The sequence below is a fragment of the Phalangium opilio genome, unplaced genomic scaffold (genome assembly GCF_054372755.1).
Source record: "Phalangium opilio isolate 3A_F unplaced genomic scaffold, DU_Popi_V2 ptg000032l_1, whole genome shotgun sequence".
Classification (NCBI taxonomy): domain Eukaryota; kingdom Metazoa; phylum Arthropoda; class Arachnida; order Opiliones; family Phalangiidae; genus Phalangium; species Phalangium opilio.
The window spans coordinates 3,382,460-3,454,548 of NW_028324159.1; the positions used below are offsets into that span (position 1 = coordinate 3,382,460).

A 72,089-nucleotide genomic window follows, 5' to 3' on the forward strand; every position below is an offset into this window, starting at 1 on the left:
ACATTGATAAAAAACCAACAAAAAATAACGAGAAAGTGGAAGAAAAACCTAAGCCTTTGCCAATTTTTAAATCGGTTTCAACACAGTGCTTAACTTTAGTAAATCCCGTGGTTATACCGCCAAAGAAATCGGATATTAAACTGAAACCTACATTAACAGCTGACAAATGTACTAATGTTGACAAAAAAATCTGCAAGGATGTATCCACTGACACAGGATCATTGTTAGTTGGGACATTATTTTTGGATATTTCCAAGCTCATCAATTTTAATTATCATGAAGAGTTAAACTACGAAGTAAGTTAATTGTTCTTTGTTTTTGGGGTTTGCCACTAATTAAAGTCTTTCTGGTTATGTTACAAATTCTTATGATTGGTATTTTAGGTTAAATGTGACAACCGGTCCCAACCAAGTTTAAGAGTCACGAGAAAAGATGCAATTGGATTGATTAATCGGGAAAATAAAATAGAACCAGTGGAATTGGTGATTTCAGAAGCAGGACAATGTTATCTTTATATCCTATTTAAAACGGTACAGAAATTCGACCTCAAAGCGGAGAACCAGGAATTAGACACTGAAAAATTACAAAATTTACTCGACACTATATCAGGTCGATTAGGCCATGCATTTTGCCCTGGGGTTAACGAAGAGAAAGTTCGCGATGAAAGTTTTACTAAACCCAAAAGCTTAATGGCCTTCAATTACCCTTTCATTAGATACCAGTCAAATAGGTGTCAAGTTTTTTACCAGTACTACTTGAAAACAATTCCCAAGCGCCCTAAAAGCAAGCAGTGCCAATTTTGTGCTACAGTTACAAATCAGATTTTTGAGGCTCGAAACTCCAACTCGAAAGTACAAACGGCAAAGAATTAGCAGTAATTATCCCATTAAGTTCTTAACACCTACGAGCAAAGCACATCGGCTTGCAAGAATTGGAAAAGGAAGATTTCAACTGAAACGAATGATATCTAGTCTCAACAAGGAATTGAAAATTCGACAATTAGAATTGTCTGGTACACATTCTCAAGAAATTTCACAGATTGTTGAAAAAAGAAACCAGGAATTCAAAGAAGATTAGGACAAGACCCTAGATTCAACGGATGGGTCTACTAAACGCCTTTTAAAGGAATCCTGGGAACGTGATTCTTCTTTGAAACATCTGTCGGACCAGAAGAACTTTATATTGGATCAGGCCAATTCTTTAAGTACAAGGAAAAAAAAAGAAATGGAGTGCCATTACATTAAGAATTGCGCTTGCGGTGTATTGCCGTAGTCCGGCAGCTTACAAGGCTTTGCGGGGTTTTCAAATTTTAAGTCTTCCTTGTGAGTCAACTCTCAAAGAAAAAACTAAAAAACTAAACCATAAACCTGGAGTTCAAGAACACTTTTTAGCCGAGGAACAAGAGAAATATTCTCATTTCAAAGACGAAAAAATAAAAAGGGGTGAACCAGTAGCAATGTCTGAAGGTATTTTGGTGATGGATGAAGTGAAAGTAATTAACAAAGTAATGTGGAACTCGAAAAGTCACGAGTTTGTGGGTTTCGCAATGAATGAAGACGACTTCAGCGACCTCACTGATATATATAAAGCAGTATCTCCAGTAACCCCTTCACCTACCCAGTATGTTCTTCAGTTTTTGTGGCGTGACTTAACCTCCGGATACGACATAATAGGCCCCTATTTTACTTCAGCGTACCCGTTTCAACAAAAAACATTAGTCACTTGTTTATATCAAACCATACAAGCGTTTCACATCTACGTATTCAAGACAATGGCTATCATATGCGATGGAGCCAGTGAAAACTTGGCTTTAATGAAGCTAACGATGGGTGTTCATGGAGCCTTCGGATTTGAACTCAAAGATGGAAAATATAACTTCGAAATTGATCCAAGCTTTGAAAATCCATTTTCCGAGGAGCCTAGAAAAATTCACTGGATTATTTGCCCTTCCCACCAGTTGAAAAATGTCATTGGTCAGTTGTTTGCGTCGAGAGCTGATGGGCCTAAAGACTTTTCTCGTAATAATATTCACTTTGGGTGGCGCCAATTAGAAAATGTAAAAGAGAGAGACAAGGAGCGAACTAAAGCTGTACAATTACGACGAGCTCGTCGTTTGATTGATAGTTACCTAGAAAGAGACGCTTGGACCAAGCTAAATGTGGAGCCATCTAAAGTTATGCAACAGGAAGATGTTTTAAGCGAATTGTTTGAACACGCAATAGGTGATAAAAGAACAGTAAAAAGTAGGCAGAGCTCAATGGAAACGTAAAAATTCTTGCGGGCATGCAATCAGCTTTTTGAAAATGGTTTTTTGACTGGAAAACGTGCTACAAATTTTTTGAAGACTGGATTTTAGAAATTTTGCATGAAGATCCAATTTATAATTTCAATAGTCCCAGGCAAGAAAAATTTATTTCTTGGCAAACTTGGGATTTACTAAGAGTGGTTGTTTTTGGATTTAAAAATTTGGTGAAAGATTTTTTTGAACGTCTTCCTGGATATTTTTTATCACCTGTTAGGATAAATGGCAGCTCAATAGAAAGCCTTTTTTCCCAGATTAAATATGCGACGTGAGGTAAAATTACTTCTTTGAACTATGTATCTGGACTTAAAGCGACTTTAACTCGTCGGAATGTTCATGGTAGCCACCGTGGGAATAAAAATTACCGCGATCAAATGCTCTATGTAAGAGAATGTGATCTCTAAATTTATTTGGAAAAATAGTCTTAAAAATTATTTTTTTGCTGTTAAGAGAATAGAGCAACTTTATTAATAAAAAAACTTATGAAATTGTAACATTTGTTATTAAAATTTAACAATTACTTTGAAATAAGAGATTTTTCTCAATCAATGTTGTAAATTAGGAACAAAATTAATGACATAGTTTAACACACAAAGTCTAGGAATTGTTTAGCTTTTCTTTTGCGGGTACTTCTTTTGACTTTGCTAACATCAGCAATGCTAGGTTCTACAATGTCACATTATTCAGGATTGCGGAGAACTCACTTGGGTTATTATCACAAAATAATTGAGTAGTCGCACTTGGGTTATTATCACAAAATACTTGAGTAGTCCCACTTGGGTTATTATCACAAAATACTTGAGTAGTCCCACTTGGGTTATTATCACAAAATACTTGAGTAGTCCCACTTGGGTTATTATCACAAAATACTTGAGTAGTCCCACTTGGGTTATTATCACAAAATACTTGAGTAGTCCCACTTGGGATGTTATCACAAAAAAATTTAGTAGTCCCACTTGGGTTGTTATCACAAATAGTTTTGGTGTAGCAGCCACTTGGAGTATCGCAAATACCATTAGTAGAAGACCCACATGGATTGTTATGACTTTCTTTATCACAAATCACTAGATTAGGCGATATACTTGGACTATTATGGCTTTCGTTTTCTGTAAAATTCTTGTTGGTGATAATTTTTGGATTTTTCATGGTAAATGTTTGAACTTCACTAGTGCTTTGGTGATTAGGATTTTGAGATCTCTGACTTGAAACTATTTGCCGTTTCTTAAGGGCTCTTTTGACTGATACGGGGGAAGTCAGTACTGCGTTGCTTTCTGTACTTTTTTGAATTTGGATCTTTCATTCTTTCTTTGGCTTAAGTAGGGACCTTTCTGAGGAGGGACTGTCTTTTCTAAAAACTTGTTTTCTTTTTCGTTTCTTTTCAACTTCAACTTCACTTCTTTGAGTATTAACACCCGTGGTATTAGTTAGTACTTCTTGATTAGTTGCTTGAGCTCTTCTTTCTAGTTTTGTTTTAGCTGTTTTCGCCAATTTCTCAGCTTTAGTCGCAGATTTATTTTCTTGTTTCTTTATCTTGTCCTTTTTCTTACTTTTTATTGAATATAGCTGGTCTCGTAGCGTGTGTCCTCCTTTACCACTCTTCTTATGAGTTGAAAAAAATTCTTGAATTCGGGCGTGCACCATTTTACGCGTCCACTCGTTATAGAAATTTTCTATGCCATATTCGTTGAAGAACGTCGTTTTTGGAAGAACGTCAAAAAATAATTTTCTTTGATCTTCTGTTTGAAGGAACTTGAAAGTTTCATTGGCACATTTCTATAAAAAGGTAGAAACATCCTTAGTAAAATAAATAAATTAATTTGTTACAATTACTCTTACCTTAATCATTTTGGTACCATATTTTAAAAGCATATTTTGATTGGCGAATTTACAGACAGACTTTACTAGCTGCCTTATAAACGGCAAAAAGGATTTCTTAGGAAAGCATAATTTCCCATTATCACGGTTTTTTAGTTCTAAAGGCAAATCCCTTTCTTTTTCATCTTCATTCATCCTCAAAAAACTACACATTTTAATAGCTTGTGATCAGCTATTTTTTGTTTAGAACTGATATTTGCAGATCTTTTCCATTTTTTCTTTCCCTTTCTCAGAGCTCTACCATAAATTTCCCCCATTGTACCACCACCCAACAAATATAGGCCGATATCTGGTTCATTCCCCCAATTCAACATATATTGAGGCTCATCAATTTCATAGTAAGGTGTTATCGAGTGTGATGTTCCTTCCATTAAGTTTTCACTGAACCGTCCCGGGTGTTTTTCAATTACTTTAAAAAAAAGTGAATGCTTTTGATGTGATTAATGTCAATATAGGAAATATGTCCATCATATTAAATTGACTCAATTCTTGCATTAGAGCTGATTTAAGCGTTTTAGCTTCTTCAAAAAACTTAACAGTTAACGTTGCCATGCACTTGTTCGTTCGTACTGTCGCTTTTTCTTTAACTTCTTTATGTTCTCTACCAAGTTCCTCTTCAACTTTCTCTTCCACATCATGTTCTTTTTGTATTTCTTTAGTGTTTTTAATCACAAGACTCTTTTTAACCTTTGGCTCAACAGGCTTACAATCAAACTTCAGCTTTTTAAACATAACAAAAAGTCTTTCCAAATAACTGCACACATCTTCCCGACTTAATAGGAGGTTAAATAACGTTGTACGAGATTCGGAACATTTAATAAAATAATTAACATCTTCTTTTAAATAGTGTAACAATTTGTTTTTTATATTTAGTTCCGCGTCTCCCGAAAGTTCTTCCATTTTCAAATGCGGTAGGCCGAGGCCAACGCCAAGACTTCCTTAACATACGCTATAGCAGACGCCGCTTCTCCGTTCGTTTGGTGGCGGCATCGTTACCCAGTGATCCTTGAGAAACCTCACTCCGATTGAGGGGGGGATATTATTTTTACGAGAAGAGAATCCCCCAACTGGTTTATATTTCACTTGCCCATCCACAAATTTTATCTCGTTCGTAACTTCCCCTAATCCACCCCTGATAAAAAATAATAGAATCTTTGGTTGAAAATAGTTCAACTTCTAGTTTGAGTTTGAGAACAATGGAATACCAGCGTGACAGACAACTCGCAAGGCTTAAATGACTTCCCTGTGCTTACTTTAGAAGTGTTCGTTAATTAAAATTATAAGACGCTCACTAGGATGATATAATTCATTCTGAACCTATTAATTAAACGTTCATTATAGCAAATACCTTTTTATTTGGTAACACAATTTCGGCGGTTAATCTTGGAGTTTACACTTGCGAAGTTGCGAGGCTGTCGGGGAGAGGCAGCGCGCACCTAATTGAAATGAAAATGCAAAATGGCGATGGCGCGTTTAAAAAAAGTTATGGAATTAACCCGCCTTTTCGTCACAAGGCATCCCACCCAGGGCCGAAAATAAGCACAGGAGTCTGGACATTGTCCAATAAAATTTTAAAATGTCCTATAATTTTTGTAAAAACTGAGGGGGTCACTGGACGTTTTGACCAATAAAAGTTTTGATAGCTTGATTTTGATGATGGAACACTATTTTTGCACACTCCAGTAGACAATGTCCTATAAATTATACAATCAACGGGGGATCACTGGACACATGTCCTATAAGATTTTTTTCTTATTTCCGGCCCGGCTCCCACCCCCCTACCTTTCAATTGCCAACAGCTACGAGCACAACCGACTCGATCACAGATTAAGCGTGATGTAGTGGGCTTTGGCATAAAAAATATTATGCCAATTGACGAGAGGTTCAGGCTCACGTCATAAATTGAGGCTTAAGCCCAATTTCGACGCTGATTCCGGGCCATGCACACCCGAAGGTTCGCAAACGAAAGTCCAAGACTTTTTAAGCTCTAACAGACCACTCGGTTGACCATAGCCAACTCGATTATGGGCTTACGGCTGCAAGCAAGGTGGTGTCATTGCCTCATAGGTGTGTGGAATTTGCCATTTTGTCTTGAACTTCCTCACTGCGTCGCTGTTGTTTTGGACTTCTTCGCTGGTTTGTTCTCTATATTTTCTTCATTCTAATTGTGTTTTTTTATTTTATTTTCAGGGTTTTTTACTAAACAAACAAAAATACCTGAATTTCTTGACAATTCAGATTTCAGTGACTCTATGGATAGTCTACCAAAGGTATCCATTAAAATGCCAAAACGTCTTGGACCCAGTGATAAGCTGGGTACCAATAACACCATGGATGGTCTAGCAAAGCTAACCTCTACAGAAAACGTTGAGCCATCAGTCTCAAAAGCTCAAGGGCCCATTGAGAAAAGGGGTATCTCTAATGGTATCAAAACCCTGGAAATGGATGAAAGCTTGGGTGAAGCAAGTGATTCTGGATCTTCATCAGATGAACAAATATCAAACTTTCACTGTACCTCTAAGGCTATAAAAGTATTCTTGAGAAAGTTCCTTTTCGTTGCAATACTACGAAGTGTTTACTTAAAAAGAAAGTAAAGATTTTACTAAAATCTACTTTAAAAGGTAAATTAGATGGGCCAGTTTACACTACACCCTTTCCAAAAAGCATTCAACCTAAAAGTGGGAAAGTATTTGCGTTTCGTGTGCCGATAGAACAATTTACAGATGCAATAAATTCAGACCGAATTTTTTGGAGAAATGGAGGACAAAATAAAACAATAAGGCTGTTATAAAAAATATTTCTATCTAAGAACCGGCAAACGGCACGAAATGGACTCTTGAGTTTTCAAAAACGGTTTTTTTACTAAAAAATAATAAAGAATGAAACGTAATGTCTATTCTTGTTCAATATTTGGGCAATGAGAATCTCGTGGAACGTCGTTGCCATGGTAACTCTCATAAATCGAACGAATGTATGCCCCAACCATGCCTTCAGTGAGGAAAAATATTAAAAGCAAAGGAAAACCTATGATGAAGTTTTAGATGAAACAGAAAAAAATTTCAAAGCCAAAACATTATCCAATCAAGAAGTTAAGGTTTCTCACCAAGATGTTGAAGACATTGGAGCTAGAAACTTAAAGCAGGCCCAAAATTTCAAGTACAACGTCGAATGCGAGAGAAAAATATCAGATGATCCTTATTACAATTTAATTGAACTAGCAAACGGACTATTTCATGGAACGATATTGAAAATTGTTTACAGTAATTTTAACGTAATTTTGACCATTCCAGAAATGTTAGAGCTCTCGAAACGCTTGTTAAGAGCAGCAGCTGATGATCCAAACTTGGAACAGGTAATATCCTATTACACAACTTTTAAAGTGGGAAATTTTTATGTTACCTTCTTAGCGATGAAAAACACCGAAATTGTTGGAAACCCTTTAATTTTTGTCTTTGCAATGGTACATGATCGAAAATTCATCGCAACGCACAGTCATTTTTTCCAAAAATGTGTAGCACCTTTATTGGAGCTGGGTCAATATGGTAAAAGTGTTCCAATTATTTGTGACAGTGAAGCTGGGTTGATACCAGACATTTCAAGAAGTTGTGAAATTGGCCGAAAAAACCTTCTCTTCTGCCATAACCATATAAAGAGAAATATTACCGATTGGCTGTCTAAGACGAAAGACCAGTGCAGAAGATAAAAAGGTGTACTCAAGAGTTTATAAATGACTTGATAAATTGTGAGACAGTAGAAGAATTCGATGAATTATATGAAACATATAATTCAGAAAAATTTCTACCTCAATTGTAATGCCATGCAACCATAGGGACTCCAAATGAAAGCTTAATAGATATGCCTGTGTTAGAGCAACCGACGATTTTTGGGTCTGGACATGTTTACCTTTATAACATTATAGACAAGCTTAAGAAGTCTGGTGTTCAAGAAGCTGACACACAAATCATATCAAGCAGTTCCTCAGATTTGGCAAGTTCCGGCTCTTCCTCGAAATGCGAAAAATCCCATGCTATGGAAATGCTATTGAAAAACGAAAATGTTGAAACGTTAGTAAATGAAGAAGAGCCAATCATTGACCACGGGCGAGCTTTCCTTCATAACATTATTGACAAGCTTAAGAAGTCTGGTGTCCAAGAAGCTGACTCAGAAATCATATCAAGCATTTCCGCAAATTTGGCAAGTTCCGGCTCTTCCTTGAATTGCGCTAACTATGACGGTAGTGAAATACCTTTAGATTACGAAAATTCTGCCAAGTTCGTTAGATATGATGATTTTTATGAAAATGAGCAAACAAAAACTCTGAAGCTGAACGAACCAGTTAGTGGTTTCCTAAAACATAATTGTATGGCTAATTTGGTGAAAGCCCATCATGCTGGGAATCAGGTATTGGTTATTGAAAGTGGAATATTTGTAACTTGCAACAAAGCCTTACATGGTTTGGTTTCAAAAATTGGCTCCAGTCAAGGTTACTATAAGCAAGCATTCCAATATTTAGAGCATAATGAAGCCGCCAAAAAAGATGTTCTGGCTGTTCTGTTTCTCTTAGATGTTACAAACACGTCGGGAAGGCAGTGGTTTTTAGGGCTCATTAAATTAGGAGAAAAGAAAATTTGCGTCTTAGATGGCCTACACACAGACCCAAACCAGCTAATTAAACACATGAAAACGCTATTAACCTTTGTTATTCCTACATTGCACATTGCTAAATTAAGTTTCAGTCGTGATGAATGGGTTTTTGATATTACCGTGGATTATCCTTCTCAACAGACGAGTACAACGACTGTGGTCTCTACATTTTGTATTATTTTGTTTCTTTTTTGAAAGCTCAGAAATGTGAAGTGCCGTCATCCTCTTTGATTGGCAGAAAATGGGCATTTCATGTGAACTCGTTAATGTTTCATGAAATTAAAAATAAAATTCCTAGAAATGAGGCGAAAGTGGACATTTCGATTCCACATCGACATGTCTGCGGCTATGGAGTACATTAAAATGCAATAGAGTCGAAGCAGAAAATGAAGTGAGTACGTGGTTTCTAAAGTACCACAAGGCTCTCGAAGTTGGAGACGCAAGCTGGATGGCGCGCTTAATTTCCCCCCTTGCTTTGCTGCTCAGCCTTACCTTTCGCTTGCGCGACCGCCAGCTTGGGTCCTCAACAGTGCGTTGTATCACACCTCCTCGGTGGTGAGAGCTGGGCAACCACTGCGTTTTGTGGGCTGAGCTGATACGCGCCCTTCCCAAGCCAAGGTGTGCAGGTATCGTGCTGAGGGCTGTGTGGTACCGGGGAAGTTAATCTACGGTATCTCGAACGATCCCCTCGGGGCACCAGGCGAAACCCCGTTGTAACTAGCCTTCCACCCGGGTTGAGGACTACCGGGTGGCGACCTTTTATTTGCCTCATTACTCGTGGGATCTCTATGGATTCTTTAAAAACAAAAACCAAAACAAAACCTGGGCATGGAGCCGGTTCTACCGGTACCCAGCCTTCTCTCAGGGAAGGAGGCAACTCCCAACCTGCTTCTGGGCGAGATGCTGCCTCTGGCAGCAGCCACCCGCAATCGGCGGAAGGCCAAAAGTCGCCTCCTGCTCCTCAATCGGGTTCCACCAGGTTGAGTGAAGCAAATAGGAGGCGCAGGGCCAACCGCCGAAGAAAACAACCCCAAAAAGGTGGCCAGAACTCTGCACTGGGTGCAGGAGATACGGGCCGAGATGTGACTCCTGTACCTTCGGGTGCTGGGAGAAACGTCCCGGGTACGGACTCTACGCCTGGTGCAAGAGAAGCTACCACCCTTTCTGGCAAGAGAGCTAGGACAGAGGACCCTGATCCCTCGCCTAGCTTACAAGCTGCGGCGTCAAAGAAGACCAAGTCTTACTGCGACGTCGCCAGTATTGTCAAGATGGCCATCGTTAAAGATGGCTATCCGACTAATGCGGTCACGGAGGAGGACGTCGTTCCTATCCAGGCCGCTATACTTGACGCATTGGACGCTGAGCTTTCTTCGGGAAGCTCGCTGCCACGTCCTCTCAATTTCCACATCATGGCTGGGGCCATGATCTATTCATGTGGGGATTCTGCGACCAGTGAATGGCTCGTGAAGGTGCTACACCATAATGAGCGTGCCATAGGGGGAACACGGCTTTCAGTGATGAAGGCCAGTGAACTCCCGAAGCCGTTCAAGGTGTCCTTCCGGACCAAGGACCGTCGCACCACTGATCCGGCGGCTCTTCTCCGGCGATTGAAGGCCTACAATGGAAGGTTTCTGACCGACTGTTGGCGGTGCCTGAAGTCGTTCGATGAGAAGAGCACCAGACGCTGGATCTTCCTAATTGATGGCTCCTCCATGGAGGCCATCAAGGAAGCCGGCTTCGAGGGTCTTACTGGTGTAGATGTCGGGACATTTAAAGTCCTGAATGCGCCAAAGGACCCTCTCCAGAATGCCTCTGAGGCTTCTGAAGAAGAGGGTAATACTGCAGCCAGCGTGAGTGGGGAGCTGGCAGCAAATATTGCTAGTATTAATTTAGAGCCATCCCTTCCAGATAGCTCAGACATTGACCTCGGGACAGAGTCCGACTTCTTGAAGGACTCTGATACCGAGAGGACCTGCGCTCCTGTTACTGGGATGGAGCTGGGGGCCGAGGGTGCTGCTGGTGGTGGCGAAGGAGATACCGGTCCTGGATCGGGACTCCACGCTACCGCCAAGCGGTAGCCGGGGCCGCCTCTCTCCCTAAGTCATGAGCATCAAGGTGATCCAGATCAACCTGCATCACTGCAAAGCAGCCTCGGCAGTTCTCTGCCGGAGGTTTGCCTTAGAGGGCCTGGATGTGGCCCTCATTCAGGAACCTTGGATTCATAATGGCAAAATCCTTGGTTTAAAGAATGCAGGTAATATCTCTTATGACTTTACCTCACCCAACCCCAGGGCGTGTGTTCTGACCAGGAAGGGTCTTGACATCCTTCCGCTTCCGAACTACCTCACTAGGGATACTGCTGTGATTAAGGTAATGCCCTCCTCTTCTGGAGAGGCAACTGGCCTTATCATGGCGTCTGCTTACTTTCCCCATGATGCCACTGGCTCCCCTCCACCACAGGAGGTTGTCACTCTTGTCGACCGCTGTGAGAGGCAGGGGGACAGGCTCATTCTGGGTTGCGATGCCAATGCCCACCATGTCACGTGGGGCAGTAGTGACTGCAACAGACGTGGTGATGAACTGCTAGAATATCTGGTCGGTACGAACCTGCATATTCTCAACAGGCACAATGAGCCAACCTTCGTTACTTCTAACAGAAAGGAGGTCATTGATGTCACCCTGGCCACAGGCAATATCAGTCTGTCGGTTTCTAACTGGCATGTGTCTAATGAACCGTCTCTTTCGGATCATAGGCACATCTGCTTCTCGGTCGCGGTCAAGTCAACTTCGGTTAAGACGGAACTGCGTAATCCCCGTCGGACCGACTGGTCCGGCTACAGGGAGGAACTTTGCATCCTACTCAGAGGTAATGCTCCAAAGCTTTCCTCGGTGCTGGAATTTGATTTGGCAGTTGATCTCATGCAACAAGCCATTATCAATTCCTACCACCACAACTGTCCGGCGAAGCCTGCCAGCCGGCCGAGGCTCGTTCCTTGGTGGAATACGGAACTTGGCAAGCTTCGCAAGCTCACTCGTAAACTCTTTAATAGGGCTAGGAGGACTGGGGACTGGACTATTTATAGACAGACCCTTAACAAGTATAATAAAGCCATCCGGGAGGCCAAAAGGAACTCCTGGAGGGACTTCTGCGGTAGCATCTCTGATGCCCCCGCTACTGCCAAGATCATGAGGATCCTGGCTCACGATAACACTCACCAGCTCAGCACCATTAAGGTGGCAGAAGGTGAGTTTACCAAGTCAGGGACTGACACCCTTAAGCATATGCTTAAGGTACACTTTCCGGACTCCGAGGCTTTTGACCCCACAAGCACCGACACTCCCCCCGTGCACTTTCGAAGAGCACACAGGGCGGACTGGGGCATCGCCAATAAGATAGTTACATACTCTAGACTTAAGTGGGCTGTAAATTCGTTTCAGCCCTATAAGTCCCCTGGCCCAGATGGCGTCTTTCCCGCCCTCCTTCAGGAAGGCATAGACGCCATTGGCCCCTATCTGTGCAGGATATTTAGAGCCTGCATTGCTCTGGCTTATATTCCAGATATCTGGAAGCGCTCGAAGGTTATCTTTATTCCCAAACCTGGGAAGACGAGCTATCTTGAGGCTAAGGCATTTAGACCTATCTGTCTTACCTCTTTCTTCCTAAAGACTTTAGAGAAATTGGTGGACAGGTATTTGCGGGATGGTGTTCTTTCCCACACACCCCTGTCCACTTTTCAGTTTGCCTATCAGAAAGGCAAATCTACAGAGACGGCGCTCCATGGCATCTTGAACTGCCTTGACAGGGCCATCGAGTTCAAGGAGATGTCTTTGGCCATCTTCCTTGATATTGAGGGGGCCTTTGATAGGGTCTCTAGTGAAGTTATCCTTCGCGCTGCGGAGCGGTTTGGTATTGACGACACTTTGTGTCGTTGGATAAAATCCATGCTCACGTACCGTAGGGTGACGGCGTCTCTTCTCGGGGAGTCCTTGGAGATCTCCACCGACCGTGGCTGTCCTCAGGGAGGGGTTCTTTCCCCTCTTCTTTGGTGCCTGGTGGTGGATGAGCTGCTGGGCCGACTCGGGGAGGGGGGGTGTCACTGCTTTGGCTATGCGGATGACATCGCAGTGATTGTTACAGGGAGGTTCCCTGCAACTATCGCTGCACTGATGAAATCTGTCTTACATGATGTTGAGGAATGGTGTAGGGAAGTTAACCTCACCGTCAATCCCAATAAGACTGTCCTTATACCGTTTACCCGGAAAAGGACTAATGACCTCTTCAATGATATTTCCTTCTTTGGACAGGTTTTAAAGAAGTCCTCCGAGGTCAAGTACCTTGGCGTGACCCTTGATGCCAAGCTTACTTTTAAATCCCATCTTGATCTGAGCATCAAGAAAGCCAAAATTCTATTTTGGCGTTTAAGGAGTTCAGTCAGCAAGTCCTGGGGTTTAAGCCCTAGCGCTGTAAACTGGATTTATACTAGGATCATCAGGCCAGTGGTCTCCTATGGAGCCCTTGTCTGGTGGCCCAGGGTTCGCCTTAAGACAGCCCAAGATGAACTACGCAAGCTTCAAAGGCTGGCGTGCATCGGTATCACGGGGTCCATGAGGACAGCCCCCACAGCCTCTCTGGAAATCCTTCTCAATATGCTTCCCCTTCACCTCTTTATTGAGGAAGAAGCTATTATGGGAGCCTGTAGGCTCAACAACCTCGGCTGGTGGAAGCCCAAGCACTGGGACTTCAGTCACACCAAGCTTTTCAGTGAGTACAGCAGTACTGAGCCATCACTTGTGATGGTCTCAGATAAGTCTGTTATATCACACCACTTCGACAAGCCCTTCAGCGTGCACTTTCCCAGTCGAGCTGTTTGGGAGACCACCCCAGTCCTTGGAACTGGGGGGGAGTCCGTCTGGTTCACGGACGGCTCTAAAACGGACTCTGGAGTTGGTGCCGGGGTCTACTGCTTGACCAAGAAGTTTGGTTTTTACGAGAGCCTTGGCAACTTTGCCAGCGTTTTTCAGGCGGAAATCATGGCCATTTGTTTATGTGTGGATTTCTGCAACAAGAAAAACTACCGCGGACGGACGATTCAGATTTATTCGGATAGTCAGGCCGCTCTCAAGGCGCTAAATCAGTGCCTTGTCGATTCTAGACTGGTGCTCAGCTGCCTGGATCTGCTGAGTTCTTTGGCTGCCCGCAACAAGGTTCAATTGCTGTGGGTGCCAGGGCACTGCGGATACCTGGGCAATGAGAGGGCTGATATGTATGCCAAAAGGGGGGCTGAGGCGAAGTTCTTCGGACCTGAGCCTGCGGTTCCCATCCCCCATGGCATCATTCGCCATAGGATTCACTGCCGGATGTCTGCACTTCAACTGCAACTCTGGCTAGACATGGATGGGCAGAGACAAGCCAAGGAGTTTGTCCCGGGTCCTTCTATTACTAGGGCAAAGGAACTGCTTGCCCTTACCAAAAGCAAAATTAGGCTGGTCACCAGTCTCCTCACTGGACACTGCCGGCTGAATAGACACCTGCACCTACTGGGCATCGTTGATGACCCACTCTGTAGGTTCTGCCGGGAGGAAGAGGAAACCTCCTCCCATATCCTATGTTGCTGCGACTATCTCGCGGCCATGAGGTTTGAGCATTTCGATATGCATACTATGGAACCTCACCAGTTCTCTACTGTCTCGGTCAATCGGATTCTCCGATTCATCGAGGCGACAGGACTCTTCGCAGTCTAACCAGTTCGGGGCGCACAATATACCCTTGGTATCGGTGCTCGACGCGGCGACGCGTCACCCCCTTCAACAATAACAATAACAATAACAAAGTACCACAAAAAGGGCGTCACGAAATGTGATGCTGATTTTTGTCCTGGGTTTGTTAAAACAAATCATAACGTCATGTGCGTTAGTTGCAGAAGATGGTTACATGACCTATGTGATAATTTACCAAACTACAAAAGTGAAACGTACTATCGCTGTTTCAAATGCAATCAATAGAAATATATTTGTTTCCATGTATTCAAAGTCGACCGAGGCTACTTCGTTAAAATCATTGTAAATATGTTATTTCTTTTACAGACCAACTTACTATCTTCAAAGAAACCTTAAATTACAATCTTCAGATTTGGTATAAGGTCCATTTAAAGCAAATGTTGGCACCTTTGGCGTAAGTATCCTTACTATTATTTCTACAAACTGATTTCACCTTGGCTGACGCAGGAACCAATGAGAACTCGTCCAATTGGAAAAATAAATAGGAGTTACATTTTTCTTAAACCAACTGGCCGCAACGTTTACTAACCTACATGCCTATAACCCTAGTGTTCCGATCGCAATTGAAACCAACCATACCTGTTAAACAAAATATTTAAAGTTCCATGTAACAGGCTGCCCTTTCAAAGGAACTTCTAAATATAACTACTTTGAGCGAAAAGTAGACATGAATATTACTGCTCGTGTCCCAATAAAATTTGTCAAATGGTAAAATAAAATTCCAAATAACAAATTTTTAAATTTAATAAAAAAAATTACCACCTTTTTTCACTGAACCACACGAAACGGTAAAAGCTTTTTTTTATTAATTTGTTTTATTGGGGAGAGGGGGGTAAAAGGTATCTTCTTTTTTTAACTGCACTTTAATATTATAATCTTATGTACTTTTTTCCTTTAAAAAGTTTAGATTTTCATATAAATTGTTGCACTAATCCGTGGCTGTGACTTCAAATTCTTAACTCATTAAGTTTGGTCATTGACATCATTATGCTAAGCAACTTTGTTGAAAAAGGTGTAGACGAGAACTGGCGTGATAGTAAAGAGTAAAATAGCTATATTTAAGAAATAATTATGTAACGGTCGACTATATAAAATATTTCTTATTGTGATAGGTATGCATTTGTAATTAAAACTGTCATAGCAACCTTTAACTATCAAAACATTTTTCTGTTAACATAATATTTTATAGCGCAAAAATTAAAGACATTAAAAACGAGTGAAGAAATATTTGCGCGGATGCTTAGAAGTAAATAAAACAACACCGAGTTTAAAGATCAAGAAAATGTCTTGTGCCACGTTTGTAACACGCGAAACGCGCTACAATTAACTTTTTAAAAATGACAAGTTGAATAACTTACATGAAGACAGTGCACTGTGCAAGTACAAGAAGATAAAGTAATGTTAACTACGACATATGTAGTAATAATTGTCAAGTGTATCGCAATTACGCAGAAATTATGTGATCAACAATGCACTTATGGTAGTAGTGCATCATTCGTAAACTTGCCTCACCTCTGTAAAACAGAGCAACATAAACCAGTGGAGTGCATAACTACGACCATCCTAGTTTCGGTTTTAGAATGAAACGCAATGAGTGTTAATTAATGAAATCTTGTCGGTGCATTTAAAGTTACATACATATGAGATTCGTCGATTATCGAAAACTGTATTTTCTAAAGCTTATGGATCACTTGAAGCCAAAACAATTATACATAACTTTTTGGGTTAATTGAGAATATAACTTCAATATTTTTGTAATGTTATGGCGGTGTTTAATTCATTATGAAATGCAACATTTATATATTGAAAATATTTGAATTAAACTTCATTGTGTAACATTTGTTGAAAATAAAAGCTATTTACCATGTAAATTTTTCATGGATTTATTTTATATCATTTCCGTAACAAAAAAAAATAGGCGTATTTCCGCAAAATCGATTTCTTGATTTTTTTTAAATTAAATCCTATGCAAATGGTATATAATATTTATAAATAATTTTTAATTAATTTTAGAAACTAATTAGTACCAGTTTCATGGAGAAAAAGTCATTTCTGAAGAATTTTTCAAAGTATCTGCAAAATCGATTTCTTTATTTTTTTCCATTAAATCCTATGAAAATGGTATGTAATATTTATAAACAATTGTTAATTAATTTTAGACACTAATTAGTACGACGAAGATCACCCTTGCGCCTCACGAGTAGATGCTAGTTATCGCGAAAAATGTAACTTAAAACGGTTAACATAAGTAGCGCAAGCACACAATTAGCTCTAACAACAATTATACTCCATCCCATTCTACACTTGAAAAAAGCAATACTTTGCTGTGTGCCAAAAAATTTTATCTTGTTGTCTTCAGATTCAGAAGCTCAAAGTGGGAAAAAATTTAAAGTGAAGAGAATCTATGGTAAGTTGTACCCGCTTTGAGGATTCCGTTATATATAGAAATGAGAAAATGTGTTTGTTGTACTTTATATTTCAACAAATAACAACCAAATGTTTTTAAGATTCCATCATGCCTAATGGTGAAAGCCAAGAATTTTCGGTAAAAATGGAAAACCAAAGTAAGCAAAGTGTTCTATCGGTGACTTGTCTAGGGGTGGTTTTTAAAATTTTATAATTTTTGTAAGATTTGATTCCAAGCATTTGGGGTTTCGAGGCTGTGGGAGATGGAGTTGCGCTAGAGTTCCTAAAACCCGAAGGATACTACGAATTTACTATTATATATTGTATAATTTATCATGTGATTAAGCTTTTCTTTATTATTATTTAACATCTGTCAAGGGATGGCAGAAAATAATTGGGCATACAAGATCACACTCGCAAATAAAAAGTCTTGCGGATTATTTTGAGAAGAACATTTCATTAACTGAACATACAAGCTTCATAATTTCTGTAGGAAATTTTGAACTACAAAGTATCATTTTATTTTGTTTCTATTTGTTAATTCCCCATAAGAACGTTGAACCTCACACTGCACTGGTTTCTGTTTAAATTTTTGCTCTCTCGATCTGAAAGTAGAAAAAACTAAGCAAACATATATATGTGAACTCAACGTAATTTTTTAGAAAACGAAATTAAACGAGTAAATTACCAATTGAAATTTTAGGAAGTAAGTAACTTGTGATTATTCATTTCCAGTTTATTTAACTACTTTTAATTGTGAGCAAAGTATACGTAGCTTAGGTGCTTTACAGCAAGCAAAATAAGGGGAAATCTCTGTAATCCTGGACTGCAAGTAAAATATGCTAATTATTGTGGTCTCTGGCAGCTTAGTACGCTTTGATTTACTACTGGTGAAACATTTTGTCGAGTTATTGTTAAATTACCATTCAAACATTTCGGTATGTTGTCAATTGGTAATTTATATAGCTGTGCTGTGCCTACGGTTCGAAAACGAAACAGTTCTGGTCAATTGTTGAATGAGTTCAAATTTATTTCAGCTAAGAAAAACTAACAACGACAAACATTTCGCTAATTAAAAATATACACTGTGAAGTTACTAGAGTTATTAAACGGGAAAGAAGTTTTTTAACTCCTCTTGAAACACTGGTATCAAAAGTTGAAGAATTCGTTAGTTTCGTTAAAGGGCACATGGTTGGCGAGAAAGGTGTGTTTTCAAGAGTGGAAAAATATTTTTTGTTGAAGTTTTAATATAATATATATATAAGTATAAAATAAATTATTTTGTATAGATTTCAACGTAATTCACTTAAAAGGAACGCTGGTAGACGGGTATGTTTGATAATTAAATCCGTCTATATGACGTAATTACGTCAGACTCAATTAAGGGCCGGCTCACATGCCCTGGTGACCGGTTTTTAGACCATGTTCGGATCCCTATTCCCTAATACTTAGTATTCGCGCAGGCCCTTCAATTAATAATTTAGAATTAAATAGAAATAATGTCATGGTTTTTAATATGGTATAGGAGAGGCATCCCAATTTATCATTTGATAAAAGAGGAAATAAGAAAAATACTCATTCTGAAGACGGGTGGTAAAATAAAGAGGGGTAAAGAGTACTATGAAGCTGCGCAGTATTTAGAAACATCAAAATGGATGGATAGGCTTCTACCACCCAAAAATAAAATTAGAAACCATGAAGAAGAAACAATAGTTGTGGGGGAAAAAGCATCAGAAGACAAAACATTAAACGAGGAAAAGAGAAAAACGATAAAGCGATGGATGATGAAGAAGAATCTATTACAGATTCTCATTACGATGACCATGACGACAAGGAGTTTGAAGAAAATTATCTAGTTTGTAAAATTTAAATGATTAAAGAAATGATAATAATTATTCTTAAAAAACTTTCTGCCGTTTTATACAGAGATATCATAAATTGAACAACAGGTTCAGCCACTACCTGTCTTAAAGGCAAAGACGATAAAGAAAAGAAAATGTAAGCGTAAAATTTCTTTTATATTATTTCATTGTGAAAAAAATGTTTCTTAATTCGTTAAGTAATTTCTTTTGAACGAGATGTATTTTTTGACTTCTACTTATATTAAAAAAATTAAAAACATTTTTTTGGAAGAGAGGGAAGAAAAAAACAGTTCAATTGAAATGAATAGGAAAAAAATTAAGTGAAAGCAATACATTTTTTTGGAATTTAAAGGGAACAACTATTTTTTTGAATTTAAAGGAAAAAAAAATTCTTGCAATTTGAAGGAAAAAAAAGTTTTTTTGGAATTGAAAGGGAAAAAAATATATTTCAAGTAATTTAATAGAACGGAAAAAAAATCAAGTGAAAAAGGCAATTATTTTTAGCGAGGAAAACAATTTGGCAAAGAAAACTGCCATAAAAAGTATTTGTGATAACGAAATACCTGGTGCGGCTAAAGAATTTTTTAAGAAAAAGAAATTTCTTTGAGGTGATATCTATTCCTTATTATAAAAAATAGCGGGTAAACAATATTTTATTATTTCCCTTGTACATGAATAATAATTAAACAGCATTACGAAAAATGTATATTGTGTTAAATATTTAAATTACTTAAACTCTTGAAATAATTATTGTTGTAGTATAACCTTCAAATTTAAAAATGGTTTGTTCATAAAGGAAATTTTTAGGGGAGGTCACTAGGTCATTATATCAAAATGGTAATAATTAGTAATACAATTTAGTTAATTTTAGACACTAATTAGTACCATTTTCATGTAGAAAAACTAATTTCTGAAGAATTTTTCAAAGTATCTGCAAAACCGATTTCTTGATTTTTTTCCATTAAATCCTATGAAAATGGTATGTAATATTTATAAAGAATTGTTAATTAATTTTAGACACTAATTAGTACCATTTTCATGGAAGAAAACTCATTTCTGGAGAATTTTTCAAAGTATCTGCAAAATCTATTTCTTGTTTATTTTCCCATTAAGTCCTATGAAAATGGTAAATAATAATTATAAATAATTGTTAATAAATTTTAGACACTAATTAGTACCATTTTCATGGAGAAAAACTCATTTCGGGAGAATTTTTAAAAGTATCTTTAAATCCAAAAGAAGCCCAGCGTATATGTAATCTTTTGGGCCCATCCCCGTAAACCAAATCGCGGAACCTTGTTGGTTATAGCTCTGCTGTTCCCTGTTTTCCAAAAGGCAACACAATCTTCCAAGAGGCAACGCTATCTTGCAAGTGGCAAAAATAAAGGTACAGTTCTTTGTCTATGAAAATTTAAAAATATGTTAATGGTATAATTCATGGAGTTAAGGTAATTAAGTTTAGAATTTATACAATTTGTAATTTTGGTTTATTTCAAACTTTCTAAAATATAACTCTACAACTTACCTTCTGTTTGAAGTGTGTTCCCGGTTTTCGCGTAGACGAGAAACCTAAACGCATCCCAAATATTTTTAATCGCTTCAGCTGTCATCTATGTCACAAAATATGTTATTTTAAATGCATTCATAGCTAAGTGTGTATAAGTAAGACACATAATTAGGAGGGATTAAGTAAGTGAGAACGCATAAGTAAGTAAGCATAAGTAAATGTGCTGAAGTAAATAAGAATACATAATTAAGTGTACAAAAGTAAATAGTAGTATGGTCAAAAAGTCAATTGAAAACCTTACCCCGCATTCTTTATGCTTGCAAACAAAGTCCCTGATTCCTTCTTTATTCTTTAGAAGATCCATTGTTAGCGTTTCTTTTCCTTCTATATCTGCTAAGAATTTAAATAGCTTGGCCATGTGCCGCAAATGGTTTCGGCGGGACTTTAAAGTAAGTGAAGACACATTTAATTCATCAAAACCTCGCCAAGGGTAAATGTATTAGTTAGTATAGGGCGCTGTGGCAGGGGGACTTGCCACCACCATTCTATGTATTGTAATGGTACCACAACACAAGCCATGGGCTTAGCGTTGGATTTCCACCTTAGTTTTCACCAAAAATTTACCAATTTGTGTTAAAAACAATTTCAATTTCCCTTACTTTCACTACAGTTGTTTTCGTCGTTTAGCAAGCAAGATGAAAATTTTTGGAGTATGACCTCGTCGTCAGGAAATCTCTTGTATAGTCCCGCACTTTGGAGAGCTGCTTTAACTCCAGTTAACCATTCCACTTGTAATTTCTCAGATGTTGGGGCAAGATCTCTTGCGTCAGATCCTTCGATCTGCTGATTCCTTGTGGCAGGCTCTTTTTTTGCTTCAGAACCCTGGAGCGGTTGAGGCGTGGCGGTTTCTTCTCTTTCATCAGAACCCTGGAGCTGTTGTAGCGGGGCGGTTCAAAACCATCTCTTGCTTCAAAACCATGTCTCTTTAGACGTTGTGGCAGGCTCTTCTCTTTCGGAATTTTTCACTTTTTTCGAAATTCTGGGAGCATCATCCGTTTCTGAATCTACATTTAATGGCAATGTTCATTTCTGAACATCGAGAAATGATTTTTATTATTTTTCTACTTACCACTGGAATATATATACATGGCCCTTTTTTGCCGGTTCTATTAATCAAGATTGAAGTCCTCGGTAAACGATTCATCCACTTCTTCAATGAAAGAATTCGTTTCACCGTTGTTGGTTTGCTGTTTATTTTCCAATCCTTCAAAATTAGAGAAAATAACATAATTTATTATAAAAATATTGAAACTACCAAACGCATCATTGCAGTTAAGATACTTGTCTTACGTTAAGATATTATTCATATAATTAGAGCAATTTAATGAAATCTTACCGTTTGCTTCTGCCGATTCAAAAACTGTAATACCCAATTTCAATAGCAAAGTTTTCACATCTAAATAAATGTGGAAACAATTAAAAATGTTGTCTAGGCAAATTTAATTATAATATTTACCATCAAGTTTAATGGTTGCGGATTCCATATTCTGCTTCCCCTGGATTTTTGCACAATCCTTTGTGGAAATTCTTTCTTGGACTCTTTTCGTATTTTCGGCAGAAAGGATTTTTCGGGTCTTTTTATTTAAATCATGGATTTCTTCTTTGCTTAAATCCTTATGATTGCGTTGCAAATGACGTGGTAGAAAACCTTTGGCGTTTTCGTTGCATATTGGACAAACAATTTGAGCACGATTATGCACAAAATTTTTTCCTTTAAAAATATCAAGAAAGGATAAGTAACATTTAAAACTACGACAAACTAATATCCATTTAAGAATAAAAAAGGGTACATAAATAATATTACCTTTGCTCGCCATAGTGAGAATTTGGAAGCACGAAAAAACTAAAAACATGGCCCGTCAGGTTTCCAATATCTTTTAATTCTACTTTTAAACGTTAGATCAATCTATAAACATACATTTTGGAATTTGAATGGGCATTTTCCTCTAAAGTTACCCTATAATATACGTCGGACCCTTCCATCTCTTAGCTCAGAGTAATCCCCCTACCAAGCGCGTACATTTTCCCCTCTTACAAAAGCGCGCCCAGAGGAATGGATACACAGTTTACACCCCCTCTCTACCGCCACTAGGCATAAATGTTATTTATATAAGTGTATTGCAGCAAATTTACAAGACGTGAGTGCGTTGCAACAAATTTACAAGACGTGAGTGCATTGCAACAAATTTACAAGACGTGAGTGCATTGCAACAAATTTACAAGACGTGACTGCATTGCAACAAATTTACAAGACGTGAGTGCATTGCAAAAAATTTACAAGGCGTGAGTGCATTGCAACAAATTTACAAGACGTGAGTGCATTGCAACAAATTTACAAGACGTGTATGAATTCAAACAAAGGTTTCCTAAGAAATCATTAAAATTACAAACATATTTACAAATAAAGCATTAAATTTTTACCAATTATTACAAATACGAAGATCATAAAAGTATGTACACATTTACAAAAATCTATTTATATTTACAAGCACCTGATATTCCCTCTTTAATTCCCTCCCCTCCTCCTCAGGCAACTCTTTCAATTACCCCGGGAAATCTTACCGGTTGGAACCCTCGGTATTTCCCATCAGGGCTAGGAAATGATTGACGAATACGCCCCACACAACAGGCTGGCAAAACCATGCTGTTTCCAAGGCCTAAGAACCCAAAGAGGGATAGACATAGATTCGCGTAAGCTAGAAATCTCAGGTTTGCGTTATATATGTCTAAATTCCTCTCTAGAATTGACTCGCCACTGAGGCCCATCGTCAATATAAGAACCATTGATTCTAAACAAAATAATTTAAATTGTGGCCTAAGGGTTACACATTGAATGGTGCCCTGGATGGTACGACAGCACTCATTCTCAAGCGCTGTTGGCATAGGCACACAGTTTCCGCAAAGGCAGTACAGTTGCCCCTGCGTGACGGGTGAGGAAGGAAGGGGACATTCCCTCATTCGTTCGGTTGTTGTCTGTGCGTCTCCGAGGCCAGGGTGGTCGTTTTCACGTAAAACTATTTCATTAAAACATTGAATATTATCAACCATTCATATTTTAGGCTTTGCAACTAAAATTGCATGAAAGAAACATGGAAGTTTGAAACTGATTTTAGTAGAAGTGTGTGCGTGTTACTTAGGGTTGGTCAATGAGCGTTTACCCTTGGTTTGGGAAGCTTATTCAAAGCAAGGAGGGTAGAATGAAGAGGGGTAGAAAGCTGAGATGGGTAGAATGAAGAGGGGTAGAAAGCTGAGGTGGGTAGAATGAAGAGGGGTAAAAAGCTGAGGTGGGTAGAATGAAGAGGGGTAAAAAGCTGAGGTTGGTAGAATGAAGAGGGGTAAAAAGCTGAGGTGGGTAGAATGAAGAGGGGTAAAAAGCTGAGGTGGAGAGTTCTCCCTTTGAGCATATACTCCCTTTGAGCATATACATGCATGCGCGCGTATCTTTCGGGAAGCCTTCATATGAGCAGTTCCCATATGAGCGGATTTCATAATAGCGGTCCTCATAACAACAGTTCTCTAAATAGCGGTTCCCGAAATGGCAGTTTACCCATTACAGCAATTACCGATACAGCGGTTCTCGTAAAAGCGGCGTACCGTTACAGCAGTTCTCTAAAGAGCGGAAAAACAGATATGCTAAAAACTATAGTTGTTTATTATGGTGTAAGCTGGCCCAGCTGGGTTATATGAACTAAAAAAAACTAGGTCAGACATGGATAATTTGGTTAGGTTAAAGTTGATTATTTCAACTAAATAGTATTAGGTCAGATTTAGTTTAGTAATATTTTGGAATTGGTGTAACCAAGGATTATTCTATATACAGATGTAATATAGCTTAAGTAATATATAAACAGCCATTTCAAATAACAATATTAAAAGAAATCTTTGGAATATCAAAATGAAAGAGACCTTTAAAGCTACAAAGTACAAAATGCATCATAATTTCGTAAAATACATCCACATATTCACTTTATATTATGGAAAAAGGGAATATTAAGGTTCTGTATGATTTCTTAACACATCAACACAAGGCTAACTGCTAACGCGACGCACTAGTACAACAATGGACGGACACACACAGACAAAAACATAAGACTGCTTTTTAACTCTTTCCGTATTAATTTTGAGTTGAGAAACAAGATTATCTTTAATATTTAAATAAATATAATTATTTTTAATTATTTTAATCTTCAATAATTAACATTAATAATAGTTAAATCGTTTAAAATAAAGTTATACCTATTATCATCTCAAACTTTGCTAATATTGACGTTTAAAGTGAAGGGTACCCCTCTTGCCCGCTTTCTTCAAATTTTGGGGTATATAAACGATTCGTTTCCATTATAATAGTAAGGAAAAAGCGCAATTGCGAAAACCTTTGGTGGCGATCCCACCTTAGGGAGGCTAAACGTTTCTCGTAACCCTAGCTGATCGCCGCGTATATCCTAAAACCAAACGATGATAATGGAGTAGAAGCCAATGAGACAGATTGGTGTCTATGTGGAATAGACGGAAGACCAGTAGATGGTGGTGTTTAGAAGCCAGAATGTACAGACTGGTGTCCAAGTGGATTGGACGAAGACCAGAAGATGGTGGTGATTAGAAGCCAGCATGTACAGACTGGTGTCCAAGTGGATTGGACGAAGACCAGAAGATGGTGGTGATTAGAAGCCAGTATGTACAGACTGTTGTCCATGTGGGATGGACGAAGATGAAAAGATGGTGGTGATTAGAAGCCAATAAGTACAGACTGGTGTCCTTGAGGGATGGACAAAGACCAGAAGATGGTGGTGTGAGAACTCGAGTAGAGTAGCCATTTCCGTGACTGTGAAAGCAGTTCGGAAATGGCGAACACGTTTGCTCCGATTTGGAAACTGTGAACGCGGTCACGTTGGTGTAACAACAGACACACAGACAGACAGACACACACACACACACACACACACACACACGATCGTTACAGAAGCTCTCCGTGACATACGTCACTCGGAGAGGTAAAAAGTTTCGATAAGATTGAGTTTATCACTTGACTGAAGGATCAGATATTGATTTTTCTTTTTGATTGAAACTTAAAGGCATGCTTAAGAAAAAACAACGTTCCATTTCCGTTTTCCGTTGAAATATCTTATTTTACTGGCAATCAATTTCAAAAATTTACTTATCTCGGCTTTTCGACCACAATTCCATTCCCCGAAAACATTTTATCATTACATTAATTACTTTTGAGAGAGGACGTGTATGGTTTGCATTTTAAAAGGTTCTTAAAGACGTAACATCCCCATTCGTGCCCGGCACGCTTCGCAGTGGAACATTTTAATTATTCTAAAACCAATGGCGGCAAATTCAATAGGGATTCTTTCCCATTTAGTAATTACTTTGTAGTTATGCTAAACAGGGCCAGTTTTTTTTGGGCTTCGTCTGCGGTTTACATGTAATATATTTCCAGTTACTAATGTCTAAAAGGTGGTCTTTTAAAAATTAGTATACTATGTTAAATGATATTATGATAACTTTGCATATTAACCAGCAATTAAATAAGAAAATAAATTGTATGCTTCGCTTCTAGCAAATAAACTATTCTTAAACAAATAGTAATTTTTATCCAATTGGGAAAATATTTCATTATCTTAAATTTTTTTTATTTCATTTTTCTTTAAAATAAACTCGAAATACCGTCACCGTCCACCAATCCATCCTCTAGGGACGGTCTAGAGTCCTACGTTGGTTGTTGGAATCTTGGTCTCTTTTGACCCCTAGACCGTCTTAGGGGTGGCGGCTGAGTTGGTGGTGGTGCCATTGATGGTACGGTGACTGCGATTTCCTGAGGTTGGGGAGGTGGAACAGGAACTCCGGATGGGGACGATGTTGTTACATCCATCACGCACACCCACTTATTTCTTACATTTTCATTCTCTTTATTTATGAACAAAAGTTTCTTATATTACTCACCTCCATCACCCCACCGCAATTGCAGAATTTTTCCTTCAGTTTCCTTACAATCTGGAAGTATGGGAGATGTACCTCCACGACACCCCTTCCCTCACTGTGACATATCAGTGAGAATTGTGTTTTTTTTTCAAGCATGTGAGTGCTCTGACGTAACTTTAATTTAATTAGAGTAAAAAATAGATCAAAAATAGATTAGCATAAAAAATGAGAGTTAAAAGCTTGTATAAAAATATAGTTTCAGAACGCGAGATTAAATTACATAAAAAACCAGTGATAAATTGTTATAAAAAGGGAAGAAACCCGCTTGGAAAAAAGTTAGTAATGTGAGGAGGCTTCGTGTAATCAGTTCAAAAATTGTTTTAATCAAATTAAGCTGTAGTAATTATGACCATGTATATTAATGCAAGGAAAATAAATTAAGTCGTTTTTAAATTAAAATATTCCACTGAACTCGCCTTCGATATTTGGGATTCCAAATCGCGCTCAATTGAGAAATTACCACAATTTATGGTGCTGAAGCCCGGGAGTGGAGAACAATAGTTTAAATTAGTCGGTAATTATATTTGCGCCTAATTCCAAGTATCGCTATGACGGACCCAGTGGATATATCGAGAAGACGACGTGGGGCACTTAAGGGAAAAACTACGAGGATACTACAGAAAATTAATGATGAACTCAAAGCTGAAGCACCGGATGCTGAAATATTAGAAGAACTGGTTAACCAACTGACATTGAAAGAAGAAGCCATACGAGAACTGAACAACGATATTATCAGCCGACTCGAGGAAGAAACGGACATTACCAACGAAGTTGAGGCAGCCGAAGAATATAATGAGAGAATTATTACTGCCAAGACAAGGGGACAACGCGCCATACGCCGTCGAAATGGAAGTACTGCAGCATCAGTCAATACAGTCTGTGAAGAGCCAAGGGAAGGATCAGAAGTAACGACGAGAGTACACACAGTCCGGTTACCAAAACTGCAAATAAGCAAATTCGGAGGAGATTTCTGTGAGTGGCACAATTTTTGGAACCAATATCGGGTGACGATACATGAGAACAACACCATCACGAAGTGTGACAAGTTTACCTACCTGAAGTCGTACTTAGAAGGTTTAGCGAAGAAGTCAATATCGGGGTTATCCACATCGGTCCGTAATTACGACGAAGCGATAAGAATACTGCAAAGAAGATTTAGAAGAGTAAAGCTCATAATTCAGAACCACAAGGCGAACCTAATGAAGTTACCAGCAGTTAAGCGCTCCAATGACCTCGTCGCCCTGAGAGCTCTCTATGACGCTTGTGAAGTAGAAGTTCGGAGCTTGAACGGACTTGGAATTGACGTTAAAACCTTTAGTGGATTTTTATGGACCATTCTTTTCGAAAGAATTCCCAACGACGTCGCTTTAGAGTATACAAGAAGACAAGCTCTCAACAATCAAGAAAACAAAGAAGAAGAAGAAGAAAACCAGAACTTAAACACCGAGGAGGACATGGATGGTCGACAATTGATGAACTTTCTTAGACTGGAAATTGAGAGTCGAGAAATGATGCATACGCTATCCAGAAGTGCCACTGATAATCAAGAAACAGGTTACTCCAGGATAAACAACCTTCGAAATGGAATTAAACCAAAATTCCCAGGATACCATAATCAGGGCAGAGTCCCAACAGCTGCAAATTTGACCGCTGGAGTAGAACAAAGACTTTCGTGCATATACTGTGGTGATGAAACGCATAGCACATCGTCCTGTCAAGAATTAAGTTCAAAGGAGAGATCAGAGACTATCAAGGATCAAAATCGTTGCTACGTCTGCTTGAAGTTAAACCACCTAGCAAAGAATTGTCGATCAAGAATAAGATGCCGTTTTTGCCAAAGGAAACACCATTTCACCATCTGCGAATCCGAAAAATGGAAGAAGAATAATGATTACAAGAAACCAGAAAGTACCAAGACAAGTGAAAATGGACAAGAAGGTGATAAACGAGAAGAGACTTCGGTATCAACCCACACCGCATATCCGATAGAAGGTCATGCAAAAACCGTTCACTTGCAGACTGTAAGAGCTCGTCTATTTGGTGGAAAGAATCTGGAAAATTCAAGATATGTAAGATGCCTTATTGACGGAGGAGCTCAGAGAACGTTCGTGAAGGAGACACTGTCCAGAAGTCTGGAACTTAAAATAGTTGGAGAAGAAAAGGTTCGGGTTTACGCCTTCGCAAGTCAAGCACCAGTAATTAGCACTAGAAGAATCGTGGAACTTCAGCTACAAAACACTCGCCATCCAAACAAGAAAATCACCATACAAGCTCTGGAAATGCCCCATAGCAGTAGCGCACCTATCTCCGTACTTGAAAACGACCTAGTGGAATATTTAACCAGTCATGGACTACAGATCGCCGACGATTCCATGGAAACGGAAGAAATAGAGATCTTACTAGCATCTGACGTCATATGGAGATTGACTTCCGGAGAGACGCACCGAATAACGCCTGAATTAGTTGCAACAGAAACTGTTTGGATGGACAGTACAAGGCCCGACTGAAAATACGTCGCTCTTAGCCATCGTCAATAATGTTATTACCCTGAAAGCAGTCACCGCCAGCCTAGAAGAGAAGGAAATATCCGCGCAACTGACAACCTTTTGGGATTTGAATACTATGGGAATCAGGGAAGAACCACAGAAACCCGTAACGGACGACGAAACTATGAAGTACTTTGAAGACACTATAAGCAAGGTCGGAGAGCGTTATCAAGTCCGACTACCATGGAAAGAGAACAAAGATGAACTAAAAAGCAACTACTATAACGCTGAACGTCGCACACTTCAATTGGTGAAGAAATTTCAAGTTGACAAGAGCCTCTACAACCAATATAAGGAAGTCATACTTTACCAACTAAGTGAAGGAATAATTGAAGAAGTGCACACCTCGGAGAAGAATGACAATTTGAAATTCTACTTACCTCATCAGCCAGTTACGGGAAGTGAAAGGAAAACCACTAAACTACGCGTGGTTCATGATGAATCGTCCTCGGAACGCAACTCACCTTCCCTAAACGAATGCCTTGCCACAGGACCAAATTTGAATCCGGACTTGCTTGATGTCATATTACGATTCAGATCTAACCCGATAGCCTTCGTCTCAGATATTGAGAAAGCGTTTTTACAAATATGGATCGCTCCCGAGGATAGAGACGTATTACGATTTCTATGGCCTAATGAAGATCTGGGACAAGAACTCAAAATATTGAGGATTGCACGAGTACCGTTTGGTATAACCTCAAGCCCATTCTTGCTCACCGCAACTATCCGACATCACTTACGCCAATACGAAGAGGAAATGCCTGACATTTGCAAGACGTTAATAGACCAACTATTCGTCGATGATTTTCCTTCGGGGGATTCAACAGTTGAGAAAGCGTTGAAACTATCCATTGCTGCAAAGACCATCATGAACTCAGCAGGAATGAACCTCAGAAAATGGATGTCGAATTCTACGGAACTTGAGGACGAATGGAGGAAACGAGCTAAAGAAAGTCCAAACAAGACACCTGTAGTTGAAGAAAGAAACCCAGACGAAATTCAGAAAGTACTTGGATTGGGATGAAAGACGAGTCAAGATACTATACATCTCAACGTTCAGCAAATTAAGAACATAAGCGTGGGGAAGAAAATAACAAAACGTCACGTACTGAAGACCGTGTCGAGTGTATTTGACCCAGTAGGGTTCTTATCACCTTTCGTCATAAGAGTCAAAATCCTATTCCAAGAACTCTGGGAAGCTGGTATTAAATGGGACGAACAACTAAGACCCGAAATAGCGAAGAAATTTGAAACGTGGTGCCAAGAAACAGAAGGTCTAAATATACTCGCCATTCCAAGACATTACTTCCATGGACTAACGTCTGAAGATCTTAAATATGTTACGCTACACACATTTACGGACGCCAGTGAAGGGGCGTATGCAGCAGTTGCGTACATTCGATTCGTAACCCAAACTGGAGAAATCGGCGTAACTTTCGTAGCCTCAAAATCAAGAGTCGCACCTTTAAAGAAATTGAGTTTACCAAGGCTGGAATTGATGGGTGCTTTACTGGGAGCAAGACTAGCTGGATATTTGAAGAAGACGCTCAGAATTCAAATACATGAATCCAAACTCTGGTCGGATTCCATGATATCACTACATTGGATAAAAAGCACGTCTAGACAATGGAAACCGTTCGTGTCCAACCGGGTTTCTGAAATACAAACTCTTTCTGAACCTATGTCTTGGGACTACGTAAAAGGAACGCATAATCCGGCAGATATGCCCACCAGAGGAAGACATGCTGAAGACTTACTGCAGAACCAAACATGGTGGGAAGGGCCTTCTTGGCTCAAACTAGAAGAATCACTTTGGCCAAAATCAAGATTTGAACCACCTAAAACAGAAGAACTACAACTAGAGAAAAGGAATGGAAAGGGAGAAATCACCTTAACTAACTTCGTAACAACCGGAAAACCGCCAGTAATCGATCTAAGTCGTTTCAGTCAGTACCTGAAAGCAAACCGCATCGTATCCTGGATATTGAGATTCCTACACAACTGTCAACAACCAGAGCGTAAAAAACAAGGACCACTATCAGCAGAAGAAATCCATCTGGGAAAGATCCTCCTAATAAGAGAGTCACAAGAACACTCTTATCCAGACGAACTTCAGAGTCTACGAAACCAGAGGGATGTCCCAAAAAACTCGCAGATAGAAAATCTTGACCCTCAACTTGACGAAAACGGATTACTTTTCGTTAAAGGACGGTTAGAAAACAGCGAATTCACGTATCGCGAGAAACATCCATGGATAATTTCCGGTAAAAGTCGTTTAGCGGAACTTGTAGTCGCGCATCACCACGGTCATAACATGGGACATTCCGGTCTTAATGAAACATTAGCTTCTATTAGAGAAGAGTTTTGGATTACGCGCGCGCGCCAGACAGTAAAAACCATTATCGGAAATTGCGGGAAATGTAAACGGTTTAGAGAAAAAGCCGCTCAACAAACTATCGCGCCATTACCGTCAGATCGCTTGAACTTCGGGCAACCGTTTACCATTACCGGTATAGATTTCGGAGGTCCATTGTATGTACGGAACGGTAAAAAGTCAACGGTTAAATGTTATATTGCGCTCATGACTTGCGCAAACACGCGTGCGATACATCTTGAATTAGTAACCGACCTGTCCACGGAAAAATTCCTTATGGCATTCAGGAGATTTATCTCGAGACGCGGCGTCCCAGAAGTAATTTATTCGGACAATGCTCGAACTTTTAAGCGCGCTGAACGAGACCTCAAAGACATTTTTAACAATCTTAAACAACCCGAAGTAGCTAATTTCTTTTCCTCGAAAGGTATTTCCTGGAAATACATAGTGGAACATGCCGCCTGGTGGGGGGGTTATTGTGAGAGACTTATTCAATCAACCAAGAAAATTCTACGGAAAGTAATTGGGAAAGCTTCTCTGTCCAATGAAGAGCTGGAGACTGTCCTTATCGAGTCCGAAGCGATCCTCAACAGTAGACTTTTAACCTTCACCTACAACAGCGTCGACGAACCAGTTCCTCTTTCTCCAAGTCATTTCCTCTCCGGACGAAGACCAACAGCCATTCCATCAAGAAACTTCAGATCGACGGATAGACTAACCGCAGACAGACAAGAATTGAACAGGAGGTTTCAATATCGGCAAAAATTACTTGATCACATTTGGAACCGATGGAAGACTGACTATCTCCTTCAACTAAGGACTATACACTGCCAGAAACAACCCAGAACGGTGACTCATCTGAAGGTCGGGGACGTAGTTTTAATTAACGAGAATAAAACTCCTAGAACTGTTTGGAAATTAGGCAAGATATCAGAAGTCTTTATAGGCAGGGATCAGAAAGTCAGATCATGTAGTTTGAAATTGGGAAATGGTATGATACTTAAAAGACCGATACAATTGTTGTATCCGTTGGAATGTTAAAATAGTGCAGTTAAGGTTTGATTTTTGTAATTCTAGTTAAATGAGTAGGAAAACTCATTTCGGCGGGCAATTTGACGTAACTTTAATTTAATTAGAGTAAAAAATAGATCAAAAATAGATTAGCATAAAAAATGAGAGTTAAAAGCTTGTATAAAAATATAGTTTTAGAACGCGAGATTAAATTACATAAAAAACCAGTGATAAATTGTTATAAAAAGGGAAGAAACCCGCTTGGAAAAAAAGTTAGTAATGTGAGGAGGCTTCGTGTAATCAGTTCAAAAATTGTTTTAATCAAATTAAGCTGTAGTAATTATGACCATGTATATTAATGCAAGGAAAATAAATTAAGTCGTTTTTAAATTAAAATATTCCACTGAACTCGCCTTCGATATTTGGGATTCCAAATAGCGCTCAATTGAGAAATTACCACATGCTCACAAGTTGCGAAACATTAACTAACTTCAATATAAGTGGAATGGATGGAACTTTGACTTTTAATGATTGTGAAGTGCATTCGATTTCTGTCAGTAGTAAGGATAGTATTCGCATTGAATTTAATATTTAATAGTGCAATTATGTCTCAGGTGAAGCCCTTAAGTGTTGAAAACGCACTGTAGCTGCTGATAAAATATTACCTTCCTTTTCCTTTGAAGACAAGTCAGGCAGTGATATTTCTGTTTGTATATTGTTTCATCCTTAGGAATGGCGCGTCCGTTCCTTGTTAATATTTTGCTTAAATAGGCCTAATTGAACTCAGACTATCTCATGAAGAGAATCACATCAACAAATGATAAAGCAATTGCAGGATTATTAAATAATCAATCTGTTTCTGGGGATCTAAGACCATTTTGGCTCTTAGTTGATTTTGCGTCACCCGACTGGATGAAGATGCAAGAACAAGGCTGGTGCTTCAGTATAAAACCGAGTTGTCTGAAACTTCTAAAAACTAATCCGAAGAATGACAATTCTTTAATATCTATCACATTCAATGCTGACTTGATCTTGAATGTCAAAGCTTTACAGAAAAACTTTAATAACCAAAATCTGGTACAGCTACCTATATCGGTATCAACCAAAGATGAGTTTTTAAAAACGCTAAAGGATATTAACAGTTTAAAGTTGTGCAATGGAATAACGAAGGCGCAATTTATAGCCACCTTGAAGGAAGAGTTACGCGGGATATTTTGTTCAACTTTAGAAGTAATGCGCGATAATAACTGTCTAGGATTATCAAATAGTAAAACATGCGTGCGATGCTTAAGATTGAGGGCATTTGCTTTTAAGTTTAAGCACGACAAATTCAAAACCAAAAAATTAAAATCCTTATCAAAAGAAGATCTAATTGGTTTAGTTAAAAGAAGCAACAAAACGAACGCAACATCAGGAAACAAGTTCAAAGATTGCAAAAGAAATGTAAAAAACATTTAGATATGGATTCAGAGCCATTGCCAGAAGCTGACGATGCTTGCATTGAAGAAATGTTAAAAGCAGTCAATGCCTAAAAAGGAAGATAATTCTTTCATGTCAATATTCTTAAGAGAACAGCTTAAAATGATCAATAAAGCTGATGCAAGAGGACGAAGATGGCATCCACTCGTAATTCAGTGGTGTTTATTCCAATACCACAAATCTCCTGAGGAATATAGGAGCTTGGCTCACTCAAATATTCTAAAGTTGCCCTCCTACAGCACACTGTTCCGTTATTCGTCGCACGACTCCAGAACACTTGGATTTTCTGACCAGATATTAAATCGTATGAAAGAGGATATAAAACCAGAAACCTTAGCACCAGAGCATCAGTACTTCAATTTACTACTGGACGAAATGAAAACCAAAGAAGATCTAATATGTAAAACAAACACGGGAGATATTGTGGATCATACCCACTTGAATGAAGCCCGAAACAAAATTAATAGTCTGACAGCAGAATCTCACAAAGATAAAAAAGTTGCAAATCATATTTTGATGTTGATGTTTCGAGGAGCAACAACATGTATTAAGTACCCATTTGCACACTTTGCGACCAACAGTCTTACCGTTGATGATCTTAATTTTATTGTTTGGGAGGCAATCGAGAAGCTTGAATCTCTGGGATTTAAAATTTTGTCTGTTATTGGGGATGGTGCTGCTACAAATCGCAAGTTTTTTACTATGAACACAACTGAAGATTCACCACATTTTTGCATAAACTCATACAGTCTTGACGAACAAAGACCCCTGTACTTCGTTGTTGACCCCCACATCTTTTAAAAACTGCGAGAAATGGCTTATATTCTAGTGAAAAAACGTGCAAAGTGAGACTAATGTATAAGAATGGACAAAATATAGTTTGGAAAGCTGTCAGGGTATATATGAAACAGAAAGATCGAAACCAGGAAACCTTATAAGAGCACACAAACTTACAAATGACCACATATATCCAAATTCGTATAGTAAAATGAAAGTATGGTTTGCAGCTCAAGTATTGAGTAAAACTGCAAATGCAATCCGTGCAGAATTTGGCGAAAAATATTTGGAGACAGTGAAGTTTGTAGAACTCTATAATACTTCGTTTGACATATTGAACACTTCAAATTTCACAGAAAGTTATTATAAAAGGAAACCCAATAAAATACCACTCCGTAGTATTAACGATAGGCAAATAGCTGTAAGTTACTACCAAAAAATGGAACATATTACATATTAATGTTTTCGTTTCTCTATGTCGAAGGGTTACAAAATGAATTCCTGGTGTATTTTCATGATTGGGAAATTTATGTCGAAACCCGTCCTGGAAAATTTGAACCAGAAAAATGCTACTCTCGACAGAAACCTTATCTGGTTTAAGGCAAAGCAGTAAGTACCAATAATTGATGATACTATATCGTAAATTAACGCTGTTTTCCTTATTTGATAGCCCAAGCCATGATTGGAATTATTAATTTTCTGCTAAAGAAGGAGGTGAAATATGTACTCAAAGCAAATTTCAACCAAGACCCACTTGAAATTGAGTTTTCCAGACATAGACAAGCTTGTGGTTCAAACCAAAACCCGACAATATACACATTTGGAAATAACTGCGAATCTCTTTACTTGCTAAAAAACATGAATTTGCCAGAGCGAGTGGAAACACGACTATTTTGTAAATTGGATAATCCAATTTATCTCCAATTTAAGCCGAATACCAACAGTAGATCCATAATTCTGATAGAACATGAATGTAAATATAATATATAATTGTTTGCCTTGACTCGCGTAAAAAATAATATTGCTCTTGAGCGAAATAGTTTCAAGAATAACTTTGAACTTCACTGTTTTATGAAAATGATTTTAGATAGATAATATATACACTCTTAAAAATATGCGTTGAAGCTGCGTTTAATTTTTCACATTTCAACACACTGAATTTCTCTTGTGTGCAATGCTTTTCAGAGCGTTCAAAAACCTGTTTCGGCTAGTTTTTCGTATTCAATTTTCAACGGTGGGGGATGGAAAGGGGCTTACTGTCCCATTTCCAAGAAAATTGGGCCAAGTTCCAGAACCCCTTAATAATAAAGAGAGGGACGAAAACGTCAAGCCTTTTGCGACTATACCCCTCCGCGTCTCTTTGGTCATTTTCTTTAACCACTGTTCTGGAAGTCTCCAAGCAATCGTGTTCCACCATACTGCAACGGACCTTTTGTCTACCAAGAAATAATAATCCACAAATATATTAGTTATAAAATTCGAAAAAAGAATCGGTTCTAAAGGTAAGCGAGCTTTCATTGTTTTAATTTAAAAACAAAATGGGAATTTGTATAATTTTAATGTTTATATGGGTGATTACCAGAAAATATATTTCATTCAAATTGTACTATTGTAGCGTCTGTAAATTCTTTAACCCAATGTCAAGAATGTATAACCCGTACAAAAAATTATTCTGAAAGAGGGCAACCTGACCCCCTTTGAGCCTAACCACACCCAACCCTAACTCACCACAAATTTAATAAAATGGTCGGATTGTCGTCTTCTGGCCCACATTTTATTTTTTTGGGATATAATTTAATTCAATTTATTGTCTCAATATTTTTTGACGTAGCTTTTTGATAATTTCGTCAATGCTACTTTTTACTAAAAAAAGAGAGATTTGGTCAACCTGGGTAACTAATCACTGGTTTCTTTTATTGAGACATACCTCTTGTCCACCTTTTAGGTTTACTTGATCTATCTAATAGATACGATAAGCGAGCCTTGGACAATTCTTTATTGTCCTCGTGGCATTAAAACCGAGGGGTCGAACATAATATACAATCACGTACGTTCTGGATATACTTCCCGGAATATTCGAATATAGTTTGGCATGATAGAACATAATTTTTGGCGGGTTGAATACCAATCTCGAGGTTTACTTCACTACCACATGCTATTGTGGGCCAAGGACGCTCCAAAGATTCGAACTTCTTCGACCGAGACTATTCTGGATTACCTGCAAAAACACGTCACATGTTCGATGCCAAGCGCATTGATAAGTCCGGAACTGGACCTCCTGGTAAAAAAATTTCAAACTCACAAATGAACCTCCAGTTGTTATAAGATCTGGATTTTGCTAACACAAGACAAAGTTGTTTAACAGCGACCGCACTTTGTTGTGAAAGTGCAAATTGACGCTATTTGGCTCGAAATTCAACAATTCAGCCACCATCATCGACTCTACTCTTGGAACGTCTGAATTAATTTTTCTCAAGTGATCGTGCAGTTCCATATCATCGTATTCGGCCGGCTTAAAAGTCAAGAGCCAGGTGGGAGGACCAAATTCCCGAATCATCGCTAAAACGCACATAAGATCTTTATACCAGTAGTCCTTCGTTCCGCGTATATGACCCAAGAAAGTGGTTAAATTACTCTCAAGTTCATTATCGCCAGAGTCAACGCGACTGAGCAAGTTTTCAACCCCAATTGCCAAGGGTTTTTTAACACGAAGAACGTAGTTCAAACTGCTAGAGATTGCTGCTGGACGTTCACCGGATGAATAGAGTAGTGATCGTACAGATCATTGACTTCTCCCTGAAAAAGTTTTCGCAACAAAGCCTCAGGCTGTGTTAAAATTTTGTAGACGTTGCCTGGTGCAAGGCTAGACTGATTTTCATCCTGCTCCTGTATGTTAGAAGCGTTTTGGTCACCTTGGACGTCGTGAGGACCGTCCGCTAGTCCTTCTGTTGGAACTGCAGCGGGAGCGCGTGTCACCGCATCAGATCCATCGTTAAGCAACGCAAGTGGATCTGTTACGCAAAGTAATTCAATGAAGTGAGTCAATGAATTTTCATTTCTCTCAATTTCTTGCGTTCCACAAATATATTCCACGTTCATTAACGAAATATCAATGTCCTTATACAAAGGATTCATTTTTTCAGCACAGTGAACACTTTCAACACTTTTTCGAGGCAAACAACCTGCTGCCAAACCTTTTTGTCCGCAGTGAGAACGCCATTCACCAAGACATGCAGTTCGTGATTTTTAGGCAACGTCTTAGGAATCATCTTCAAATTTTTCCTCACGGGTATTGGAAGATAGATTACTCTTTCCTTTAAAGCTTTAACCGTACCGAACTGCATGTTGGAATTGGTTTTGGTGCCTAACCGCACCACAGGGTGGAGCGAATTCACAAGCTGAATTAAAACTTTCTCTAATATGTTTAAATCAGTGACATCTGGCGGAGGATTGTCAACCGCCAAGTTGTTTAGAAAACATCTAATGGGAGCTTTACCCTTTCCCAAATCCGTAGCGGAGTAACGACATAGAAGCATGTCTGCTTCTCTCGTGTCAGAATTATTCATTATCCAGCCAGCTCTTAAAATCAAATAGGCCTCGTTATCAAAAACGGTATTGTTTACTAGTTTTTTCTACCGCTCTTAGATCAGATTTTTTCAGTAATCTTAAACAGCACTCGCAGGGCGTATCGTGAAATTCGTTGGTATGTAGCATTGCCCGAGCGAATTAATTCTCGTAAAGACTCAAGATTTCACTTTCATCGAGACTCGCCGAGGAGCGTTAACGCTTTCTGTAGGAGCATCGTTTTGTTCCTTATTCAAATTTTTTCCGCGTGTGACAAGGATTTTTCTCAATTCCGCCATGAATTTTGTCTGAGACTCTTAATCACCGCGTTTAATTTCAGTTTAAATTTTAGTTAAAGCGTTTAGCAACGCTTTGACGCGATAAATGTTATTCAGAATAGTTCTCATTCCCGAATAATGAGGAGCGAGTTCAGCGAAAGAACGCAATTGACTTTCGCACTCTTCGGTAGCAGCGCAGTAAGCAGTGTGTCCTAGAAACGGAACTATTTTCACGACTATTTCGTCTCCTTCTGGTGGTAAAGACACGTTTGATTTTGCGCAAAATTGTTTTCCTAATTCGCAAAGGTCCAAATGTGACTTAAAGATTTTTCATTGGCAGTCGCAACTGTGTTTACGAAAGCTAGTACTTTTGAAATGGCTTGACTTCTAACTTTACAAATATGAGTGCATTCCCAATAAACTGTTTTGGGTTGGGTTTCAATGAACCCACCTTCATTGATCACTAAATTTGCCTTGGGGTTCTTCTCCTCATTCTCAACAAGGTTGAAGAGATTATGAACACCCCCGACGTAGCCGTTAGAGCGTTGGTGGTACGATGTAATTTAGAAGTGCTCAACTTTGGGAAAACGGTTCTCTTTTTTAGTTGCAATTAAAACCAATTAATAAGAACAACTCTATTGGTTTATACTTGTTACTCCTATGCACCATAATGTGCTATCCACATGCACCATGTTTAGGCTATCCACACGCACCCTATCTATCAGTCCATATCAATATATAGTTTATGTAATGCTATACCAGTATTTACTATTGATTGAGATTAAAGTTATTTCTCTCTAGTCCGCCACGATGTAAAGTTAGATAAAGATTTCACGATAGATGAGGAACGTGATGGTAGTAGGTTATTAAATTCCTTTGATTTGTTATTTTAACGCTAGTTATGTTTTAATACGAGTTAATAAATGGTTATGTTTGTTTTAAAATTGAGCCTGGTTATTCAAGTAGTGTAAGTCAGCCTAAGCCTTGGACATTATGTCTATAGAAAGATACTGCCTACCCCTTCCCTCAACAAGTGGTAGCAGAGCGTGGTTAGGGTTAAGGTCGTGAAAGAGAACACGTGGTGAGACAAAAGAATTCGAAATGGCTGACGGGTATGGCTCAATACCATTTAGAAGACTGAACGGAGAAAATTATGAACAATGGGCGATTGATACAAGAGCATGGTTGTTGGATGGAGGATTATGGAAAATAGTCAGTGGAACAGAAGTTAAACCGGATGCAACTACAGCCAAGGAGGAGAAGATTGAGAGATACGAACAAGCCTTGTCACGTTTAACGCTAGCAGTGGATGACCAGCACAAGCGGATCATAAGAGAGTACGCCACAGCAAAGGAAGTCTGGGAAGGATTGCAAGACCTCTATGAACCTAAATCACTGGCTCGCATAGGATCACTTAGGGCCGAGTTTATTAGCGCACGGTTTACACCACCTGAGACGATGGCGGTTTATTTGGCACGAGTTAAAGAGATTGCGCATCAGTTGGAAAATGCCAAGAAGGACGGGCCTGATGAGGAGATTGCGTTTCCAATGGTACATGATCTTCCGCCTGAATATGAAAACACCGTGCAATTTCTATTCAACCAGGGACGAGCAAGTTTTACTTCAGCAAAGGTAAAAGAGATTTTAATTGCGGAATATGATAGACAGAAGAGGATGCCAGGGCCTAGACCAGTAGAAGATTTAAGTACAAAAGCTATGGTATCACAGAGGGGTTCAAATCAGAAATTTAGAATTACAAGATCTCAAGAACAAGAGAATAGACAAGGCCCTTATTGTACAAATTGTAAGAAGACTGGGCATATGAATAGAGATTGCAGGAATAATGATAGATGTCATAACTGTAATAGAAAAGGGCATTGGGCGAAGAATTGTAGAGGAAAGCGTAATAATTATGGGAATAGTCAAAGGCCTAGCAGCCGACCTCAAGAACACACCTTCTTATCGGCATTATCAGGGGGAATAGAAGATTTTGAAATTCATGGAGTTAATAATGGAAGGGACTTCAAGGGTCATTCAATGTATAGTGCTATGGTAGCTGGTTTATCAAGTAGCAAGTAATTGGACGGATGGGTGTATGATTCAGCCGCCACACACCATTTCTGTAATAAAAGGGAATATTTTTACAACTACTACGAAGAAGAGACAGCGATTACGATAGCTCAAGGTACTGCAAAAGCAGTCGGTAGAGGGGACATAGTTTTAGAGTATAAGAAGATGAATCGTATAACACTGAGAGATGTAGTATATGTTCCTGGATATTGCAGAAATTTGATATCAGCTAGGTTAATTGACGAAACAGGATATAGAGCAGTTATCAATGATGGGAAGATACAAGTATTTGCAAGGACGGACAGGACGCTGATGATCTCATATTTAAGCCCAGAAAGTAATTTATATATAGCCGACGTCACGGTTAATAACAGTCTACATACAGTACCAAAGATAACTCACTATCCTGATAATAAGCGTCCAGAAAGTCAGATTAGTCATTTGAGCGAAATAGAGATGTGGCATAAAAGGTTGGGACATCCGAATATCAGAATATTACAAGAATTAGAGAAGAAAAACATGGTCATAGGTTTACCAAATTTTAGAGGGGAAATGGACACATGTATCTCATGCAGGTTTTCAAAGGCAAAAAAGTCAGTTTCAAAGGCTATCAAGGATATTAAATCTGATAGAGTACTACAGCTTGTACATTCGGATATATGGGGTCCCGCGCCTAAGAAGACTATGGGAGGATTTTCATACTTCATAACCTTTATTGATGATTACTCACGAAAAGCAATGGTTTATTTAATGAATTCCAAGAATACAAGGCCTGGGCAGAAAGACAAACAGGGGAAAAATTGAAGCACGTTAGAACTGATAATGGGTTGGAATACACGGCAAGGTATTTTGAAGATAAATGTACAAGGGATGGAGTTCAAGTCGAAAGGTCAAATATTTATTCTCCTGAGATGAATGGAGTAGCTGAAAAATACAATCGTACCCTAATGGATGGGGTTAGAACCTTATTAGAAGATGAAAAGTTACCGCAATCATTATGGGGTGAGGCACTGTGTGCATTTAACTATTTATCAAGTCGACTACCTCATTCAAAGATCAAATATGAAGTACCGGAAGAAAGATGGTCACGACGAAAACCATCTGTAAGACACCTCAAGCGATATGGATGCTTGGCGTTTACCTATTTACCCAAGCACCATCGTAGTAAGCTGGAAAATCGAGCGAAATTGGGGATCATGGTCGGTTACGCGTTCCGTACCAAAGGTTATCGTATTTGGTTTCCAAGGGAGAGAAGAGTTATTGAAACCAAACACGTATCTTTTAACGAATCTGAATTGGGTGTTGAAGAACTTCGAGAAACTAAGAATGAAGAGTATATTTACAATTTCAACAAGTACTGGCCAGAATTTCATAGTACAGACAAGTCTGATAACGAGGGAACAGATAATGAAGATTCAGATAAGGAGAATATTGCAACGGACAGAACACTAATACATGAAGATAGAACACGCGCACTTGAAGAAAGAAGGCCACAAGACGATAGAAAAGTTCACATACAAGAAGCAGAAGATCAGAAGGAGAATGTTTGTCATAACACAAGATTACGTTCTAAGAAAGAGTTACCCGAAGAACGAAGACCACCTGAAGAACGAAGACCTCAAGACGATAGACAAGTTCACATACAAGAAGCAGGAGATCAGAAGGAGAATATTTGTTATAACACAAGATTACGTTCCAAGAAAGAGTTACAGAAATGTAAGACGTCTAGACCCGAAAATATGGAAGCACATTGCATGGAAATTCCAAATTCGTTTGACGAAGCAATCAGAAGTCCAGAAGAAATGAAATGGAGAGAGGCGATGACCACAGAGATGGATTCAATTACCAAAAGAGACGTTTGGGATGTAGTACCAGCTCCAGAAGGAAGGAAGATAGTCGGATGCCGCTGGGTGTATTTAGTTAAGACGAAGGCAACCGGTGAAGTAGCTAGATATAAAGCCCGGTTAGTCGCTCAAGGGTTCACTCAACAATATGGCTATGACTACAATCACACATATGCTCCAGTTGTAAACTTTGCTTTAATTCGATTGATAATCGCACTATTCGTATCAAGTCTTGGATGGCTACATAGACAGTTAGATGTGAAATGTGCTTATTTATATGGTACCTTGGAAGAAGATGTTTACATGCGGCAGCCGAAAGGATATGAAATACCAGTGAAAACTGATTACGTACTCAAGTTGAAGAAGGCTTTATATGGTCTGAAGCAGAGTGGGAGGCAATGGTTCGCCGAATTGGAAAACTTGCTGATAAAATTAAAGTATACAAGACTACGGGGATGTAATTGCATTTATCGATATAACTCTGATGCACTTATCATTGTATATGTCGATGATATAATCGTATTATCAAGAAATGAAGAAACCCAGACAGAATTAATAAAGCAACTGAAAAGGAACATTGAAATAACTGATTTGGGACCATTACATTATTTCCTGGGAGTACAGTTCGATTTTCAAGAAGACGGGAGAGTAAAGATTCATCAGGAAGCATACGTCGAGAAAACTGCAAAGGAGTTTGAAGTATCTTTAGAACAGTCAACTGATATACCACTTCCAACAGGAGTTTTATTAACGAAGAAGGATTTGGCTGTAAACAATAACTTGGAAACTCCATATCGAAAACTGATTAGCACTCTATTGTATTTGGCACAAAGAACGAGACCGGATATAGCTTTTGTCGTATCTGCTTTATCAAGATTCTCAACGAGTCCAGGACAAATACATTATAAATACTTGACCAACGTGTTGAATTACGTTTGTTCAACAAGATCCTATGGACTACATTATACATCAGCTAAAACACTTCGATTGGAGGCTTTCACTGATGCGTCTTATGGATCCGATCTGGACGATGGTAGATCGACAAGTGGCTACGTAGTTCTGCTAGGGGAAAATGTCATTGATTGGAGATCAACTAAACAAGAATGCGTTGCAAGATCAACGATGGAATCTGAATATATGGCATTAGCTGACGCCGGAAAGGAAGTTATCTGGTTGGACCGAATACTAAATGAAATTCTACCGTTATGTTCACAAGTCAATAATCCTGAACTTTTACCAATCATAAATGTGATAATCAGTCCACAATACATTTTGCTGAAAATAGAATTGAAAACCGCCGAGCAAAACACATAGACATTAAATATCATTGGTTAAGAGAATGTGTTGAAAAGAAAATGTTTAAAATAACCTATGTTAGAACGGATGATAATCTGGCAGATGTTTTTACAAAATTGTTACTTAAAAGAAAATTTGAAGATTTTGTATTTAAGTTACATTTAATAGAATAACATGTTGTAAAGAAAAATATATGTTGTGAGGGCATAGAAGTATCAAGTAGGGAGAGTATTGGTTTATACTTGTTACTCTTATGCGCCATAATGTGCTATCCACATGCACCATGTTTAGGCTATCCACACGCACCCTATCTATCAGTCCATATCAATATATAGTTTATGTAATGCTATACCAGTATTAACTATTGATTGAGATTAAAGTTAGTTCTCTCTAGTCCGCCACGATGTAAAGTTAGATAAAGATTTCACGATAGATGAGGAACGTGATGGTAGTAGGTTATTAAATTCCTTTGATTTGTTATTTTAACGTTAGTTATGTTTTAATACGAGTTAATAAATGGTTATGTTTCTTTAAAAATTGAGCCTGGTTATTCAAGTAGTGTAAGTCAGCCTAAGCCTTGGACATTATGTCTAATAGAAAGATACTGCCTACCCCTTCCCTCAACAAACTCTCTGTTGGTGTTGTGAGTAAACTTCAAGCACGGAGATCAATTTTAAGAAATGATACAACTCCGTGGTTCCAAGACTAACAGCATAACACTTTTTATCCTGTCCTCTACTCTCTCATGAGTCATGACTAGTTAACTGCAAACACCGGGCCTTTTTCTATAGAGTAATTGCAGTACTACCAATGCAAACGCCATACCCTTATATCTCTTAGCTCAGTGTTACACGCCTACAGGAAGCCTACAGTATCCTCTCTTGCAGATGCGGGTCCAGAGTCTACACCTCTCTATAAAAAGTCTAGTCCCCAAACTATATATCATTTTCATAAATGGAGGATTCATACCATTTACACCAGGAGGCCAGGCTACATGGAAGACAAAACCCCTTTAGTTTATTTTGCTCCAGGCAGCTTGTCCTTCTCTGGTGTAAATGGTATTACTCTTCCATGTTTGTAATAATTTTTAGACCAAATGAATGGCTAAGCAAACAAGCAGATAGTCTAAATTCATTAGAGATAGTTAATATTCTATTTATATAATTGGAAAAGCAGAAAAGAAGGAGGAAGAAACGCTTCAGGGCGTTGGTATGGCTGAGGGGGCGCCACAGAAGGTCCCCAAGATGACGTCATCCAAATGGAGGATGACTAGGAAACAGTCGGCAAGGAGACCGTTTAATTTTTATTTGTATTTACCTCTACATCTTATTAATGTGTCCCAGCTGTTACAGATAAAAAGTAGTAATTGATTGATCTACCAGTTAGATTAATAATTAATTTGTTTATAATTTATTTGAACCTACCTACAGTAATCGTAATCTCTGGCTCTTACCCCAAATAACTGAAGTTGATGTTGCCTATCCTATAACAACTTCAACATAACGCTATTTTGACCGAGGCTTAGCAAAATTGCTTAAACTGTCAGCGTTACAATGTAACAATGTTGCCAATAAAACAAGGGCGTCTAGCCCATAACTAAGGCACATCGCTAGCCATCTCTCGCTATCCCTAATTCAATAAATTTTCTTCTTCTGAAATATCACCTAGCATACCAGTCAAGTGGGGGGAGGAACAGAAAATTTTAAAGCACAGTCTTGCTATTAGTCTTGGAATTTGGGCCTCAAATTACAACCTCTAATCTGTTTGGTACACATCAATTTCAACGTAAATGTTCAATGTGATTACCATTGTGGTGCAGGCACTCTTCATCTGCCCATGTCTTGCAATAACTTTTCAAGAAACGAACTCATGACGCAGGAAGTCCAATTAAATGCCTTCAGAGATTTTCTTATCAAAAAAAAGGGTCCGATAATTTGGTTTCCAAGAATGCCCTCCCAAAAATGCACGTTATGAAGGTTTAAGGTACCATCCCTAAATAGCCTCGTTAGAGAACAGTACCTTTCTAAAAAATAATGGATCGGCTTCAATTAGTTCACGCAAAGGTTTTGCCGTCTTAAGTAATCCTCGTAAACATCATGCTCAATTTGCCCTGGCATTTTGCTAAGAGACGAGACTAATTAAATTCGATCCTAACTGCTACGTAACTACGATTACTTTTCACTACGGCCTTTTTTCTCGGTTCCACAGACAACTCGGAGCTTCTTCAAAGTTATTCTCAAAGAAACCTTTATGTTTTCCTTATTTTGTCCAAAAGTTTAAGGCTAGGGGTGTTTAAAAATTGGCCAACCACTTTTACAATGGTTTTTTTTACAGTATTTGTGCCTTTTTAACAGACGTATTGTTACAATTGTAACACTACAGACCTTGTATTTCTAATGGGACCAGCAATACCGCAACACTGATCCGAAAAACCAAGATGGTAATTGTTTGGACCTATCGGGTCGGGACATTGGAGGACCAAACATACCGTGGTGTCACGTGTCGAACGTTAAAACGACCTTCACCACTATACACACCATGACCTGCTCAAGCTGGCAATCTTTGAAAACTCAACTTTGAGGAACTTCCGGGCTCTTTAGATATACAGGGTCTTTCAGTGTCGCAGCTAAGTAGTAGAATTACAGTAGTTAGTCTCGTTTCCTAGCAAAATGCCAACCTATTCTAACCAGGACAAATTGGACAGCACGTTTATTTTGGGTGAAGGTCGCGGTAACGTTCAACTAAAGTCAGTGCTTTATGCCGAACGGTCTCCACACCGACAACATTCGGGTGCGAGCACCATCCTGATTTCGGTAGTGCAAGATCGTGAACGTAGAAGAGACTGTATAGTCTGTAATGAAGATAGAGACTTTGACATCGTAGATAGTTATGAAGCCAATCTCATGCTAGTAGTAGAGCGGTGGAACATGAAGTTGCACTAAACCATTCTACTGTTCGTGCCAGTTTACAAGGGCATTACTACCGGCATAATCATATCCGCCTACATCAAGCCTTAACGGCAATACCATTAGTCTTACCATGCGTCATGAGTTTAGTGGTTGCAAATGTAATGTAAGATACGGACAATCCTCTGGAAGAGTGCCTCAACCACAATGGTAGACACTTTGAATATTTACGTTGAGTTGTTTACCAAACACTTTAGAGGTTGCAATTTGAGACCCAGGTTCTAAGAGACTAAGACTAATCGTAGGGCTGCGCTTTAATATATTTTGTTGCATTCAGGCATACAATAAAACATGAATTCTAAACATTTATTTACACCCTGTATAATTTAATGTGACATCTCCCGTTGGCAGTATTTGGGGTTTTACATAAAGGAACCTGTTGATCTGATCTCGACAACACTATACAGTGTACGAAACAAATATTTTTCTTCCATATTTCAAATACCGTCGTTTTTAAACTTCTTTCATCAATAAAGTACAACATTATTTGCTTATCTAAATCAATGTTTTTGAATATAAGTTAAATGTAATTAACGATACTTAAGTACTTCTTTAAGCAATTTGAAATAGATCAACCCCAAATGTATGACGGTAAAGGAAAAATAAAATTATTCAAATTTTAATTACAATAAGACTGAAGTGACAGATATTATGAAAAAAACGTCTTGGTTTGGACCCAGGCCGGAAAAACAAACGATATGTGTGAGGTTTATCATTTGACTGAAGTTTCAGATATTGCAATTGTTTTAGTTATTTTTATCCATTTAATCCTTAATCAATATTAAATCCAATCAAATGATTTTACTGTTAATCGATCCATTCCCTCTAAATTAATTTAAAAAATTACATATCTACGCTTTTTCAAGAACAATTACATTTTCCGAAAACATTTCATCATGAAATTAATTATTTTGAAGGGATTTCGTGTCGTTGCTCACTAACTTGTAAGCACCTTGACGGACATAGTTTTAATTGTTGCTGGCTTAACAAATTTTAAAGTTTGCACCAAAAAAGTTTAAATCTGTAGTAAGTTTCTGAGAAGACTGATGTTAGAGAAAATATGACAAAGAACGTTTTTTCTCAAATTATTTTATAAACTAATGTCGTCTTCTTGAGACAAAGCAACAATGTTTATTCTGTGTCGTTTCGTTTAGTAGGTGGCTCTCTGTAGCACAGGAAAAATATGATATCGGTATAAATATAACCAGCAGTAAGATAAGGGACTAGAATTAAAGTGCCCTAGCATTGGTAATAGAGCCTAGCACTAGTGAACAAATTTGACGATTTTTTGCCGCTTCTATCGCCAAGTGAAGAGTTTGGTTACCTCGTTACTTCTAGTCCCTTATCTTACTTCTGATATATCCAAAGAAATACTTCTCAGTACCAATGACTTGTTACATTCATTTCACGCGGAAATAATATGGGTGTACACATTATTCATTACCAGTTATGCGAAGGTCACACTTTACTACGACCCACCTTCCTCTATTTACCCAATATAAAAAATTTTAAAAGCATCAGTGGTTCAAGTGTATGGGTCATCTGAGCCGTCGCAACACACTCAGCCAAAAATACCATATAGTTCGAAACCTTTTCACATTAGTGACTCTCCGGACTTGCTCGCCAACCTTAATAACCTAAAACTATAAAACATTCGTGTACATGAATGATCACGGTTGTGGCTTGACACCATTGGGGTCTTCTCTCTCTCTCTTGTCTAGAAGCACCACTATAGGCAGTGAGAGTTGACTAGCCTTTTACCTGTTGTGAACTTAGGCACAGTCTGGCGGTGCCCTTGGTGTGAGGGAGATCACCTCAATGGTGGCCTCGCCCCTTTGTGTTTTCCGAAATGGTCTTTATACGTACTAAAATAATTAGACCTAATAAGTAACCGGTGTACAAGTAGCGCCAAAAAATGTAGAAAGGGGTGGTGACGTTTCAAATGAAGACTGAATTATGACCAAGAAATTCTAAAGCACGGAGAGGGAAATTGCAGTGCAATCTTTTCTTCATAGAAGCGACATTAGAAATGTAGCATTTCGATATCCGAAATTAAATGTATAAATTCGTACAACACATCTGTTTGGCATTTTTAATAACAAAGTATTAAATTTAATGTTCAAAATGTCTTCCTTCGACATTGACACTTTTCCGACAACGGAATTCCCAGTTTTTTCTTTCGCGAGTTAAAATCTCGGGAGAAACGAGAGCAGCCGCTTGCTGAATTCGGTCTCGAAGGTTATCAAGTGTTGGTGGCTCAGTGGCGTACACAAGGCTTTGTACATACCCCCCCCCCCAAAAAAAAATTCACCGGCGTTAAATCTGGCAAACGAGATGGCCAAGCGACTGGACCACCACGACCTATCCATTGGGGACCGAATTCCGCGTCTAGCCAATCCCGGGAAACACGTGCAAAATGCGGTGGTGCACCATCGTGCTGGTACCAGACTCGTCTTCGTTCTGCTAAAGGAAGATCGTCTAGGGCATCGGACACTACGGTGTTTAAGAGATCAACGTAACGATCTCCGTTTAGATGTTCTTCGAGAAAAACAGGTCCAATGACCCGATCACCTAACAATCAACACCAAACGTTTATCCTCCAGTTTTCTTGGTGATGATTCGCCCATAGCCAATGGGGATTTTCCCTCGCCCTGTAGTGCATGTTGTGGCGGTTAAGTGTACCGTCCCGGTAAAACGTACACTCATCACTCGTAAGTACGTGGTTTAGGAAATTTCCATCGACTTCAATTTGGTCCAATGCCCACCGGCAAAACTCTACGCGTGGTCCAAAGTCTTGTGGTTTAAGATGTTGGTGAAGATGGATTTCGTAGGGGTGAAATCCTTCACCACGAAGAATGTTTAAGACCGTTGTATGAGAACAATTTAATTCCGCTCCGATTGCCCGTGAACTGGTGTGGGGATTGTCTACGATACGCCTTACTACTTCGTTTCGTCTGCCCGCCCGTGTCCACCTCCTTCTACAATTGGCGGATGATGTTGATGTCGCACTGGTGCATTACGTCGAATCACCGTGCCTCTTTCAAGAAACCGGGTTATTGCGTTTAAAACTACTTGATGCCCCGGATGTGGTCGGTTCGGAAACCTTTTTGCAAACGTCCTAGCAGCTAACCTTGCGTTTCTCTGACACTCTCCGTAAACGAAAAACATTTCAAGGTAATCCTCAAAACTGTACAAATCAATTTTAGCCATGTTTTACCAGAAACCTGATTTTTTGGGGTACGGGAATATCTGCGTTTAGAATCCTGCTTTATTCGGCTTACTGGGAATATCTGCGTTTAGAATCCTGCTTTATTCGGCTTACTGGGAATATCTGCGTTTTGAAAATTTATTTTTGGGTACTGGGAATATCTGCGTTTTGAAAACTGATTTTTTCGGGGACTGGGAGTAGATGGTTTTTAAACCTTGTGAACGTTTTTATTTGGATGTGCGATAACTGACCGTCGGCCAGTTCTGGGGAATACTACTAGTGTGTAGTCGGTTATGTTTTCTTCCCTGGTTGTTTCTAAAGATCTGAGATTCTTAATTGTATAGAAACTATCGTTTTTCGAAACCTGCATCGTAAAGTGCTAAAATATGTCAGTAGCAATTAGAAATTTATTAAAAAAGTAATACCAAAGGCACGAGAATTGCAATGCTTTTTTAGGTGGTGTGTCTTGTCCCGTCTATAATACCCCTGCTGACAAAAACGTCTATCCCCGATTCTCCCCTCTCTCTAGTCTCTACGTTACTCAGCAATAAGTTCTTCATTTTCATTTCTTGGAGGACAGCGGGGCAGGGTGGTACTCGATATTCACCGTGACGCTTAACCTGGGTTGAAATTAGGTTATATTGTAATGAAAGTGACTTTAAGTTGATTAAACTCAATTGAAGTAAAAGTATGAAGTTTCGAGAAAAGTGTGGACTTTTCTGAGAAGCCTTAATGCGTTCTCGGAACATAAATACGGCTTTCTTAGTTAGAACACAGAAACCTTTGTTACTCGCAGATGTCGATGGAAGTTTTAATAATTCGTCGATGGAAGTTTTAATAATTCGTCGATGGAAGTTTAAATAATTCGATATTAAGTGTGAACATACTAACTACTGTAGAAAGGGCAAAAATTGAAGAATACCGCCTGCTCGTATTTTTTTCCAGTGTAGTTTGATGTAAGAAAACATATGGTGTTCAACTTTATCGGCGCAAATTGAGAAAAGTCTAAAAAGTGATTTTTAGGGTCGTAGTTTCAAAAATACGAATCAAACCTATTTTAACCTAATCTAACGTAGACAACAAAATAAATGAGATTTAAGGCAATTTTAACAAAGTTTATTTAGAAAAACCAAAGAATTGACAGGAATTTTTTTTCCTATTTGAATGAAAACTAAAAGTTAAAAAGTTGGTTCTTCGAAGCTGGCCTTGCAGCTTGTAGATCATCTTCGGATGACTTTGAGGGATCGTACCAAAGGGCGGCTGCCTCCAAAAAAGCCAAAACGGCATTTTTTTCTCTCCGGTCCCACATCCGGAACATGTACATAGCGAAATAGCCTAAGTAGTAGTGTTTCCTTCGCCCTCCTCTTGGCGTTCAGGCATTAGCATGCGCCGAAGCGCCCTCAATTTTATTCGTGTGTACGCCGGACACTGGATCTCTCAAATTTTTTGAAAGGTTCACTGTGTAGTGCTGGAATCCTTCCTGGTCTAATCTATCATAAGATTTCCAACAATCCGTGTGGATTGTAGTACCAGGAAGGATCCAATTCGTAAGTGTTCTCACTGGCACCATAAAACATTTCCGTGACTACCTCTCTACTTATCCTAGGATCGACTGTCCCTCCACTCTTTCCTCTATTATACTATCTTTTTCCAAATTTGGATTCATCGACTTTTACATCTCGACGAAGACCGCGTTATGGGCGACTTCTCGACAACGGAAAATACCATGGGTTCGTTGCAAACGGAGCAAATTCGTGAATTAGCTATCCATTTTGTTTCTCTTAACCACTGAATAACAAATTATTTTTACACATATCTTGTATTTCAAAAGCAGTTATAAGGTCAGCTTTGGCTACCAAAGCTTCTTCGTCCGAAGATGAAGATGTTGCTGAAGAACTCTACTATTTTTTAAACATTGAAATATTTTTGGAAATTTATTTATGACTGTGCAAACGAAATTTTGAGGAGAAATGAATGTTTCACAAATTTTCTTAACATTTTAGAGAAGTAAATTAACACCAATGTGTGAAAAAAGACAGGAAATAGGTAAAAAGATAAGGAAAAAAAAGAGAAACTAAAAACACCTGAAAATTTCTGGAAAGATGGATAGCATATGGGTTTCTTTGTTTAAAACGATTTTTACATGTATTTGTTATTTCCTCTTCAAAGAAAACCATATGCCCTCAAGTGGAAATAAACAAGAAACGAAATCAAAATTTCACTTAAATGGTTTTATTTTTACAATTACTCCAACAATTTCACAATGTTTTAACTGAAATGCATAGATATTCACCAAATTAATATAATTCCGACATAATAATGAAATAACATACCGAGTTACCTTCAATTGATTTGATCTCACAACCATTGACTCCACAATACAACCGCCGAAACCACTGGTCCACCGGCTCGGGTGCGCATGCGCTTATAAACCTTTAAAGGGTCCCGGCTACCCTACATCGGCCATTGCACCGCTATCTAATATTAATAATTATCGTTTGCGCTCATTTTAATGATGCCCAAGGAATAGAAGGAGACGTAAGCTTTCTTTGGTATATGATTTATTAAATTTGGACGAGCAAGTGGTATTCTTCAATTTGCCGTAGAAAGAATAAGAGGCAGTGAAAATGGAAAGCATTTTCGTAAGATTTGTTTTAAAAATTAACATTGCGATTTGAAATCTTTGTTTCATGGCAATGTTTTTTATGAGTAGACATGTTTGAGATATAAGGATTTGAATAGTTTTTTATATTACAAATAAATAGGAATTTAATCTAGTTTAGATAAATCTTGATTTGTTAAATAATAGAAATATCTTGGACTCGAAATCACTTTTGAAAAAGTAAATATCAGGGGTTTGATACCTGCCGTTGGGGGCTGGGAATATGTACGATTTTATACCTGCCGTTCGGGGCTGGGAATATGTACGATTTGATACCGGCCGTTGGGGGCTGGGAATATGTACGATTTGATACCTACCATTGGGGGCTGAGAATATGTACGATTTGATACCTACCATTGGGGGCTGGGAATATCTCGGATTTGACACCTGCCGTTGTGTGCTGGGAATATATTAGATTTGAAAGCTGTCGTTGGGGGCTGCTAATATCTGGGATTTGAAACCTGCCGTTGGGGGCTGCTAATATCTGGTCTTTGATACCTGCCGTTGGGGGCTGGGAATATGTGGGATTTGATACCTGCCGTTGGGGGCTTGGAATATGTGGGATTGGATACTTTGCCATTGGGAGCTTGGATATTGTGAAATTGCATATCTGGCGTTGGGGGCTTCTAATATCTGGGATTTGAAACCTGCTGTGGTTTTGTAGTGTTACCCGAAATTTAAGTAATATTTTTAAAATACCAAAATGCAAATTTAACTAGAAATACAGTTACGAGGATGAAAGTAACTGCCACTATTTTCCCTGGCTTAGAAAGAGCTTCGCGAATTAACGTCTGCTTAGTAACAGCGTAAATTTCCATCTAACGTTTCATCGACTTATTGGGGGAGGGGGGTTAAAAGAGCGTCTGATTTGGTCAGGACTCCATTTGATTGTTAGACACCGCAAGGATAAGATGAATCGAGAGATTACTCGTCTAGAAACGTTTGCTGGATTTTCGAGTAAGTTTGTAAAACCGTCAGAACTAGCCCGCCATGAGTTTTACTATTTAAGTTCGGAAACCGACGCTGTTATATGTCATTTTTGTGACTTAACGCTACGAGGATGGGAACCAAACGACAATGTTTTCGAGGAGCATCAAAAATTCAAGGCAGACTGTCCATAACTTCAAGGATTACCAACTAAAAACATACCGATTTTCATCCAAAGCCATTGACTAAAGACACGCCACCAACCAGAAAGTACAGATATGTCCCTCAAGAGGAGTGGGTGAAACAATGTTATTCCGCCAACCTAACCCATACCAACAACACTTACTCCGAATGAAGATATTGTACTAAGAATTAAACGCGTTAATCTCGAGAAAGCTATAATTGAAATGTTTATTCAAGAACTTTTGCGACATGAAAGTTAGATCCTGTTGTTGTAATATATTTCATGCCTTACGAAAACCGAATAAATTTCAATGTATTACGTTTTAAGCACCGAAATAAACAAACGGAAATACTGATAATTTCGTGTAAATGTTAAGGACGGATCGATATATTGTAGGCACGCGACATAAAATGTTGATAAAGATATACGCCACATTCGAGCTTAATCTCCAACGTCTTAATCTGAAACCCCAAGCCCAACATCGCACAAAGTGCACTGTTCTCACTCGCGATAATGCCCCGTCCAGAGATGGTAAATGCATAAAAAAATTTGAACTGACGGTTAGGGAATAAACCCAGCAAATGGGAGCGGAAGGGCCGTGTATCGTAGGTTTGTGCTTTCAGAGCGTAAGACCGTGAGAGAAGCTAAGGGGTCTCCCAGCCAATACCCACATCAACAACTAAAATTTCAATATCTGTAACAAGGACCAAATCAGGCTTGTAGGTCACGCGGATACCAGAAGTCGGGCAGACCGTGTTAAAAGTTGGTTTGCGAATTTTTGTGAATTGTGGATCAGGTATAGAATTAGTCAAAAACCAGAGAACCTTATTGTGGCGCTCAATTCTTTTATCTAGTACTGAAGAGCCTTGTTGGGAAATATGGCTGAGCGATTCGACACGCCTGCTCCCAACGCGGCAAGTCCGGTTATCCCGGCTAGAGGGAATACCTCGAGAGGCAAGGAGGTTAAGTCGGAGTTTTAACTTCTTCAGATGCATTGCAGCGTCGGAAATCTTAGCGCGGTTACCTACCCATTGGTGGGAAACAGAAACGTAGCCCTGTTCAATTCCGCGGCCATAAACCGTATCCGTGAGACGAAAATTACAATCCCTCCTTCGCGTGTGTGATAGGGTTTTTCGTACGTGGCGCCCCCATCGACGAGCGGAGAAACTATTAAATTTAAAAAATAAGTGCGCGAAATCAGAGTTGCAATTTCCGTATTTTTGAAATCCTAAGTATATTAGGCTTAACGCAAACTTCTATATCGTTGAATTTATGGATTGAAAAAGGTTTTTATTTTTATTAAAGTGAAAAAATATTGGAAAACAAGTGTTGATGTACAATTTTAAGTTTTATAAATATAGATATTTTTAAACAAACCAAACTTTTTAAGTTTTTTATTTTAAAACCTAAATATTTTCCCAAAATGGGTAAATATTGCACTGTTCCATCTTGTAAAAGTTTTTAAGCAAAGGACAAAATCCCTTTCTACAAGTACTATTATTTTCATCATTTTATATTTCATGCTGCATACAAATTATTTTCACCCAATAAAGATTCCCTCTAAGCAAAGTAAATTTGTGCTTGAAATGGCTTAAGCCTACAAATAGATCCGAATTAAAGCTTAGCCATTACCATTTCGTGTGCGTAAAGCACTTTACGGAGAGTGACTACCGTGTTATCGCGAGGCGGCCTGTACTCAAAGATGACGCAATAACTTAAATATAATTATATTAAATAAAACCGAAGTACCGTTCGAAAGTACGTTACAATAAAAGTTTAATAAAATTTAGCGATTTTGGTGCATAAGAAACGGTCTTATAGCAAATGTGTAGCAAATTAGAATCATCAGCAGGTTCCAAAATTTTCTATCAACCCGCGTCGGTTGAATGGTATCGTTCCTTTCAACCGAATTCCCAATGGACCGAAATCCCATTCGACCGAATATCCCGCAATGATTTTAGATTTCCAGCCAAATGGCTAAATTCCCTATGGACCGAAATCCCAATCGTCCGAATATGCCCCTAAAAATACATGAATATAACTTGAAACACTGTAGCCGTCAGTGATTCGGTGGTGTAGTGGATACTATGTTGGACTGCGAAGCGATAGGTTGTTGGTTCGAATCTCCGAAAGGTATGTTAATAATATTAAAAGTAAATGTTTCGTGATACTAATTAAAACGCTCACTTTCATTCCTTTCAAGGCGTGAGATATATAGAATTAATAAACAAATTGTGCTTAAAATGAAGTACAGTCTTAATGGTAGTTCCATCAATGTCTTTAAATTTTAAATTAAAATTTTAACATTTTGGTTTCGGGTGGGTTAGGTTAGGTTAGCTTAGCTTAGCTTAGGTTAGGTTAGGTTTGTTTAGGTTAGGTTCCAATAAAACGTTGACACCTTTTCCAAAATATGCTCCTTTTAATTAGCTACCACATTTTCCAAAAGATTTTCCTATTAATTAGCTCCCACCTTTTTCAAAATATTCTCCTATTAATTAGCTACCACCTTTTCCAAAACATTCTCCTACTAATTAGTTGCTACCTTTTCCAAAACATTCTCCTACTAATTAGCTGCCACCTTTTCCTAAATATTCTCCTACTAATTAGCTGCCACATTTTCCAAAATATTCTCCTACTTATTAGCTGCCACCTTTTCCAAAATATTCTCCTATTAATTAGTTGCCACCTTTTCCAAAATATTCTCCCATTAATTAGCTGCCACCTTTTCCAAAATATTCTCCAATAATTAGTTGCCACCTTTTCCAAAACATTCTCCAATTAATTAGTTGCCACCTTTTCCAAAATATTCTCCAATTAATTAGTTGCCACCTTTTCCAAAATATTCTCCAATTAATTAGTTGCCACCTTTTCCAAAATATTCTCCAATTAATTAGTTGCCACCTTTTCCAAAACATTCTCCTACTAATTAGCTGCCACCTTTTCCTAAATATTCTCCTACTAATTAGCTGCCACATTTTCCAAAATATTCTCCTACTTATTAGCTGCCACCTTTTCCAAAATATTCTCCTATTAATTAGTTGCCACCTTTTCCAAAATATTCTCCCATTAATTAGCTGCCACCTTTTCCAAAATATTCTCCAATAATTAGTTGCCACCTTTTCCAAAACATTCTCCAATTAATTAGTTGCCACCTTTTCCAAAATATTCTCCAATTAATTAGTTGCCACCTTTTCCAAAATATTCTCCAATTAATTAGTTGCCACCTTTTCCAAAATATTCTCCAATTAATTAGTTGCCACCTTTTCCAAAACATTCTCCTACTAATTAGCTGCCACCTTTTCCTAAATATTCTCCTACTAATATTTAAATAATATTCCTCTCCGAGGAAACGCTCAGAAAAAAAGCTTTCTTCCCTGAAACACGCTCTCTACCAGTTGAAGAACCCAATCTTCTCTTAGAAGAAAACGTTTTGGATATTGAAGAAAGATTTGGATCAACTCCTATAGAATTATTTAAATTTTTTCGGCAATCAGGATTGAAAAATAGAAAAAAAACAACAATACCCCCAAGTGATAAGAAGCTTTGCCCTGACAGTTCATTTATATTCTCCTAAGGCATATGAATTTTTAAGAATAAGTTTGTGTCTTCCTCACTCAAACACTCTTCGCGAGTGGATGGATCAAATAGACGGTCAGCCTGGCTTTACTGCCGAAAACTTCTCTTTTATTAAAAACAAAGTCGAAAAATAGGATCACACGCTTTTATTAGCACTGCCTTTCGATGAAATGTCGATTAAAAAGCACACCAAGTGAACTGGAAAGCAATTTTCCGGATATGTAAACTTGGGTTTAAGCCATAATACCCAGGTATCAGATCAAATCGCTACATCAGCCCTGATATTTATAGCTGCAGCCATTAATGGTCACTGGAAAGTGCCCGTTGGCAATTTCTTCCTCCATGGAACACCCGGTACACTCCTAAAAAATCTGGAAACTGGTTCCAAGTGCATTGCTCTTGTGTGTGACGGCCTGTGAAACAACACTACCATGGCCCTATCTTTTGGAGTAATCATAACGGAAGAGTTGATAGAGTGTAGCTTTCCTAACCCAGGTACAGTTCCGGACAAAGGTTTCTGGACATTTTCATTTGGCTGCCGTTTTGTTCGTATGTGAGCTAGAGTAAAAAAATAGGACTTTCTAAATAGGATGACTTCTCAAAATTATTTTAAAATTAAAAATGACACTGTGGCGCTAATTGGGCGTTAGCCATACCGGAAATAGTAAAGCCCCCCGATAATGACGTTAAGAAATAATGCTTTAAATGGATCACCATTGCTATCGTGCACGCGTTTTGTCACGTAGAATCCGAAACGGTTTTCAAATTGTAATTCGGTTCAGAAAATCAAAAGTTATGACAAAAAACGTGACGTTCAAAACAATAGCAAATAAGCCTAACGATTATTAATTTTATCTATATCAACTTAGCTCCGTATTAAATATTACGATCAGAAAAACAAGATGTTCCAACCCGAGAATTTTTAGTTCCACACTGACTCAGTCTTTCGAAATGGAGGGTTGTTGGTGGCGGTTTGTAAACGTCTAAATATTTAGATAGAGATTTGGATATTTTTAAAGATTTTTTATAATATCCTAGTTGCTAATACAGTGGGTGGATATTTGGGGATAATTCTTTTGACGGATATTTTACGGCAGACGGCGTTATGTGTTGAATCGGTATTAAAAGTTGGACGAGCCGCGGTATTGGATGATGGACAGTTTTTCAAGAATATACTTAGAGAAAGTTTAAGGAGCAAAATAGGTGGCATGACTAAAATACAGGTGTAACAGAACTTATTTGACGTTCGGTAAGTAATAGTTAAGTCTATCCAACTTTCGCCGTTACTAGTACTAAAAGATGGTAGCGAGTTAGGGTCGTTTATGACGTCGAGACCTAAGGTATCGGTGAACTCTATGACAGACTCTCCATGATCGTCGCAGTGATTGGAACCCCAAAGAGAGTGCTTCGCGTTAAAATCCTCAGCTAAAATGAAATTGGAGCGCCTTAATCTAGTTATAGTGGTGTTGAGCTCATCTAAAATGGGGTCTAGAGACTGAGAAGGCGGAGCATACAGTGAAATAGCAAGATATTCTAGCCCATAAAATCTAAATTAGCTATTGCATACCGCTCCGTGACGACAATCCCCACGAAATCAGCCTCTCTATTAAGACAGACCAACGCCGCCTTCTCGGCCGTATTTGCGTAATCTGACCTAACCGACATTGGAAAACCCACTAAGTTACCATCTAATAAATGTGGTTCCTGAATGAACGCTAAGTGTATGCCATTTGAGAGCAGCTCCTGCTGGAGCTGAGCAGTGGATGCTCTCGAACCATTTAGATTTATCTGAATACATTTAAGAATTTTGGGTGGACCCATAGTCCGCACGCGGTCTCCTATACCTAACAGCCTGTATATGAAGGGGACATTTGGGGTCGAAAGCTCCTTGACCAGTATCAAAATTAGTTTTATTATCCCTATTACTCATACATTAGTTCTTGCACTTTTTCGAATTTTTGGGGCACTCACTATTTTTATGATCTCCAGAACATAAAGAACAAACCTGTTCCGTATCTTTACACTTTTTAGCTATGTGGCCGATTGCGCAGCAACGAAAACAGTGCGTTACCCTATTGAAATCCCAAATGCGGCAAATATCCCACCATAGCTTAACTTTTCCGAGATTTTTAAGACCTTAGTACTTAGAGGGAATAACTTCAAACACCCAGTGGACCTTAAGGGACTTATCCGCGTAATTAAACATTTTAGTTAAATACCCTGGAGAGACCGCATTATTTTATTGATCAACTATGGCCTGAATTATTTCACCCTCAGATAATTCCGCCCCAACTCACGTATAGTAAACTTCGGGATTTGCTTAGAAGGGACCTGAACTTTGACTATATCTTTAATATTATCTGTGCTCTCGATAGCTAACTCCTTAAAAGTTATCTGTGCTCTCGATAGCTATTCTAAATTTTTACTGCTCCTGATCGTTCTCAAATTCGATAACTACCCCATTAAATTTTCCTGATCTTATACTTTTGACAGTTAACCCTAATTTACTAGGTTGTATATATTTCTTTAAATCCTTAATAACTTCTTCAGACGTTGCCTGTTCACCTGTCTTAGGATAAACTAAAAGGACACAATTATTCAATGGCTATAACAGGGATAGCCTTAGATTTCCCGCGACCAGGAGTTTGCTTAGGGGTATTAGTTTGGTTACCAGACGCTCTTAAAGGTAGACTACTACTAGACTTATTCCTAGATTTATTTATAGGCTTTGACTTACTGGCTGTGTTATTATCAGACTTATCTTTATGTTCGTTCCCAAAATCAGAAGGTGTAGGAACGAGTGCAGCGGGTTCGTCACAATCTTAATTAGTAACTTCCATTTCTTGCAACAAAACAGATGAAAAGCGGGGACGCAGTAACTGGGCCTGTTCCAGTTTATCTCCTAGAAACGCTATACGGCACTCCTGCTCCAAAACTACCGCGTGTAACTTATCAAATAATGTTACTAAATCTAATTGAAGTTGCGTTGTAACTCGGGGAATAGCGAGTATTGTATGCAAATCTAATCTGGCATAATCTATTATTTTTGACCTCTTAGCATCGGAAAGTGGGCTATCAAAGTTAGGGGAAAGATTATCACTCGCCTTGCGTTTTTTATTAGAGTTTTCTACTGAATTACCTTCCTCATGATTGTTGTTCCTATTTGGAGTACCAACTAAACATGGGGTTTCGTTTTTTTTCATCTAAGCTAATTGAATTGTTTGAAGTATTGGTAACCATGATTATAGACTTATTATTCATTAGGGGCACTCCCCACCCACCACGGAGACCAACACGGGGATCCTAAACCTAAGATCAGGGCTATGTCTCTAATGTACCCGGGCACAATCCACCAAGGGAGGACACCTAGTTGACCAAAGCCATAACATGGCTAGCCGATTGATCTAACTTGGTCACGTTAGACTGCCTGTCTACCCCCAGCTAAAGGACCAAAGAGCAGTGTTGCAGTGAACCGCCCGCAGGAGGACCACCACTCTGGCCCCAGGACTCCTACCGCCAAGGCTACAGGGCGCGGCACTCGGCGAATATGCGGGCAAAGCTTACGCTAAGCTGAAATTAACGCGCTTAATTTAAAGAATAATTAAAATTTACTAATTAAAGAATACCTGATGCTGTAAGGGCATATAAAACTCTAAGAACACTTAAAAGCGGTAAAGGCATATAAAACTCTAAGAACACTTAAAAGCGGTAAAGGCATATAAAACTCTAAGAACACTTAAAAGCGGTAAAGGCATAACCTAAGGGACCAAGAACTTACACTGCGGTTGGGAAAAGAGACGCACTAGCATACGTTACACGGGTGTTAATCTTCTATTGGTGGCCGAACTCACCAAAAGGGCTAACGATAGAAAAAGCGGCTATGTGCATACAGACACGCGCGAGTAACTAACCCTGAATAGACAGCGAATAATGTCAACTAATTTTGGTCAAAGCTTTTATGTCTTACTTTTCTCGTATTATTTTTTAGACGTTCCAAAGTTCATCTTCGTCGCCTGTTGTGTGGGTTTCGAGGATACAAAACCAGCGATACGTTCCCGAGTGTGTGAACTACACGAAAACGAGCGGTCGATTTAGCGTGAACGTTTGGGGTTGCATCGGCGATGGATGAGTGGGAGTATTGCAACCAATTAAGGGTCGTCTCAACGGCAACGCCTATATAGATATCTTGAGAAACGTCATGTTTCCTTCTATGGCAGCAATGTATAATGAAGACGACCGCGACCGGTAGTAATATTAATAAACTAATCATAATTCTTTTCCAACTTAAAATATTGTTTTAGTGTATGGTTTTATTATTGTGTTCCACTTTTTAACAAATTGTTATATTTGTCACAACTTCTTTTCAAATTGCGCGCCACAAAGAAAATGCACATTCCTACTGCTAGAGGTCGCTAGCAGACCAAACCCTGATAACAAATATTGTTTGATATTTTGTCGACTCATCCGGGCAGAGAGAAGGCTAAAAAGAAAACAGGCATTCGCCAGAATAGAATGTCACCAGCTCGGGTACAGACATGTTTTGATGTAGACCTTAACTTCATTTATATTTCATTTCAATAATAAAGTTTAGTAATATTATTTAATAACGAGTCTTCTTTTCGCATTACGACACCCACAAACACTACAAAATTGGCGACGGAGGCGAGATGCGGAAAACAATAAATATTCGACATTTACTGAACTTCAACAAAGGCTACACAGAACCTTAGGCCTTGACCACAATGGCACAACCTACCGTTGTCTACGCCACTACGTATGGTCAATGTACTCAATTTGATCCAGATGCAAAATCTTTAACTTCATATTATGAAAGTTTAGAACATTACTTCACGGCCAATAAAATCATCGACGATGCACAAATGTCATCTATTGTATTGACCTGCGTTGGATGTATATCAATAAAAACTGTCTTTGTAGACAAAGACGGGAAGAAGTAAGAGGTAAGTGTAGAAAATTAAATACCTGAAGTAACAGATATTCAATTTTCACTTTTGAACACATGATTATAAAACATCAATTATTTGAAAAAATTCTTATCTTAGTTTTTTTTTAACCAAAATTACTTTAGTAAAAATATTTTAATATGACACTTGTATATCATATTAAAAATAATACGCGTTTTCCATTTTAATAATAATAATAATAAAGGCTTTTATTGGAGCAATCATTAAGGATTAACCTTATTTACAATGATGTCCGTACATTTAAGTTAATTAATTTAACGTATAATAGAATTTAGAAAGGTTATTGAGTAATAAAAGTAATAAATTATGAGGTAGATTTATGAAAAACGTCATTGCGCGCGGCATTTTTGAAAACCTTCATTGAATTTAGGGCTTCGGTCGCGTTATCTAGCTCGTTCCAGTGCTTTATGGCCTGGAACTTAACGCTCTTGTCTCTATGGCTCGTAAAAATTTCTGTATAAAAATTATAAATATCTCCACGCGTTCTTATTTCAGTGTTTCCCTCCGGAAACCAGTTAAGGATATATTCAGGGAAGAAGCCGTGTTTAACTTTATACAAAAAAATTAAAAGATCATAATGGTAGTCATATTCCGGGGTGCTTATATTCGCGACATTTCTGGCCAGGGTTGCGGAAGAATATTTACGAACATTGGGTATGAGCTTTGCGCACGAAGTATGCAAAGATCTTAGCTTAGATTGATTTGCCTTGGATGTGTTAAAATAAAAGATATTACCATATTGGAATATTGGTTTCACACACGCATTATATATCATTCGTATGGTATCAGTATCTGAACAATTCTGAAGGGGCCCCAGAACCCAGAGTCTTAACTTTCTTGGTCACATATTCTATATGATTGGTCCATGATAACAGTTCATCGACCCATAGGCCCAAGTATTTATACTTCTTGACCCTATTAATGGTGTTATTACACAGAGTGACTATGCAGTTTGCTTGATTTCTCATTTGTATGTTTGGCGATAATAACATAAAATTAGTTTTCTCTACATTTAGTATAAGACCTTTCTTTAGTAACGTGTCTTTTAGATTTTCCAGGTCAAGTTCAACGTTTCTGATTAGCTGGTTCATATTTTTATCCGCGGCCACCAGGGCCGTGTCATCGGCATATTCCTTTGAGTTGGAAGATCTTAGGGATTTATATAAATCCGTTGTATAGACGTTAAATAAAAGGGAACCCATGACACTGCCCTGAGGAACCCCGTGCTTAATAAGCAGCTTTTTCGAGTACTGTTCGTTAGGATATACTGTCTGCTGTCTATTTGATAGATAAGATCTAAACCATTCCAATACTGTACCATGTATACCGTTCCGTTCAAGGTCACTTATAAGTACTTCGTGCTGCACCGTCGCAAAAGCTTTAGACATATCGATGAACACGATCATAACATACATACCCTCATTAAGGTGTTTTAGGACAGTCTCATAGAGATCAAAAATACGGGTAGTAGCGGAATGCTTAGATCTGAAACCACTTTGATATTTATACAGTGCCTGCCTCTCTTCTAGATAGTTATACACAGTATTATATAAGATCCTTTCACATATGAGTGATAAGGCAGGCAGGATTGAGATTGGACGATAACTCTTTGGATCCCGCACATCCCCAGATTTATAAACCGGGACAATCTTAGCCATTTTCCATTGATTGGAAAAACGTCCCGAAGTCAACACCATATTAACGATTTTGGTCATTATCTTGGCAATTATGGCTGCTAGACCCTTAAGCAAGGCCGGACCCAACTCGTCAATCCCACATGCCTTATTTACATTAAGCTTTTTAAGCATTTTAAATACATCATTTTCAGATACAAGCGGAAATTCAGTTAGAGGAGGTTCCAATTCTTTTGTAACCGTGGTACATAATTGGGTCGTACTTGTATGGCTATCTTTGTTTTGATTATTTTTGGAGAGCAACTCTTCCGCAATATTTACATAGTATTCATTTAATGCATTTACTATGGCATTAGGGTTTTCCAATATATTGTCCTTATGCTTGATTTTAGTAATTAGATTATTAGGTTTTGACTTAAGGTGGGGTTTAAGCGTCTTCCAAACCGTAGCCGAGGATTTATCCTTACTCAAGTTATACTTGAAGTAGCTAGTCTTACTATTCACCAAGTTTCTTTGTTTCCTATATAGTTCTGTGAAGACTTCTTTCAACTCAGGGATTATTGATTTTGTTTTATATCTGTCTCGGATGTGCATTTGAGATTTAATATACGGGCTTAACCATGGATGTTTTACAGTAGGGGTGAATTTTTCTTAACTGGGGCGTGAATATTTAAATGTTGTTTTACGGTATGTATGAAAATTTCTAGACCTTGTTCGGGGTCAGTAAAGGTAGATTCGATTTTTGTTAGGTCAGTGTGAAGATTATTTATAAATAAGTCCATGTCCATTACCATAAGATTTCTGCTATTTTTCAATGATTTAACTATTTTTGGACAACATTTTTTCCTGATAATGTAAATGAGGTCGTGGTCCGAGACACTACAAGATTGTACCTTAGTCGTTAATATGCGGTTTGGTAAATTAGTGTACACATGATCTATTAGTGTTTTCGTCTCGAATGTGATTCTGGTTGGAACGGTTATCATCTGCTTATATTCCCTTAGTGTTTCTATTAGCAGTTTAGTTTTCGCTGAGGGGGGTTTGTGCATTATGTCGCAGTTGGTGTCCCCAAGTAATATAATCTCCGTTAGGAAAGGCTGCTTTGTAGTTCCGTAACAGTGTCTGCCATATTTGTTAAAAAAACCAGCAAAGTTATCAATTAAATAAATAGACAATATGTTTTTTAACATACTAATCAAAGGTTTCTTGTTAGAGCATTGTAAACAATTTAATCAGTCGTTCTAAAATAAACAGAGTAGCAACATGCTTGCATTTTATCCGAGTCTATTTAGTTTATAGCAGTAGGTCATACTTTAATAATATTGGCCATAGGTGGTATATACATGATGCCTATAAAGAATTTACCGGAGTTCCGATATGAAAGTTCAACCCATATTGCCTCCAGCGACGAGTTTATTGGTCTAGACTCTAACTGGATCTGTGTAAGGTTAAGTGGCAGATTTGACTTAAAATAAATTCCAACACTTCCACCTCGCAGTCCCGGCCGGTCCTGTCTCCGGAACGTATACCCTGCAATTTAATCAGTCGTTCTAAAATAAACAGAGTAGCAACATGCTTGCATTTTATCCGAGTCTATTTAGTTTATAGCAGTAGGTCATACTTTAATAGGTTATGGGTCCAGTACGTGGTTAGTGCGGATTTTATGAGTACACCGTTTTAGTTTGAGGTTAGCTATTGTAAGTGGGACGATATGGCAGACGGTACTACAGTGAAGTTTAGCAAGTTAAACGGTACGAATTACCAAGTATGGAAATTTCGTATGGGGATGCTTCTCATACGGGAAGACATCTGGGATGTAGTATCCACGCCTGCACCATCTCCCATCACGAATGATTGGACAAAGAAGGATTGCAAAGCAAGAGCAACAATTGGTCTTCTGGTGGAAGATAATCAGCTGAACCATATTCGGTCTAAAACTACGGCCCTTGACGCTTGGACGGCATTGAAGAATTATCACGAGAAGAGTACGCTCTGCAGCAAGGTATTTTTATTGAAAAGACTCTGTCGCAGTCAACTCAGCGAATCCGGTAATATGGAGGATCACCTCGACGCAATGTTGGACGTCGTTTCCCGTCTCACAAGTTTAGGCGAAACTTTAAAAGAAACTTTGATTGTGGCTTTATTACTATGCAGTCTTCCTCATAGTTACGAGACTATGGTTATGGCTCTGGAATCATGGCCCGATTCGGATTTGACATTGGAATTAGTCAAAGGAAAGTTGATCGACGAGTACCGAAGGCGACAGGAAAGTTCCAGTAAAGGGAATTATTTGAAGATAAACAAACTGCTTTGTCATCTGTCGAAAGGAAGAAACACAAGGGTCCAAGGAAGCCTTCGTGTTTTGGATGCGGTAAAAAGGGTCACCTGAGAAAAGGCTGTTGGGTATTGGCCAATAAACTTAAACATGGCGGTAACAGCGGAGAAAAACCTAGAGCAAATGTAGCACAGCGATCGCAAGATGAAGAACAAGTTGAAGAATACACGTTGTTCCAACTTAGTAGCAAGCCTTACGCTAACTCATGGTACATCGATTCAGGCGCATCTTGCCATATGACCAACGACAAACGGTTCTTCGGGAAATTCGATCCCTCCTATAATGACAAGGTATACTTAGCTGATGGAACTACGTTGGAAGTCTCTGGACGAGGTTCTGGGGAACTACGCTGACTAGTGGATGATTCCGTAAAAATTGCTGTTTTCCAAGACGTGTTGTACGTACCAATGCTTAAAGGAAGTTTAATATCCGTACGGAAGCTGGTCATGAACGGATTACAAGTCAGGTTTTCTGGAGACAGTTGCTCCATTATAAAAGGCGAAGACCACGTCGTTGCTACTGCGTCCTCAACTGGAGAGCTCTACAAGCTCAATATGAAGAATGAAGCGCTATTTGCCAAGCAAGACGACTTGAAGAGATGCATACACATTTGCATCGTCGTATGGGTCATCGAGATCCGAACGCTATCAAGCTACTTGTTAATAAGCAGCTAGGAACAGGAATTAGTATATCCGATTGTGAAACTTGGAAATCTGCGAAAGCTGCATTGTAGGGAAAATGGCGAAACTTCCATTTCCGACCTCAAGTACACGAGCGAAGAATACGTTAGATCTAATCCACACCGATCTTTGCGGACCAATGCAGACAGCAACACCCGGCGGGAAGAAATATGTTCTGACGCTGATCGACGATTATAGCAGATTCTGTATTATTGATCTGCTCAAGCATAAAAGTGCAGTCACTGATCATATCCGCGATTTCGTACGACTCTGCGAGACAAAATATAATAAGAAACTCGAAGAAATTTCGCTCGGACAGAGGAGGAGAGTACATTAACCACGAGCTACAAGAGTTCCTTCTCAAGGAGGGTATTGAATGAGAACTGACGGCACCGTACACACCGCAGCAAAACGGAATCGCAGAGCGGAAAAACAGAACGTTGCCCGAGATGGCACGGAGTTTGCTAACAGACGCGAAGTTGGATAAACGGTTTTGGGGCGAAGCTGTAAGAACTGCATGTTTCTTGCAAAATAGGCTACCAAGTCAGTCGCTCGAAAGGACACCGTATGAATACTGGTACGGAATAATTCCCGACCTACGTCATATTCGTCACTTTGGATGTCCGGCATTTGCTTTTATACCTGACGAGAAACGTCGCAAGTTAGACGCCAAGGCTAGGATGCTAATTTTTCTCGGCTACGAAGAAGGGTCAAAAGCGTACAGGCTCCTTGATGCATCGACAGATCGTGTAATTGTCAGCAGAGACGTAAAGTTCTTGGAATCGCCATGTTCACATCAATCTGTGGATGCAGACGAGTCATACTTACAGATTGGACGGGGGACCATTGACGAGACGAAAGGGATGGACGATGCAGAAGTCACCGGCAAGGAGCTCATTGAACGTAGAGTATCAACCCGGCCAAATAAAGGAGTTACACCCGAGCGTTTCGCAACCGTAATGAATGTAAAGTAGAACATACCAGACGATCCTCGGACTGTCGAAGAAGCTCTCTCAAGCCCTCAGCGTGTCGACTGGCAGATGGCGATGGCAGAAGAACTACACTCTCTTGAAGAATTGAACACATGGACTTTAACTGATCTACCGAAACATAAACAGGCCATTGGCTGTAAATGGGTATTTAAAACGAAGCTTGATGCGCATGGGAATGTCTCAAAGTACAGAGCTCGTCTTGTGGCTCAAGGGTTTTCACAGAAGTATGGCTCGGACTACGACGAAGTTTTCGCTCCGGTCGGAAAGCTGGCGACTTTTCGCGTTTTACTAACGCTGGCAGGTCGCAAGAACCTAAAAATGCACCATTTTGACATCAAGACTGCTTTTCTAAACGGCGTACTAAATGAAGAAATTTACATGAAACAGCCTCCGGGATTCGCAAGTCAAGAAAACCTCGTATGCAAGCTCCACAGAAGCCTCTACGGGCTTAAAACAGTCGGCTCGCGTCTGGAACGAACGTCTCAACGAATTTCTTTCATCTGACGGGTTTCAGAGAGGGAAAGCGGATATATGTCTGTATGCAAAGCAGAATGGAGACGCATGGTACTATGTATTTATCTACGTTGACGATGTTCTCGTTGTCGGAGATGACAAGTTTATACAAGCTGTACATGAACGTCTGGCTAAGAACTTCACTGTCAGCGACCTTTAACCACCAAAACTTTATTTGGGAATAGAAGTGGAACGCAACGGCAACGGAATTTATAGTATTCATCAATCAAGTTATATATTACGGCGTTTTTGTCGTGATTCACGCCGTTAAAGGGATATTAAGCAAGAAAAACATGGCTTTTGAGCTCTTGTAGGTGCTTTGCCCGGGTGCTTGTAGGTGCTTGTAGGTGCTTGTGGGTACTTGTGGATACTTGTAGGTGCTTGTGGATACTTGTAGGTGCTTGTGGATACTTGTAGGTGCTTGTGGATACTTGTAGGAGCTTGTGGGTACTTGTAGGTGCTTGTGGGTACTTGTAGGTGCTTGTGGGTACTTGTAGGTTCTTGTGGGTACTTGTAGGTTCTTGTGGGTACTTGTAGGTGCTTCTGGGTACTTGTAGGTGCTTGTTGGTATTTGTAGGTGCTTCTGGGTACTTGTAGGTGCTTCTGGGTACTTGTAGGTGCTTCTGGGTACTTGTAGGTGCTTGTGGGTACTTGTAGGTGCTTGTGGATACTTGTAGGGGCTTGTGGATACTTGTAGGGGCTTGTGGATACTTGTAGGTGCTTGTGGATACTTGTAGGTGCTTGTGGATACTTGTAGGTGCTTGTGGATACTTGTAGGTGCTTGTGGGTACTTGTAGGTAGTTGTGGGTACTTGTAGGTAGTTGTGGGTACTTGTAGGTAGTTGTGGGTACTTGTAGGTAGTTGTGGGTACTTGTAGGTAGTTGTGGGTACTTTTAGGTAGTTGTGGGTACTTGTAGGTAGTTGTGGGTACTTGTGGGTGCTTGTGGGTACTTGTGGGTGCTTGTAGGTACTTGTGGGTACTTGTAGGTAGTTGTGGGTACTTGTGGGTGCTTGTAGGTGCCTGTGGGTACTTGTAGGTGCTTGTGGGTACTTGTGGGTGCTTGTGGGTACTTGTGGGTGCTTGTAGGTACTTGTGGGTACTTATAGGTGCTTGTGGGTACTTGTGGGTGCTTGTAGGTACTTGTGGGTGCTTGTAGGTACTTGTGGATGCTTGTGGGTACTTGTGGGTGCTTATAGGTACTTGTGGGTGCTTGTAGGTACTTGTGGGTGCTTGTAGGTACTTGTGGGTGCTTGTGGGTACTTTTGGGTGCTTGTAGGTACTTGTGTGTACTTGTTGGTGCTTGTAGGTACTTGTGGGTGCTTGTAGGTACTTAAGGGTGCTTGCCCCGGGTACTTGTGGGTGTTTGTAGGTACTTGTGGGTGTTTGTAGGTACTTGTGGGTGCTTGTAGGTGCTTGTGGTGTTTGAAGGTACTTGTGGGTGCTTGTAGGTACTTGTGGGTGCTTGTAGGTACTTGTGGGTGCTTGTAGGTACTTGTGGGTGCTTGTAGGTACTTGTGGGTACTTGTAGGTACTTGTGGGTACTTGTAGGTATTTGTGGGTACTTGTGGGTACTTGTAGGTACTTGTGGGTACTTGTAGGTACTTTTGGGTACTTGTGGGTACTTGTAGGTACTTGTGGGTACTTGTAGGTACTTTTGGGTACTTGTGGGTACTTGTGGGTACTTGTGGGTATTTGTGGGTGCTTGTAGGTACTTGTGGGTGCTTGTATGTACTTGTGGGTGCTTATAGGTTCTTGTGGGTACTTGTGTGTGCTTGTAGGTACTTGTGGGTGCTTTTAGGTACTTGTGAGCGGTTGTAGGTACTTGTGGGTGCTTGTAGGTACTTGTGGGTGCTTGTAGGTACTTGTGGGTGCTTGTGGGTACTTGTGGGTGCTTGTGGGTACTTATGGGTGCTTGCGGGTACTTGTGGGTGCTTGAAGGTACTTGTGTTTACTTTTCCAGGTGCTTGCCCTGGGGACTTGTGGGTGCTTGAAGGTACTTGTGTTTACTTTTCCGTGTGCTTGCCCCGGGGACTTGTGGGTGTTTGTAGGTACTTGTGTTTACTTTTCCGTGTGCTTGCCCCGGGGACTTGTGGGTGCTTGCCCCGGGTACTTGTGGGTGTTTGTAGGTACTTGTGGGTGCTTGTGGGTAATTGTGGGTGCTTGTAGGTAATTGTGGGTGCTTGTAGGTACTTGTGGGTGTTTGTAGGTACTTGTGGGTGCTTGTGGGTAATTGTGGGTGCTTGTAGGTAATTGTGGGTGCTTGTAGGTACTTGTGGGTGCTTGTAGGTACTTGTGGGTGCTTGTAGGTGCTTGTGGGTGCTCGTAGGTACTTGTGGGTGCTTGTAGGTACTTGTGGGTACTTGCCCCGGGTACTTGTAAGTACTTGTAGGTACTTGTAGGTGCTAGTGGGTGCTTGAAGGTACTTGTGTTTACTTTTCCGTGTGCTTGCCCCGGGGACTTGTGGGTGCTTGCCCCGGGTACTTGTGGGTGTTTGTAGGTACTTGTGGGTGCTTGCCCCGGGTACTTGTGGGTGTTTGTAGGTACTTGTGGGTGCTTGTAGGTACTTGTGGGTGCTTGTAGGTACTTGTGGGTGCTTGTAGGTAGTTGTGGGTGCTTGTGGGTGCTTGTAGGTACTTGTGGGTACTTGTAGGTAGTTGTGGGTACTTGTGGGTGCTTGTAGGTGCCTGTGGGTACTTGTAGGTGCTTGTGGGTACTTGTGGGTGCTTGTGGGTACTTGAAGGTACTTGTGTTTACTTTTCCAGGTGCTTGCCCTGGGGACTTGTGGGTGCTTGAAGGTACTTGTGTTTACTTTTCCGTGTGCTTGCCCCGGGGACTTGTGGGTGTTTGTAGGTACTTGTGTTTACTTTTCCGTGTGCTTGCCCCGGGGACTTGTGGGTGCTTGCCCCGGGTACTTGTGGGTGTTTGTAGGTACTTGTGGGTGCTTGTGGGTAATTGTGGGTGCTTGTAGGTAATTGTGGGTGCTTGTAGGTACTTGTGGGTGTTTGTAGGTACTTGTGGGTGCTTGTGGGTAATTGTGGGTGCTTGTAGGTAATTGTGGGTGCTTGTAGGTACTTGTGGGTGCTTGTAGGTACTTGTGGGTGCTTGTAGGTGCTTGTGGGTGCTCGTAGGTACTTGTGGGTGCTTGTAGGTACTTGTGGGTACTTGCCCCGGGTACTTGTAAGTACTTGTAGGTACTTGTAGGTGCTAGTGGGTGCTTGAAGGTACTTGTGTTTACTTTTCCGTGTGCTTGCCCCGGGGACTTGTGGGTGCTTGCCCCGGGTACTTGTGGGTGTTTGTAGGTACTTGTGGGTGTTTGTAGGTACTTGTGGGTGCTTGCCCCGGGTACTTGTGGGTGTTTGTAGGTACTTGTGGGTGCTTGTAGGTACTTGTGGGTGCTTGTAGGTACTTGTGGGTGCTTGTAGGTAGTTGTGGGTACTTGTGGGTGCTTGTGGGTACTTGTGGGTGCTTGTAGGTACTTGTGGGTACTTGTAGGTAGTTGTGGGTACTTGTGGGTGCTTGTAGGTGCCTGTGGGTACTTGTAGGTGCTTGTGGGTACTTGTGGGTGCTTGTGGGTACTTGTGGGTGCTTGTAGGTACTTGTGGGTACTTGTGGGTACTTATAGGTGCTTGTGGGTACTTGTGGGTGCTTGTTGGTACTTGTGGGTGCTTGTAGGTACTTGTGGGTGCTTGTAGGTACTTGTAGGTGCTTGTGGGTACTTGTGGGTGCTTGTAGGTACTTGTGGGTGCTTGTAGGTACTTGTGGATGCTT

General features: G+C 39.4%; 2 protein-coding genes across 2 annotated transcripts; both read left to right on the forward strand.

Annotated features, from left to right (window-relative positions):
* The first annotated feature begins 9,250 nt into the window (after nucleotides 1–9,250).
* Nucleotides 9,251–10,868, forward strand: LOC149685312 (uncharacterized). Its single transcript, XM_089870914.1, has 2 exons — nucleotides 9,251–10,671; nucleotides 10,730–10,868. Exons 1-2 carry the CDS (start codon nucleotides 9,610–9,612, stop codon nucleotides 10,769–10,771), a joined length of 1,104 nt encoding a protein of 367 aa, XP_089727040.1. The 5' UTR covers nucleotides 9,251–9,609; the 3' UTR covers nucleotides 10,772–10,868.
* A 16,099-nt stretch (nucleotides 10,869–26,967) lies between these two features.
* LOC149685313 (uncharacterized) lies at nucleotides 26,968–32,380 on the forward strand. Its single transcript, XM_089871002.1, has 3 exons — nucleotides 26,968–28,909; nucleotides 28,974–29,971; nucleotides 30,026–32,380. The coding sequence occupies exons 1-3, from the start codon at nucleotides 26,968–26,970 to the stop codon at nucleotides 32,378–32,380; spliced, it is 5,295 nt and encodes a 1,764-aa protein (XP_089727128.1).
* Nucleotides 32,381–72,089: the final 39,709 nt, after the last annotated feature.

Excerpts from the sequence above, each read along its gene's own strand:
- LOC149685312 (XM_089870914.1), top strand. The coding sequence starts at position 9,610 with ATGGATTCTTTAAAAACAAAAACCAAAACAAAACCTGGGCATGGAGCC. Across the intron at positions 10,672-10,729 it reads AGGGTAATACTGCAGCCAGC|ATAGCTCAGACATTGACCTC; the intron begins GTGAGTGGGGAG and ends CATCCCTTCCAG.
- LOC149685313 (XM_089871002.1), top strand. The coding sequence starts at position 26,968 with ATGACGGACCCAGTGGATATATCGAGAAGACGACGTGGGGCACTTAAG. Across the intron at positions 28,910-28,973 it reads AGAAACTGTTTGGATGGACA|CAGTCACCGCCAGCCTAGAA; the intron begins GTACAAGGCCCG and ends TTACCCTGAAAG. Across the intron at positions 29,972-30,025 it reads ACCCAGACGAAATTCAGAAA|CAAATTAAGAACATAAGCGT; the intron begins GTACTTGGATTG and ends CTCAACGTTCAG.